This window comes from Cololabis saira, chromosome 10, assembly GCF_033807715.1.
Source record: "Cololabis saira isolate AMF1-May2022 chromosome 10, fColSai1.1, whole genome shotgun sequence".
Lineage (NCBI taxonomy): Eukaryota > Metazoa > Chordata > Actinopteri > Beloniformes > Belonidae > Cololabis > Cololabis saira.
The window spans coordinates 30,610,701-30,681,722 of NC_084596.1; the positions used below are offsets into that span (position 1 = coordinate 30,610,701).

The 71,022-nt window shown below is 39.7% G+C and overlaps 1 protein-coding gene across 1 annotated transcript; it reads right to left on the reverse strand.

Moving 5' to 3' along the window:
• Positions 1-45,566: 45,566 nt before the first annotated feature.
• kiss1ra (KISS1 receptor a) lies at positions 45,567-59,529 on the reverse strand. Its single transcript, XM_061731160.1, has 5 exons — positions 59,277-59,529; positions 54,454-54,578; positions 47,675-47,810; positions 47,330-47,568; positions 45,567-45,947 (listed from the first exon to the last, which is right to left on the reverse strand). The coding sequence occupies exons 1-5, from the start codon at positions 59,527-59,529 to the stop codon at positions 45,567-45,569; spliced, it is 1,134 nt and encodes a 377-aa protein (XP_061587144.1).
• Positions 59,530-71,022: the final 11,493 nt, after the last annotated feature.

The window sequence follows — 71,022 nt, forward strand, 5'->3', positions numbered from 1 at the left end:
ATCTCACTGCAATGCACTACAGCTCACACCTGAGTGGTACACTTCTCTATGTTTTCTTTTAAGCTTAGGTAACAGCCTCCTTGGAAGCTTACTAACCGTACACATACTCTCACGCAATACAATCTCCACCTACACCTATTTTTAACAGCTTGTGCTTTTTATTATTTTACTTCTTTTCTTATCATCTTATTCATAATTTTATTCAATCTTATTTGTTATTTACTGTCTAATTATGTCATGCCGCTTTTAATGTCAATGTAAAGCACTTTGAATTACCTTGTGTTGAATTGTGCTATTTAAATAAACTTGCCTTGCTTTGCCTTACACCGAAACTGTCAGTAACAGAAAAAAACTGTACAGTTTACATGAACAGATTACTGATTATGAACAACCATAAATGTTGCCTCAGACAATACAATCTCCACCTACACTGTAACTGATAGTAACAGAAAAAACAGTGCAGTTTACATGAAAAGATTACAGATTAAGAACAAATATCTTAAAATCTTATCACTACAAACATGAAACAATGACCAATATGCTACTATCTATTTATTTAGTTGTTTACTTATGTTTGTGGAGCTAAAAATAAGATAAGAAAACCTCTGTAAATATATAGTCTGGATTCACGAATGCTGCATAAAACTCAGATTTGAGTGTAAGAACATGCGTATCGTTATGAGCAGCGCCGCCCCCGAGTTCAATCATCACTGTGAATCTCCATTCAGCAACAATCATATAAGGAGGTGTAACGATGCAGCCTCCAGCTGCTTGTGTACCTGTGCACATGGTGCATGAGAGAGCGGAAGAGACTTTTGTGGGATGCAGCGGTAGAAGTAATTTTAACTGAAGTGAAGCCAAGAAAAAAGTAGTTTATTTTGCTCCGTTAGTGAGCTGAGGGACACTTGTCTACACAGGAGTCAACATTGAACTCAAACAGTTTGTACATTTCTGCATATAGGTATCTGCATATTGTGAAAACAAGTGAGCTTGTGGCAAGGATAGATTTTGTTTGTACCAACAAAAATTTCAAAACTACTAATATTTTTGTTGATGCAAAAACACGTACATTTGTAATTAAACCACGCTCCAAGCATCATGGATATGAGTCTGATCTAACAAACTCAACAGTTTTTAAAAATCAGTTTAAAATGTTGAGATTTGTGATTTGATTGATTATCTTGTCTTTTGTTTCCACAGAGGGACACGCAGGTCTGTACGGTTACACAAGATTAAACCACAATTTAATGTAGAGGCTAAAAATGAATATTCATGGTGTAGCTACAACTGTAAACATGTTGGATTATTTTTAAAGTCGCACCAAGGAATCTTTGCAATTTTGTAGTTCAGAGCTCCCACAGCCCTCCAAGATCTCACTGTCACTATCCAAGATTTACTCTTGTTCTGTCTCTTGCTCGATCATCGTCTTGTTTCCTCTTCCAGCATTACTGCCTTGCATCTCTTACTGTTATTAACTATGTGTGACATAATGCAGTAACGCCATATGCCGATTTCACAACAGATGACCAAAGTCAAAGGTTTACGTGTACTTTTGACTGGTTTCTGCCAACAGTGAGGAGAGGAAACTATGAGCCTTACATGACTCCAAAAACTTCCAAACTTCCAAAAAAGAGTAAACTATTCCTTCAAATATAAATGAAAAATGTATTTCAGATTACATGAACAACTCTTTATGTACTCAGTTATGTTTAACACTTATCTGTAAAAAAGCCCCCTTATGATCCGGGTCCTGCTCAAGGTTTCTTTCCTCCTATGGGGGAGTTTTTCTTTGCCACTGTTTGGCTTAAGGTTTTTCTCCCACTAGGGGAGTTTTTACCTTCCACTGTTTATGTAGTAATTGCTCAGGGGTCATGTTCTGGGTCTCTGGAAAGTGCCTAGAGACAACTTCTGTTGTAGTAGATGCTATATAAATAAAACTGAATTGAAAAAAAGCAATGTCAGTATGTGTTTTTACTTGCAAAACGTGCATTTACCATGTTTTTAATGTGTGCATTTTTTTGCCATGTGTTTTCTGGGAAACTCTTATTAAGTTATGAGCAGAAAATAAAGTAAAGGAAACATTTTTGACATATTTTGTTTGAATTTTTTCAAGGTTTCTACCTCCTATTCAGAACAACCGACTCTCAAAGATATATTGGGAGGGACAATCCTCTTGTTTTGGTAGGGGGTGGTGTGGGGCCTGGTTCCCCCTATCCTCCCACCGCTTTCCACATATGTAAACACTACGAGCATATGCTACACATGCATGCCAGAATCCACACAATGAATTTGGGGTTCAATCAAAATAAACTTTGGTAGTAGTCAACAAATCACACAAAAAAGCCAAAACCAACATGGCATTTCGCCTCCCTCCCCTGTCTGTTGCACTTAGCCTCCAGCCACTTTGTTTGAACCAAAGACTGAAATTATAAAGTGAGTCAAAATAGTCTGAGCACAAAAAAGGCTCAACATTTTCTGTTCAAACACGGTCGCTGAAGTTTGCAAGCATTCAGCATGCTTGCTTCAGATTGCCGTTAGTTTGTGAATGAAACATGCAAATGACCAAATTTAGAATAAAAACTGTTATGGATCTTGGGCTGCAGGGGAGACACATTAAAGTTAACAAACTATCCATCTGACAATGTGAACAAAAGTGGTGTTTCATACTCCACAAAAACCAAAACAGCATTGTTTTACTGTTCCCTGTGGATCTGGTCTGGATGACTTCCCGAAACCTTTCCAAAGTTAAGATGAAGTTCTCTTTTTTAACTTTTCTCTAGAGATGGTCCTAATATATAAGGCTTCATGGTAGGGACCACCATCCATGTTTGCCGTCCTGACAGTTACTGTTTGTTATTTCAAGCAACTACAGCGCCTGATGGGCTTCCAGCACCCACAGTCTCATTCAGACTACTCCTCTCTGAATCCCTGCCACCAACCTTCCCTGCGATTTAATCTGCCCCCCACCACCACCATCACCACCACCGCCACCACCTCTTTCAGCTCATTTACCCTTGAGTCACTGCTGTGGTTTGGACTGTGGATCAAGAGACTGCAGATGCATGAATACGTCTCAAAACTGTAATGGAGTTAAACCCCAGCGTTAAGGAAGGTCTGGCTGAAAGCTGCAACAAAATGTCGTCCAGCCATCTTCTTCGATGATGATGAAGTCAAAAACCAGAATGTTCTCATTTTTCAGTGTGGAGTTTTACACTTTGAGGCTGCCGTGTGCACCCGCCCTTAATAAAGAAGTCAGTATACTGTATGATGATCAATGCAGAGACAAATTGAATACTGCCTTTCAATGGAGACTTGAGAAGAAAATCTTTTAAAAGAGTCTGACCAAAGTGGTAGAGTAAAAATCCTCTTCTCATGGGTTGCATTACAGGAAAATTATGGTTTATTCCAACTTGGCAATATTTAACTTCGTAAGACTATCCGGTACTATAGTTATAATGCAATACTTATTCATCTCAGGCTGTCAGTACAGTGAATGCAGCTTGATTTGAAGTTGAAGTTGAGTGGAAATCACACACTTAGTGAAGACAAAGATGAAGAGGCTGGAAAATCCTATTCTGAGATGGTGGTGTTAAAGTATCGTTGAAATCTGAAAGACTCCCTGAGGGGCTTGTTGTCAGACCTAGGTAGACCCAAACAAAGTGACACCGACTATATCCCCTTTAGCACATAAAAAGCGTTTCTTTTAAAATATACTTTTAATGGTTGTGCTTCAGTTACGGGCTAGTGCTAAGTACTCCAAACTTTCTTCATTTTCATTCCTTAGATCTACTGAGTGTAGGAGGGTGTTTACTGGGTTGTAGCTGTTTGGTCTAGAGGAACTCTCCAATGACGATGAGGGACAGAAAAGCAACACTATAATTTAGCATCAGTCATGTCTGTATTTCTAGTTATGAGATACTTGACAGAAATACAATATTTACTTGAGTTATTCTGGAGCCTAAATTTACCTTGACATTTTCAAGCCTGATTATGAGCAATCTAAACCCATCTGTCACCCTGCATTTCCATTATTACATACCGTTAAATCCAGTCACAGGATTATACGGCACTTGCTGTTAGGGTGTAGTTATTACTGCTTATTTCTTTCACTAGTTGGACTCTGTGTTTGGGTATATGTTTTTTTTCTTTTGAGTTATATTATGTATTTCAGTATGCTCCTTGTTCCTCTGTGGTGCTTGTTTGTTGGAATGCCTTGTTCCATGTTGATGTTTTGACTCTTTACTTTGAAATCAGCTTTCTCTGTGCTTCTTACATAGCTTTACATCCAGATTTATTTCAAAGTGATTGTTTCCTTGGACAATCTGTGTAGTTGGGTCTTCTAAACTTTGCCCAATTTGACTTGCCTCACATGTGGAGCCTATTTCAGAAAGTTTCGAAAAACTCAAGGGTTTCTGTTTCAGATAGCAAGGCAACTCATACCTGAGAAACTCAAGCCCCCTTTCAGAAATAGAGGTAACTTATACTCAGAGTCAGTTACCATGGTAACTTTCTGTTCAGCTAACCTAGTTGAGAGCAGGTTATGTTCCACAAACCGGGAGTTCTCTTTGTGTTTCCTGACCTTCATGAAGCCGAAAGAGGTTTCATCACGCAGTTGATATTATAATGAGCATCAGGGGCGATTTTAGCATCAGAGCTTTGGGGGGGCTCAGCCTCCCCAAAGTTCATGGACCACAGAACCCCTAGGGGGGTCCGGGGGCATGCCCCCCCGGAAGAAAAATTTGTAGATTTTAAGTAAAAATTGATCAATCTGGTGCACTTTGAGGTCAAAATGAAGAGACTAGATCTATGAAGACCTATACACATCAATATCTTCTTTACTGTTCTGTGGTTTTACAGCGATGAAAAAATAATTGTTTCCCTATATACATTCTGCATACAGGTTATGGTAGAATTTTGCTTGCATAAATAATACCAAAATCACTTCAGGGGAGACTCAAGTAAAGTAACATTTTGCTTTGTAGGCAAAACAAAAGTAAAATTAAATCAAATCAAATGGAACTTCCTAACTTATTGGCTGGAATAATATTCCGACAAGATAATAATATACTGTAAGCTAAAGCAGGAGTTTGCAGTCAACTAGTTGAAATTAATATGTGGCAGTATTTGTGGGGGTCAAAATCTATTTAGGGTGTACCTACTACCACAAATAGATCAGTGTATTGGAAACACTGACTATTCAATTGTGTGACTAGAAAGACACCAATAAATCTGAGAAAATGTACTTTAAGACTTAATTGTCTTGGAAACGAACATTTGAAAATCACATTGTATTATTAAGTTGGGCTACTTAAGGCCATTTCATCACACATTCATGCAAATTGTCTCTTTTTGGATTCACTCAAACTCTTGTGTGTGAATCAGCTTATATAGCAATCAATCATACACATTTTCTACAAATCTGACTGGTTAGAAGTTGGTAGGCTTCAAAATAGGGAAAGAAAGAAAGAAAGAAAGAAAGAAAGAAAGAAAGAAAGAAAGAAAGAAAGAAAGAAAGAAAGAAAGAAAGAAAGAAAGAAAGAAAGAAAGAAAGAAAGAAAGAAAGAAAGAAAGAAAGAAAGAAAGAAAGAAAGAAAGAAAGAAAGAAAGAAAAGCGTGCCAAGCTATAGCATATCGTCATCATCACATCAGACAGGCTGTGTAAAGCAGCCACTTGCGATTCTGAAGGGCTTAATTTCATTCAGAAAACAAGAGACCCGTTTGAAAATATGTTCTTCACTTATGCCCATATTGTTTCTCAAAAGACATTGCATCCATTTAGACCCGCTTTACTGCGAGCTAGCATGATGGCTGGCTGGCTGGGTGTGTCATGGTAGCCTTGCCTATAGTCACCTGTCTGGCAGGCACACTGACAAGTTATTTTGTTTAGCTACTACAACGGTATGCGCTAATTTGCATATCAATATGCGCTAATTGAGTAACTAACGACTCTGACTGCTCAATGCTCACCTCACAGTTTCATCATGAGTGGGGACTGGGGAGAACGATTGTTGACTGTGAAGGGCTACTTTGTTGCTGCAGTGTGTGTGTGACCTGTGTGAAGTGAAGGGATTAGGCACATAGATAGAGGAGGGAGCGCCTGGCAGTAGCGGTTCTAGAAACTTTTCGGGTGGGCTTGAGTCAGGGCCCCCTTGGTGGGCTGAACCCCCTAAATGTTTGTCAGCACACCCTAAGAACATAGAAGGGGGAACTCACACACAGCGCATTGAGTGTAATCAGAAACTGCTAGTAATGACCACCAGAGGGGGAAAAAAAAAAAAAAAAAAAAATTTTTTTTTTTTTTTTTTGGGGGGGCTGAGACTTCTTTTGGGGGGGCTCAAGCCCCCCCAAAAAGGGCCTAGTGGCGCCCCTGATGAGCATCTGTGCAATCTGCGCTTGTTAACATTTGTTTGTTTTGCATTCCCCAAAGATTTTTTTGCTGGAGTATTATGGTTTTTCTGCACAATTACATACACTTAAGTACAGAAATAGTTTGTCAAAATCTGTAATCAACGGAAGCCTTCATGAATGCAGACAGAGGATTTACAACAAGATGCGAACAACTGGTAGCATTCAAGAACATGAAAGTCAGGTTAGACTGTACTGGGGAAATAAACAAAAATAAGAAGAAATTAAAGCTGCAAGCAGCGATGAACGGGCCCTCGCACCCTTGTGCACGTTCAGGCGTGCTGCAGTGGAAGCGCTTGTATGACTTGCATGTAGATTCTTCATGCCTGGACATTTAGCGGATGACACCAGCCACGACTCTCTATATCAAACCATTCAAAAGTTATGGCAGAAAGTAGGAACTATCAGATATCGACCAATCAGATGAAGAGGCGGGGCTAATTTGCAGCAATTATGTTCAAGGACTCAAAACTGAGTCCGATGACACCACCCACGAGTCTTTATGTCAAACCATTCAAAAGTTATTGCAGAAAATTGGAACTATCACATATCGACCAATCAGAAGAAGCGGCAGGGCTAATTTGCACCAATTATGTTCAAGGACTCAAAACTGAGTCCGATGACACCACCCACGACTCTTTATGTCAAACCATTCAAAAGTTATGGCAGAAAAATAAGAACTATCACATATCGACCAATCACAAGGAGGGGCGGGGCTAATTCATGCCAATGAAGGTCAAGTACTCAATACCGAGTCAGATGACACCACCCATGACTCTTTATATCACACCATTCAAAAGTTATGGCAGAAAGTAGGAACTATCAAATATGGATCAACCAGATGAAGTGGGGGCGCGCTTTTTGGCATCTATCGTCGCCACGGTAACGCTTTTGACTGAGAAAAGTCGCAGAATGGAGACGCACATTTTGATGTATAACATACCTGGGTGCTTGTTACGGTTCGGGCGAAGAAGCGGCTGAAGAAATGGCATAAATTTCGCCAAAATGACACGATTAATTCAAAATGGCCAACTTCCTGTTCGGTTTCGGCCATGGAGCCAAGAGACTTTTCTTTAAGTTGCGACATGATACAGGTGTGTACCGATTTCTGTGCATGTATGTCAAACCGTATTGTGGGGCTTGAGGTACAAAGTTTTCTAGGGGGCGCTGTTGAGCCATTTTGCCACGCCCATTGATGCAAACCATGAAATATCACATTTTTCGCCAGGCCTGGCTTGTATGCAAAATTTGGTGACTTTTGGGGCACGTTTAGGGGGGCAAAAAGGCCCTAATTTCGTCGGAAGAAAAACGAGAAAAATAAAAACATCTCCTACAGATACAATAGGGCCTTCGCACTGTAAGTGCTCGGGCCCTAAATATAATCAAATTCATTGGACAGATGAAACCAAAATATACTTGTATCAAAAAGACGTTAAGAGAAGGAAACACAAAAAAGTATGGCTCATAATACCAAGCTTACCCACATCATTTGTCAAACAAGGTGGAAACAGTGTTATGGTGTGGGCATTTCTAGTTTTGAATGGAACGGGCTCACTGTGTTTATGTTGTTAGGTGTGTTGGGCTATTCTCTCTATTTTCCGAAGGTAAAGAAAAGGAGCAGTCTTCAATGGCCAAGTTAGTCTCCCAATCTCAACCCAACAGAGCATATTTTTTGACAAAACTGCAGGCAGAAAGGCACCCCAACAACCAGCAGCTGGAGGTATCTGTGTTGAGGCATCTCCAGGAATGAAACTCATAATGTGGTGATGTCCAAGGACTCAAGCCTGAAGGCAGTGTCATTCAATTGTCATTCAAATATTATAAATGATGATTGATCATATCTTGATTGCTGGATTTGAAAATCAATTAATGTGGTGTATAAAAATATATGTATGTAGCCCGTTTCTGGTCACAAATGTCTATGATCCATCACAGAGGAATTTTTCGTGGATTTTGGGTACATGATTTAGAAATCAACATCATTACTAATCGTTTACATTAACAGCTACGTTAATAGCTAAGACTTTTCTTTAGAGATATCCGAATGCGTATGGATGACGCCCATATTCGCATCAAAGCTCTATGAATTATTTGTAATTTGCTGGAGCAAAATGTTATTAAAGTTAGCCATGACCCTATTATGTTCAAGTTACCTTTCTGAATGATGTGTTTATACAATTATTCTTCGACTGCTCAGAAAGATTTTGTCAAATTTGCCAGAGTGCAGCTACATTAAAGTGAATTTTGGGTACAATACACTGAGTTACTTTGCACTGCTGTCACTAACATTCAGTATCTCTTCTATTTCTCCCACACTCTCACCACTTCAGCTTCAACAGAAAAATGTGCTCAAATAAAATAGGATGAAGAAAAATTGGATGAATGGTGAATTTTATATGATGCTATCAGATAATTAATATATCCCCATATATATTAATGGTTAATACCAAGTTTGGCATACCCTAAAAGCCACATATTTATGCATTTTACTCTTGCAACAGTGTCCTTCCCCGTCCTTCTTGACACTCTAGTCATATTTTGGCATGGTATCATCTAAAGTATTTTTTATTTTGTTTGCACATGACTCCAATATTTTTTTATCTGGTAACAATGCACATAAACTAATATCTGAAATGAACATGGAATTGATCAAGGTTGACACCTGGTTCAAGGCCAACAAATTATCACTTACCGGTAATATAGAGAAAAGTTCATACATGTTATTTTCCCCTAGAAACCAACAAGCTACTAACACCCTTCCAAATGTTCATATTTCCAATAACATTTTGGAAAGAGTTACGGTAACCAAATTTCTAGGTGTTATGATTGATGAAAATCTCACTTGGAAAAATCATATTGCACTCATCTCGAACAAGATTGCAAAAAATATTGGAGTAATCAGACGTATACGGCATCTATTACCAAGAAAAATCTGTATTAATTTATATTATACTATGATTTATCCTTATATTTCATATTGCAATGTCATTTGGGCAAGTACCTTCAGGAGCAACCTCAACTGTATCTTAATCCTGCAAAAATGTTTTATCAAAATGATTACATTATCCAATAGACTTACTAGATCCACCCCATTGTTCCAATCCCTTAGTATTCTCCCTATTTCTGCGATAAATGTTTTTCAGATTAGTCTTTTTGTCTATCAATCCATCCACAAGCTACTTCCAACCTGTTTTCATTCTTTATTTCAATTCAATTCCCAATTTCATCACTTTAATACTAGGTCTGCAAACAATCTCCATCCCACCTTTTTCAGGAGTACTTTTTCCCAATTTTCAGTTACGTTCAGAGGTCCTCTTTATTGGAACACCTTACCACTCAATATTAGAGAATGCTCGAGCACAAATAATTTCAAAAAACAAATCACAACTTTTTTGCTAACCCAGTTTAGCAAAACTTAACAACTAATTTCCAGAACTTCTCTGCACAACCTGATTAGATTCCTGCTTTTCTATTAATTTAGCGTATTCTCCTTAGTTGTCCTATGTTTTACATATCTTTGTAGATATTGTTTGTTTCATTATAGGAGGACCACTCAACAAGCCCTTATGGGTTTTTTTGGTTCCTCCCGCACATTTTTTTCTGTTACATTGTTTTTTTTTTTTCTCTTTTTGTTGTTTCCTTTTTTTTCTACATACTGTTTGTCTGAATTTTTGGTGGTTGTAGCCTATACTTTTTTATGTGCAAATAAACAAAACTAAACTAAACTAATTTTATTGATCCCTCGGAAAAAAGGTAATAAGAACAAAAATATTCTGCCAAAAATGACTAAGATTACCGACGGTGGGACCTGCAAGACCAAGAAAGAATAGGACATGAAAGAGCAGGAAACAAGACAAGACACTGATGGGTGCAGTTCGGTGTGATGTGCTGTAATCTATGCAAATGAGTGTGCAATATGTTGTATTGGAATAAAAGGGACATTTAAACAGAAGTCAACCAGGTATTTAGAAACAGAAGAGGACGGAGAGAACGGGAGGAGTGTTCCCTTTTTCAGTTGTTTAATTTTAGTGTGTGTGTGCAGTAGCCTATGTACATTGTGTGTGGGATGTGCTTGAGATGTGTGTAGGCCTGTGAGTATATGTAAGTGTCTCTGTCAAAGCTGGGGGTAAGGGGCCACAGTGATATATATCAATTACATAAAAATGTCATATATATATATATATATATATATATATATATATATATATATATATATATATATATATATATATATATATATATATATATATATATATATATGTATGTATATATATATTTATACACACACACGCATATACACAAAAAGGGTCATAAGAATAATAATTTCATTGGAGATTCTTACAATAACAACCCCCAACCGGGGTTAATGGCCCAGGAGGGACCCACGGCCTCTGGCACTCACAACCAGAGGCCCAGCAGGACCCAAGAGACAATGGCCACCATGACGCCACCTCACCCCCAGGTCCCCAAACCTTTTTCAATCTAAAGCAACAGCGCCACCGAAGGCTACCAACCCAGCAGACCCTTGTCCCATGCAGCCGCGGCAGTGTCGCAACCACCGCCGCCGGCACTTGGGTGGAGGGAGGGGAAGACGGTGAAGAAGGAGAGAGAGAGCACCGGAGATACCGGAGAGAGAAACCGGAGTGACTTGACCGACTAGTCAACACACCAATCCCGACAAAAGGCCCCCCATGGAGGCTGGCCCACACACCAGACCCCCCACCTGCGGCATATTACGGACCGGTTGGAGCCCCAGAAGGTCCATGCCGCCAGACAGCCCTGGCACACAGAGGCCCCCCTGGGTCCCGCCCACCAGCTAATGGGCCAAAACTTCCCCTGACACACCCAGCCAACCTCCCTCCATTGCAGCTGACCATACCAGTTTATTTTACTCTCCTCTTTTCTTTCTTTTTCCTATCTTTTTTATGTCCCTTCTTTTTCCTTTTTTTTTACCTAAGTTCATGTGTATCTTGGGTGCATTAAAAACATAAAGTGGGACAGCGTCAATATTCCTTGCATGCCCCAGCCATCCGTATAACTAAAATGTATGTTTTCCTTCTCTCCCCTATGTTAACTTAGATATTAGCTTTTTAATTCATAGTTAAGCAAGCACCATGGATGTTAACATACTCAGGGTTGATTGAACTTGCTCTTGACCCCGAATCTAAAATCAGGTATCTCTGGGTTTCTCATCACAGGGTTTGTTGACTCCGAGTTAGCATTTCAAGACAACTTGTTGAAGCCCATTTTTGGAAATAGGCCCCAGGTTATCCTTTTCCAATCCTGTCATCTGTTAGGGCTTTTTAACCTTTCATGCCATCCCTTGTCTTTGGCTTGTTATTGCGCAGTAGATTTTATATTTCAGGTGAAATATATTCATGTCTGTATATTATTCCTCATTTTTCTGCACTCAGTAGTGTACCCACCATTTTCATTTTATATAACAAATGTAGCCAATAAGTTTTTTCCCTAGTTGTGCTTGGTGGACCACATGTTTGGAAACAAAGGACATGTGAGAGACCAAGATAGAAGGCCGGGGGTTGTAGTTTCTTCTCTTTCAGGAAAGGCCAGTGCTGGATTGGGCCATGGCAATGTGACACAGCGCCACGGGATTGGACGAAGGGACAAACCTCCAGGACCAGCAAACTACGGAGCAGCAAAGTCTAAACCACGCCCTCTCCACCTACTGTATAGTAAATGTTTACATTAGCCATGTAGTCTTGATTGATGAGATGATGATTGATGTAGTCTTTGTAGTCTTTTATTGCATCGGGGGACAGTCAGTGTTTTATCACTTGAGGACTAGTCGGCGCAGGATCCATGAGCTCATGTATTCTGTGCCATAAACGCTGCTGTTGAATTTTGATCAGATCAGTTCCTCTTTCCAAAATCTTAACACGCAGTCAGACTTTCTTTGAAAAAGAATTCTGACACATCCCATTTGTTCCTGTTTTTTTATTTATTTTTTTTATTTTATACATGCTCAGTTTGTTGTGCCATTGGATAATGATTTAAGGTTTACTTTTGTGTGGCCAGTTTAGACATGTTGCCCTGCAGCATATTTGTTTGTCTTTTTTAAACTAAATTAGTTCTTTCTTTTAAACTGTCTTGCATTGTGCACTTGATTTCTCCTCCTAAAATGCACAATAACACTCACTTTTTTTTTTTTTTTTTTTTTTTTTTCAGACACGAGTTTTTAGCCGACATATCCAGTCAATACTACGGTACTTTAAAAAAAAGTAAGAACGGCAACATTTTGAGTTATATATACTTTTCTTTTTCCATTATGTATTTGTAAATCTGGCAAACACACACACATATATTAATTGTTTATCTCCCAAGCTGGTTCAGGTGTACAGCCTGAGTGGCATAAATATTGCCTATTATGTTCTTTACTTGGTTCTTGCTCATTGTAAAATCTGACTCGAGTTTAAACATTACATTCGAAAATTAGCGGTCAAAGATTAGTCTTATTATATGTAGCGTTTACCATCTTGGACTGATTTTTTAAATTTTACACTAATAAGGTTTCCCCTCTGGGTGTGCCCATTCATTTTCCTGTAATTGGGTGTAGTTTTCAGAGTCATCCATTCATTTCTGTCTAATTGGGTTCATTCTCCATCAACAGATTTGACAAACGAAACGAATCGCAAAACCAGCCACCTTACAGCCCCATGCTAAAATATTTAATTTTTATCTGAAGTCAGTGAAGCTGCTGGGGGTTAACAAAAGCCAGATCACAGTTAATCCCTCCTTGAGTCAGGCCTCATTATGAGGCACTAGAGGAGAGATGCAGCAGACCTAAGCCTGAGAGTGCAGTCCTGTCATCCATACGTGCTTGATGTGGGAACATTAGTACTGACGGGGACATAGGCTGTATTTTCAATGCTGAAATAATCATTGTACAGACTACTTGTTTTGCTGTTGTTCTCTCACTTAAAGGCAAAAAAAGAGGAAAACAACAGAGGTTGGCCTGTATACGACATGGATGTTTTTTTTTGTTCTTTTTAAAAAAAAAAACACTGAAAAGCAAAGAAAAGAAATAATCACCAAACAAAAAAAATAATAATGCATCTTTATGATGAGATATCCTTTTATATTCTCAAAGTGACTTTTTTTAGTAGAAGATTTTCAATGTAATGGTCCTCTGTCCAGCCACACATTAATAGCTAAAAGCGGTTAGCGGTGCATCAGAGGAAATGCATCCATTGAGCACTGTTCCTAAGATAACTGGTATAAAGTAAATTCTTCTTTTGTTTGTAGGGTCAGACAAAAGGTTTTTCACGTTGCATTTGAAGCTTTCCCTTTTTCTGATTAGCAAACAGGCTCTGCTAGCATGCAACTAGCCTGTATCACATTATCAGACATTGTCAAACATGGACAAAAAGTCTTGCTGGTTATGTTCTACAGCTCTTTCTAAGGATGATGACTTTTTCCTCAACCTGAGAATGTATTTGTAGTTTATCTACCATTTCCATGATTTAGCCCCTTACAGGTAGCAACTGAGCCAAATTGGTGCTTTAAAAGAAGCATCCTTGTTCAACTGCTGCTGTTTCACCTTTGGAATTTCACACAGGCTGCAGAGCGGCAGCACAGCGCTGCATGAGCGTGTGTACTGAGGGTCGGAGCTGCTCCACCATGCTGGCTCATACTGTATGTGCAGACGGAGCTACTCTCCACTATTCACCTCTGTTACTGTCAAAACGACAGATACTTTTTCAGGTGAAAATGTAACTGTTTTTATGTCAACAAATGAATTTGAACCAACTTTTATCTTTTGTTTTTTTCTTCTATCTATTGGTTCAATGGATTATCCATTAAGGTTTAGAATAACCTGCAAGGCATTGTGATGGTTTGCTCTAGGATTATCAGAACCAGACTAACTTGGGTTCCCTCTTCAAGTACCAGGATGTAAAGAAGCCAATAAACATTTTATTATTGTTTTCATCATTATTTTTATCAATCAGCTTGATCATGTTCCGTATGCTGAGTTTGTGATAAAGACTTCAGGCCACTGTCATCATGAGCAGAACTAATCCATACTCCAAATCTTTTATTCTTCCTGCTACCAGGTTGTTATTTTAAGTAGCCATTTTTAATTAGGGTAGTTTTAAATTATATCTGTTATTTATTTTGTATTGTTTCAGTAACTTCATGTATTGAAGTGGACTTGAGGGTTTGTACATGTGGTAAGACGCTAGTATAGACTCTCATCTCTGCCTCCATGCATATAAGGAAAGACATTTTAAGGTATTATATGAGTAAAATTTGGTAAATATTATTTCTAGCTGATTTTTCACTTTAATTATACTTTTTGTACACATACAAAGTTGAAATTACTTCAACATTTGTATCACACCATGTAAAGATAAACTTAAGGTTGTTTTAAATTCAGAATATTCCTTAAAGGGGACATATTATGGCATTTAATGTATATTTTAAACAGGCCTTGAATGTCTTAAAAACAATCTAAAGCTTGATTTTTCTACATAAATCAGAAATTCAGCCTGTGGGCCATGTCTATAGTTTTACCGCTTCTAACCCCTTTTTCGGTGCTTCATTCTAAGGGGGGCGGGGCTATGATAATGAGGCTCTGCGCTGATTGGCTGACTGAATGACGTGTAGCAGGGGAGGAGAATAAGCCTCGCTCCGGCCAGAGCAGCCGGCTGCGTCGTACACAAAGCGTGTCCCATGCGAGAAGCTTCTGCGACAAAATAAATTCCATTGCTTTATTTTTTAGTATTGGACTGTCCTAACTGGCCGCGAGTTTAACGGTTTCAGTGTGGACAGAGAGCGTCTGATGTCACGGAGCTCACGCAGTTAAATCGACGCGTACCCTACGCCGTAGGCTCTGCGTTGGTGTAACGCGGAACCATAAAGATTTAATTTTTAATTCTAAACAGGTACACCACAGTTACTCAGATTCCTCATCAGTTCATATGTTACAAGAAATCACAACACTGAATTTTCACAAATGGCAACTTTATTGTTAAAAAAATAAAACATAAGTTGTATATAACATTTATGCACTATTGTTTGCTCAAGGAAGGACCGTGCATCTTCTGAACGTGCACCGTTGAACAGCTTCAGGTGCATTGCTTGGAAGATCTGAAATCATAAACAGAAGAAAAATGTATTACGGTACTAATAGAGCCACCGGCGCCCGGAGCTCCGGGCCCGGGGCTCCTCACCGGTCCGGTCCGGTGTGTGGCCTCCGGTGCTCCGGAGCTAAGCTAAATACTTGTAGACAAATATAAATAACATAAAAAAATAACGTCACTTACTGCTGACTCGTGTGCAGTTACCGGGTCCTTACTGTGGGAACTGATCCATTTATGAGGGTAAATGTCGATGCAAAACCTCATTTTAACTGTCCCTCGCTGTGGAAACAGCCACCGCTGCTGAACAATGGCGGACACTCTCTCGGCGGAGCTGGTTGTGGGCGTGGTGTCAGCAGCGGAGGAGACCGAGGGCGTGGTTTGCATTTAGGTGACGTAAAGAAAATGCACAAATCTCAACGGCCCGTAGAAAGTCACATGACACTGGAAGATTCAGCAAGGGGGGGGTACAAACCTTGCAGAAATTCATGGGATTTCATCTTTCCTGTGTTGGCAGGCTGAGGGGAGACCACTTTATATATGTTAAAACAAGAAAAAACGTGTTTTTCATAATAGGTCCCCTTTAAAGCCTTAAGCTACAATAATTCACTCATACATTACTAACATACTTTACCAACAATATTTAACTATATTTTTAAAAATGTGTCATCCCATGTTTCAGCAAAATTGGATCAAATACTTGTACATATTGTCTTTTTCAGTTTCTTCCTGCGGATGAAAACGAGGTAACTGTGCCATCCAGTTACTGGAAGACCCAGGAGGACATGGAAAGTTTATTTTAGAGGAGCAGTCTTTCAACACATGTACATTCGCTCTTTACTATCTGTCTAAATGTGTGTTTGCGTGTTTGTAAATGTTTGCAGGGAAACATTTCCGTGTTGAGTCACTGTTCTGACTCGATACTGGGCCCGCAGTTCTGCCTTGTAGCACGTCTAAAAAACAAAGCAGAAAATCAGTCCAAGACGGATTTTAAACATAACAGGAATTAAAGAATAAATCATGTTGATTATATGGAGAATATAACTATTTTGGAGTAGTGGAGACATGAAGACTGGGTTTTTTTTTCTTCTCTCATTTACAAGTTTGTTTTGATAATAGCCCTTTTTAAGTAATTCAATGTAAGGGCGTGTTTTATATGCCCTTTTGACAAATTGACAAAATGTCCTTAAAGCTAGGATCTTGAGTTTTTTTTTTTTTAAAGACACCTACTCCCCACACAAACTCCCTCCCCCCTGTGCTCTGCCTCACATGAAGCTCCCGCCTCCGACACACCCCCTCTGGTACGGGAGCCAGCAGGAATATGTCCTTCGTGTTGCTGTACTTTGGGAGGCGGGGAGTAGGGTGAGGACTGTCCAATCACTGACATTCAAGCAGATTGACCAATAGGCGCCGTTCTGGCCGAATGGCGCCTATTGGTTGACTTCTTTGCAGGATTACAGCAGATAGAAGAAATATTTTCTTTTGGTTCTTTTTGCTAATCATATTTCATAGGTAACACTATTGGACCATAACAACCTTATAAAGGATTTTGATAAAAATGTACAATATATAAAATCGTAGACCCTAGCTTTAATTTGTAATAACATTTCGGTAATGCTGTTGTCACAAAACAAAAGGAGAGCAGTACCTCAGCTTGCTTCTCTGCTCTGACTTTTATTGATACATCATAGGTCATTTATGCTGTGTCTAACTGACAGCAAAAGCCCTGCTCTGCTGCGACTGCTGTGTCCTCTGCTATGTCATCTCACATACCTCCCAAAAATGGTGCTGTGGCTCAAATCAACCCAGACTACAACAAATGCTGACATTTTCTTCTGAACATGCAGTTCTAGCTACTACTTCTTTGCCATTTTCACACTGGATAGACAACAAAAATTGCTGTCGCTTGATATTTGTCAGCTCCAACTCACATGTTTCATCTGTTTAAGGTACATAAAAGATAAACAACAGGAGGCTCACAAATAAGTCCAAAGCAGAAGCATTTATCACTCTTTATACACAAACAAATTGATCTGTACAACCTCATCTTTCCAAAGAACATTAATTGTTCATTTATTGCTAAAGGTCAGTTTGTGGCTACAGGTTGTTTGTAGCAGGATTACTCTCGGTGGCTGTAAACCGGTGTTCCAGGTTTACCAGCCACCTTGCAGCACACGCTTAGATGCCTTATTGAGTCTCACAATTAAAGTATCATAAACCTGACTGACGGTTTAGCAGTTAGTGTTAAATTAGTCGGATTAATTTGTTTGAAAGCAGCCACGGCGGTTGAACAAGACTGAGTGAGGGAGTGAGTGAGCGAGGGAGTGAGTGAGGGAGTGAGTGAGCAAGCGAGTGAGCGAAGGAGCTAGTGAATGGCCGAGTCACTTACTAATGTAATATTTGCACTAGATTACAATTACTGCTGGGACTGCAGTAAATCTAAAATTACCCCCTGACATCTGTGTGCAGCATAATCGCGCGGGATAAACGAAGTCTGTGTTTCACTAAAATGTACAGACAATGATCCCCAGAAATGAGGTTGAGGCCTCGCGTTTTATTAAACAATTTATTTTTAGACCCCCCCCCTCCCCTAATTTTCTTTTCATCTCCTTAATTTGTTTTTTTTTAATGTTTTATTTATTTCCAGTTTCATTTCTTGCTCATCTGTTTATTTATTTTTTAACGCTACAGAGACTCTGTTCCTTTGTTAGGTTTTGTGTGTTTAAAAAAAAAAAAAAAAAGGAGACAATGTATAATGCGTCTGTTTGACTACACGTTTCCATGTTTTAAGTGTATGTTGTTTCTTATAAAAAGATCAATAAAAAAAAAATAAAAAAAATAAAAAAATTTTATTTTTAACTAACATACACTTTGGATATTGAGTTAAATGCGTCTGATCAGATAATCTACAGTTGTACGTCAACGACGTGTTACATTTGACAAGTGACTGAAAATGTCGTACAGTGTCTGGCTATGTTCTTAGGTTGCCATGGTAACAGCAAACCTCAACTTAACAGTAAATGTAACTGGAGCTTTTGTTTAAGCTTAAAGGTTTTATGCTGTTAGAGAGGCTTTGGACTTGAGAGACAAAACGTTTCCTTCTGCATGATGCTTTAATTTGTGTCATCATCTCAGTGTCACTATTCTGCTGATCTGAACTTCTTGTTTTATACGTTTCTGTGTAAACCTTTATGTTCCTTAAAATTCCTTATATAATATCACATTATGTGCCACAGCTGTCATAATTACGACAGGAAAGAGGCAGAAAAGGACTTTTTTTTTCTGCCTGCATGTGACTGAATTACTATCGCTCATTCATATCATTCACACACAATTAAAATTATCTCATGGCCTTTGTGTTTGCTGAAATAGGGAAGGTAATTTGAGGTAGAATTTTTGCTTTACAAATTACAGACATGGTGCATTCGCACCAAATTAATATCAGAGACATCATCTGTAATTATTACAAATGTCCCCAGCTAATTTTTATTCTGGTGCAAATAAGGCGTTCCTGATTGGAGTTTGCTGTTCCTTGCAAAACAGAGGAAAAAAAAGTTTGTGCCTTCCCAATTTCAGCGTGCAACAAATGTGGCATGAATTGAAGCTGCGGGTGCAGACAAAGATGGAGGTGCTGGATAATACTCCTCAAAACTGGACCTGTGGTGTAACAGATCTCTGCCAGTCTGAACGGGTCATTGGATGACATATTTTCTGAAACAGAGTGACAGAAAATGTTCATATGGAGTTGGACACCCGAATATGTGCTTCAAAGCCCTGAAAAAGTGTCTTTTTCATAACATCTTTCAACAGCTTTAAGCTCATAAAGGCTGTGTGTGATTTGCAAAACCTCAGTTTTCTGCTAATATTATTGTTAATATTGATGATGAATGCGTTGCGAAACATAAAACCCTCCTGGGATCCAGACCTCCATAACTCAAATCACATCATTTTATCATCAAGCCTCCCATGTGTATAAAATGTGCATATGTTATATGATAGCCACTTTCTAAGCCCACTATTCCTGCTACTAGAGTACCGCTGCTGCTGAAACTGAAGAATTTGGTGAAACCGGTAACAATGTAAGCTAAGGATATTAATCTTTTCATATATCATAAACACTGATAAACATTTTAGACATATTAGTAGCACTCTAAATCCATGATTTAATACAATTTGCAACATTAATCAACATGCTGCTACTATGGTGAAGTATGGTGAAAAGGAACTCCCCTCCAGTGAATATATGTGAAACAGAAGCCTTCTATAGTATTTTCACCATCTTGTGTCCTCTTTCTGATCTCATGTTCTTGTTTTTGATTATTCTATTTTATTTAACTTCCGATCTCCTCCACTGTGCTGTCATCCAAAAGTAAACATCAAGCCAAACAGGATTCCAATAATTCTAAGTATCAAGCAATCCATAAAAATCCATAAATCCATATTAATAAAATAGTAGGACATTAGGACGCGCTACATTGACTTCAATTTCTTTCCTGTGATTGTGTGGTCATTTAAATTGAAATAAAAGAAACAAAACCCTTGATGTTTAACCCTGGAAGAAAAGACATTTACTGAATCAAATATTTCAACCGTTTGTCTGTTTTGCAAATCAAATATCCAAAGCTCAACGGTGTCAGACTAAAAGACATAATGGCTACTTTTACTAAAATAATAAATTGCTTGCACATTTGCTGGCAAATGTGCAAGTAGCTCAGCCAGGCAGGCAGGGCTGAGCCAAAGTGTCAGCGTTCACCATCTATCTATCATCTCTGAGCTTAGTGTGGAGCTGAGTATGCGGCTTATTTGAGTTGAGGTGGCTTAATATCATGCGAAGATGTCTCTATCCCATCACAAACTGGATCTGAGCTGTCACTCTGTTACATTCCAGATGTTTGTTTGGAGACGTACGTTATGTGTCAATTCATTTGACTTAGTCGTCCTGCTGTTGTTCAGCAAACACATGCAAACGGCAGTGGAATTTCAAAGGATAGAAAAAGAATAGAAAAGTCATTATCACAGCTATAGTGGAAAGTTAAGCAGCATAACAAGACTAATCTTTTTATTTTTCTTTCAGATTGCGATGAATAAAATTTTTTTTCTCAGATAACTTTTCTGATTTGAAAGTTTTCATGTTTTTGAAAGTTATGGATTATAAATTGACTTGGGATGGTGGGCAAGTTGGACTCCGGGGCCAAGTCAACGTCTCGAAACATCCATACATCTGCAAAGAGACGAACCATTACAGGTGATTGTCATGAAAAATATAATGTGAGAAAATCCTTTAGGAGTCAGTTCTTTTCCACCTCTTAGCTCTTGTAAAACAACTTCTGATATATAGCCATAGGGGGAACATCTTTAGGAGCGGCAGTGTTAACTGTATCTCCCAAAGCTGTAAGTTTGGTATGCTAATTGGTCCAGCCTACTCCAACTTTGCCAGAGGCTTATAATTTGAGGCTTGGTGAGATGGAGTTTCTGTTTATCCCGATCTCATGAATTTCATGAGAATGTTGCTGTTTAACAAGCCAAGCATTGTCTGTACCAGTTCTTTGTCTGATTGCCTATTTTTTTCGTACCAGCACTCTCCTCTGTGCATTCTTATAATGGGTTAATGGTATAACATGGAGCACAGCATGTAGACATTTCTAGCATAAACTCCAAATTGCACTTGGTTTGGAGGAATCAAGTAGTTAAGTTGCCACGAGCAGCTCGTGCTGCAAGGTTGTCCCACATGTCATTGCTAATATTTAATGATTACTATGATTTATTAATTTTTTACCATATCTTGATTTATCAGTCTGAAACATTTGTTGCTTCGCCTGTCTCACATCACATATCTATTTACCATTCTTATATCTATTTCAGAAGTTACTCTATTGACTGCATTTAGCTTTGAATCTTAAAGTTATGTCTGAAAACAACGAAATATTTTTACTCCTCGATGTTTCTGCCGATATACATCAACTTGAGTTCTCAAAGTTGTCATTTTATATTAACTTTTAAAAAGCATATAGATGTCATTCTCAAAGTGTGTCTTTAAATTAAGCAAATACAATACATTTTAGAGGGGTTGAGGATAGTTTAAATTATATCATCAAAAGCCATACAAAAGTGTGGAGTCATAAATGACTAGACGGGCTGTTTCTGAACTTAACTGGCAACATAGATGACACTTGTTTCTCATTAAAACACTATAAAACTATAAAACAAGATGATAACCTGATTAGGTAAAATATTTAAGGTGTGCAATATGACGCCTTGTTCATCTGAAGCTTAATTTAAAGCAAGCATCCAATAATTATCTGCTAATAATACATGTCAGGTTGACATGTTTTACCCAGACCAGATTGTGCTGCCAGATAGTGTAGAGAACCCCTTCATTTGAAAAGATAAATAAATAAGAAAAATCATTTTCAAAAACACCACTAACGTCCTCCAAATTGTACGTTGACATTACGTCAGCCTGTGGAGGCTGTAGATAAACAATTCGGAGGGTTTTTGAAGAGATTTGAACTCCAGCAAATCAAAAGATCAATTTAGAAGTATAAAAAATTACATTTTATCCGACACTATACATCATTTTTATATGTATACTTCCACAAAGAACAAGACATGGCGAAAAACACTGCATGCTTCTTACATGAACTCAAAACCTTCAGGTAAACCTTTCAACTTCACAAATCCAGCTCGCTTTTCCTTTTTTCCACAGAGCGCAACCACAGCAAAAACTGGACCGCTGCATTTCCATTCGCTGTGGGACCGAGGCATTAGAGTATACACATCATTGCACTTTGCAACACAGCTATAAATTATTTAAAAAAAGAAGCAAACAAATTGCAGCAGGAACAGTATAATGCTTTCTAGTTATACAGTGAATTTGATGCTTTACATCTTTTATCTGGCCGGTTAATACCAGTTGGCTTTGGAAAACAATGTATTCTGGGTATTTCTTGCTGATATTCCAAATCAATTTACATAAATAGAGAACCTCTTCTTAAATACTCTTCCCTCTCCCACTAGTGTCGCACAAAACTGCACCAGCTCCAGTAAATTTAAGCACAGAATGTAAAACATGGATGGATGAATGGAACTTTTTGGCGGTAATTAATGGGGCAATCAGGACTGGGTTGTGTGCAGAAGGCTTAGTCAATAAGTCTGCGCTCATTAAAAAACACTCCCTTCCCCAAATTTTTCACCTTCAACGGGCAGTTCCCAGCAATACATTTACAACAGGGATGGGCACGAGGATTACTGCATCCACGCCTTTCGGGGCATTCATTCGCCATAGTGCCACGTCAGTAAAAATCAATAGAAGTTCATTGCATAAAAATGACTCAATGATTAAGGTGCCTAACCGTTGCAAATCGGCACCTAAACGTGTAACTTTATAAGGTTAATTTGCATTCACATCCTCCTGCAGGGCTGAATCTTGAATTGTCGGATCTGTGCGTGTGAGAGACTGATAGTGATAGGGAACCGGTTGAGCAACTGGTGGGTGTATAGGGGTGTGACCCCGGTGACTCACCCATTAGCAATGTTCGTCTTCAAGGTGAATGAGTCATAACCTCCCTCCGTGGGGATTTGTTTCTTTCCAGCGAATATTTGCCTTTCCAGTAAATATGTGCCTTACCTTCATAACAAATACTTACCGTAATCCAGTACATTTAGAAAGACACATGCCAGAGTATGAAATAGCGTCGTTGCATTTTTTTTTTACAGGACAGTGTGATTTATGATTTTTGTCAGTCTATCAGTCTTTCTTTGCTCCTCACTTATGAGAGACAGCTGCAAAATATTTCTGTGCTTGGATTAATTTGCATTCCCGTGCATAACTAAAATGTCCTACCAGTTCACGAAGAACCGGAAGGTTGCTACGGAGAAGCTGCAGTCTTGTTTTCATAAGCGGAAAAGGCACATAGCCATAATTCCAGATAAGCATCATTACTTTTTCATCTTGAATAATCTTTCAAACAAAACTTGCAATGTGAATTTAACTTTTGTTAACTTAAAAAAAAGAAATCTATTTGGTGTCACTTTTTTGCATTTTTTGTGAGAATAATACCGTAACATCATTGTTTTTATTTTTAGGGAAATAACCCCTCTTCCCCAAACACCCTCATACTCAGCGCATCACATACCGATTCCGTGTCATGAGCCCCCCAGACACCTCTGATACTCAGACAAACTACAGAGCAAAAGCTTTCCATTTAACCGTAAACTACATCATTCCATCTTCCTGTTCAACTGATATGCATACCGATTTCATGTACAGAGTGCATACTGAAAACTATTTATATTTGTTTACAACAGGAACATCGATTTAGAGCAGGATGTGCATTTCAACACGTGGGCTTGCTGTTGCTGCGGCGACCAAATGAGCTACTTGTTGAGTGCATCACAATGCTCCACCGAGAAACACAGGAAGAGAGCAAACAAAGAACAGCGTGGAGCAGACTTGGTTTTTCTAGGCACGTCATTTGGCAGGAGGTCTCAAAGGAGGTTAGTGTGATTGATGAGCTGATGGTTTTTTTTGTCTCTAATGGGTTGTAGGAGGGAGGAGACGCAAAGGCAGGATAGATACAGCAGGATTTAATCTTTTACAGCAAAAAAACAAGAGTTTATGTATTTTAGCCTGTTTTGTCAGTTTGGTTAAAATCAAACTAAAATTCTCTTCTAAATAAGCCTAAATGTTGTCTTTTTAAAGGCTTAAGGCTGCAGGTGAGGATTAAATCTCTCTCGCACATTTTTGAAATGAAGCAACTCTAAGAAATCATCATTCTTTCTCATTTAAGAGGTTTCAGCAGTGAAAGTGGTCACAGTATTTTTTTACAACTCAGATAGCTACGACACAGCAATTTTCCCCAGTAAATCAGTGTGTTTACATTGGAAGTATGGAGGTAGATTTGTGTCTTAATTATCCAATTAAAAAAAAAAGATTGCTTCAATAAAAAAACATATTTTCAATTAAAAAAAACTCACTTCAATCAAAGAAAATGATTTCAAAGAAAAAAAGTGTTTGAATGCATTTTTTTGAGTCTCAAATATTTGTTTGCATTCAAACACTTTTCTTTGATTGAAGTGATTTTTTTTTAATTGAAAATATATTTTTTGATTGAAGCAATCTTTTTTTTTGATTGAATAATTAAGACACAAATCTACCTCCATAGGGAAGTTTAATTCCTCTTTAATTCAGAATAAAAATTAGATCAGATTTAAAATGATTAAAAATAACCATGTAAACACCTAATTCCGAATGAAAATGGCCATTCCAAATTAAACTTACACCCCGTCCACACGTAGCCGGGTATTTTTAAAAACGAATATTTCCCCCCTCCGTTTATAAAAAAATTTGCATCCACACATAACCGAAGATCTGCGTTTTCGACCACATTCATAAGCATTCTAACCTGTAGATCATCTGCGGCTCCCGTGGAAGCTGCACCTCTGCGGGCTCCGCGGCGGCTCTGCGGGCCCTACTCCGTACGGTGCGCGTCGCCGCGTACCCTACTACGGTGTAGGCTCTGCGTCAGTGTAACGCAGTAAGCGGTGGTCAAGACCAGAGACCATTTATTTAATAAATAGCTTGGAGAACAGATGCTGGATCATCTGTAGTTCTATAGTAAACAAAAGTCGCACGTCAGAGCAGATTTGTTGTTGTTTTGGCGCATAATGTGACGTTCGAAAACGCAAATCTCCGGTTATGTGTGTCCACACGCATCTACATAAACAGAGTTTTCAAAAATCTTCACTTTGCCCGGAGTTTTTTTAAACCTTCGTTTATTTGCGTTTTCGTGTGGATGACAGGTCAAAACGTAGGAAAATATCTCCGGTTTAGCAGATATCCGCAGATATCCGGCTACGTGTGGACGGGGTCTAAATTTCCAAAGTAAGTGGCTGATTTATTCTGATTTTAAATCTGAATAGAATAATTCCGCGATCATGTATACACTCATTCCGCTTTAAATTAATTCCGGTCTCTCTGCGCTGCTCGTTCCCTTGCCCGTCTGTCGCGATGACGCTTATATTCCGCGCTGGGCTTGTTTTCAAAACAAAGTTTCAAGATGGCAGCAAATAGTAAAGCAGTAAACGGTGGTCAAAAGCAGAGACGATTTATTTAATAAATAGCTTGGACACTATCTCCCTCCTCCTCAGCACACAAAAGAAAATCATGGACATGATGTTGTCGTGCTGCTGCTTCAAAAATAAAATCTAAACAAATCCAAAAAGGATGCTAAAAATATGGTCCTCCATGTTGTTGATAATCGAGTAAGTTTGTTTTCTTCCGGTAGACGTAAATACGTAAAGACGCCCCCCCCCCCATCCAATCAGAACCTTCCCAACCCCCAGATCTTAAGCGGAATTGGATAAAGCCGATCAAACGTGTTTTCCATGTAATCCTCAATTCGGAATTACTATTTCCATGTAAACTCGAAGGAAAATATTTTAATTCTGAATTATTTAATTCTGAATAATTAATTCCGAATTAAAAAAACATAATGTAACCGTGGCCAATGTATTATTTCAATTTCAGCTCATAACACAGGCTGGATTTCATGGGTCTATTTGTGGTGATTGAAAAGGATCACACTGACAAGCTGATAGATGAAAATATGTCGTACATTTTAGACAGCAACATACTTATAACAGTTTTTGATAAATCAGAAGTGATCCAGGATTTTAATCATATCACAACTGGCCAACTAGATAGAGGAGCAGAGTTGAGAGATTGGATGTTTTTCACATACTAAACTAGGTTAGATCTAATCTACTGTCTCCTTAAAAAATGGGGCACAACATCTCATGATTTCTTTAAAAAAAGCGTAACGAAACAATTTGAGCAATGTGAATAATGTGTGAGGAAAATAAAAGAAATGAGAGACAGTAAAAGGCCGAGACAGTCAGAGGGCCAAGAAAATAAGACGAAGGCAGACACACCGTCTGCCCTCCAGCCGTTAAACTTCTGAAACTTCCTCTAACGCTCTTGTCATTTGCACTGCATGTAGCTGCTAGTTGCACAAAGGCTTTCAGCCTCTTCATTTTTCTGCAACTGAGACGGATTACTTATGCTTTCTCGCCTCTTTAAATAATTGCAGCTGCATTAAAATACATATTTAATTATATAATTTGGCGACTTTGTCTGAACAGGCCGGTCTGAGGTCTATGAAAGAGGAATGGATATTTTACGCTGACTGTTTGCATTTTGTCACAACTGTGCTCACGTCATTTTAAGCGTTTTCTTTAGGAATTAGTTAGAATGAAACAGACATCTACAATCAATTTAGTTTATGAGAAAAGGATAATCTCTGCTAATTGCTGATTAGTAAATACTTTGATCAGGTTATGTATAGATTGACATGGATTTAAACAACCATCTATCTATTTTGCAGATTATTTTGGTTTAATTCATTCATCCGTCTTCAGAGTAAATTTGTCACTATTTTCTCATCAAAACACTTCTGGTACATCAATGCCCTTTTCATTATGTTGTGATGATCTTTACAGAACAATAAAGGTCAAGTGTTTATGGGCTGGCTTGATGTTAACAGTGATACACACTGAGCCGTGGTTTGTTGAAGCTGGTTGCATGCAGCGGCTTTACAGTGCGTAAACTTCTTTCGTGTAGCAAACAGAGTGTATTTTCTTCCCTTCTATTCTCTTTGGCCTTTGAAACATCTTTAATCGATTAAAAAAAATAAAAAAATATTTGGTCTTTAAAGTATTTTTATTTGACATTATGTTTTATTGATCTATGCTACAGTAAACCCTCCTATAACAGCAGACAGTCAGGGCTAAAGATGCTGCATTATGTCTTTCATCTCCCTTCCGTGGACAGGTTATATAAGGACACTCGCAATGAAATAATGTCAGCGTGTGTGAATTGTTGAGTGGAAGCAGGATTGCACTTTTACTGAAAACTCTAAACACTCACACTGTAGCACACTTAAGTACCTGTTCGTGCAGATAAATTTGGTTTAATCCTCTGAAAATCTGGTTCGTATGATTGCTGTTCCTCTGAAAGAAACGATTGGATGCAGTAGAAACAACTCTAGACGCCGGTGGATATGCATACAACCAATCAGAGAAACGAACCATGTGGAAAAGTCAGAATGGCAACCAGACTAGTATCAACAACGACATCCAAATTGGCATGCAGTGAAGTAGGAACACTGATAAATGACTGTTGTCGGTTTTACAGTAAAAACGTGTTGATCCAAGTTGTTATGAGTAATCCTGTTGCCATCTTGATTATTTTGAATAGTGGCTCTAGGACAGTTTGGTATGAGTCATTCCTCTCAGCCAGCATGTTCATGTGGGCCCCATCTGGATTAAGAATGAAGCGGCATTGGGTTCGGAAAGGGCAATTGGCATGAGACCCTCATGGTGTATACAAGTGTACTCTCATTCAGAGTATATCTGGGCCAACACAGATAGGGCCATGATGGGATCTGTAGACAAGTCCACGTGGAACCCATATTCTCACCCAGTTTGATCTCACAAGGGGTTCACATAGAGTATAAAAGCTGGCTGGGATGAAGCCCGCCCCTACCCTGTTGTGATTGGTTCAGTGCATTTTGTTCTGGGGGAAACGCCTGTGAATGGGAAAGGGTACTGGAGACTTTTTGCGAAATGAATAGGTGTGGCCTGGCTACATTATTATAAGGAAACAATAAAATAATCTCCTGCATGGTAGACCAAGTGGCTGGCTCGAATAAGTACATACTGTACTAAACGCCTGGCTTCAAATTGGAAACATTTATTTTCACCGTCTCTGTAAAGGCAAAAAAACGCATCTTCGTCAAACATAAAATCAATGCACAATATTGCCTGTCCTTCATTAAGGTGAGCTGTAGAGGAACAGTAGGTCCACACAGTGGAGTTCAAGTGAATGTGATGACGAAAATATAGAAAGGTCTTGCAAGCATCTGGACATAGTTTGTTTTCAGTGCAGAGAGAGAGATTTTATTCTTTTTTTCTTTTCCATTTTGTCAAAATGTCAGTGTTAATTATCTCTCAACATTGCAGAAAAACAACCTTTAGATGGATCAGCTATTCCATCTCAACAAAAGGCCTGTAAATTCTTTCCTTCAAACCCTCACAATTTTACGTGTGGCATGAAAATATTACTTTTCTTTGGATTTCATCATCATATATACGTGTGTGTGTATACATATTTATATACTTCTTTTTTTGCATGTTTTTACAGGCATGTTTTTACAGTTAATGCACAATCATAATCATAATTTATGAGAATTAGCAATAATGCACTCAATCAGTTCGGCACTGCGTCGTTCTTTTGAGAGCTCAGTGACGATACTTGTATCTCTTCTTTAAGGTTTTAACTACTTTAAATAACTAAAAGCATGGTATCACAGCATGTCAGCAGTGTGAAAACTCAACTCCTTTTAATACTTTTTCCATACCGAAAGAATCACCTGTCTGCTCAGTGTCAGCATTTTCTGATACATCATCCTGACCGCACTTAGAATAACATGTTCCATTGGCAAAAACATCAGTGTAATATCCATAATTATCAATGCCACCCTGTTGGATGACACACCTGATGGAAAATTCTTCCTCATGTATTTACATAGTGCTCTGGCATTCCTCCTGTTTTACAAATAAGCAAACACATGCTGACGAGGGGAGGAATCACTAAAGCACATTATTGCTTGAGCATGTGTATCAAAGTGGCAGGAAGCTAAGATGAAGATTATGACACCTGCACTAATAACTGTTTCATTTAATGCTTCAGCACTTGGATTAAAGAGAAGGAGGTGTTGAGGCTGAAAATATGCCCACACAGATGTGCAAGATAAAGCCCGGTGATAAATTCTACCATCTCCAATATACCTGCTTTCATGATGGCTGTTAAATGTAATCTGTGGACTCTGTTGTTGCAGGTGAGTTGACAACACATTCTGTCTGCATGTGTAATAAAGTTTCTGTGCTTAGCCAGACATGTTTGCTCCAGACTGAGAGGCTACATTTTAAGTGTCTTGGCACCTTCACTGATAATTCCTGCTTTGCTCCAGGTGCCTTGGCACACTTTTACACGCACATGCACACACATACACACTATGCCCAAGCAGACAATGAGGGTGCATTCTTAGCGCTGTGTGACAGCTTGATAGCAGGCAAGAGTGCAGGTAAAGGTTACCTGCGGTCCTGAACGCAGCCCTGAAGGGATCCCCTTGTGTGTGAGCCGAGTGTTAATATCTTGTAACTAGGACCACGTAATTTCTGTTACAGGGTTGGATTTATGTCTCAATGTCTCATCTGTGTGTGTGTGAATGTGTATTAGTATACATTCATGAATGAAACAAAGTATATCCTCTTATAATTCTGAGTTTATTTATCAAGTCTTTATGTCTATTTAAAGATTTTACCAGATTTAGAAATAAGATAAATCAAATTCAAATTATTAACATCACAAGATATTGCACTCTTATAATTTATTGACAACAATGAAGCCAAAGTGCAGAAGAACATCCAAGGAAGGGATGTCCCATTAAGGTCACCGCAGAGTCAAACCACAGAATGCTCAGAAAAACAAGAATACAAGAACCTACGTGTGGATGTCAGACTCTACAGTCCTCGGTCAGTATGTTTGAAACCGTTGCCAAAAGAGAGCCTTTTTTTCTCCAAAAGAATGTGACAAAGTGGTTTAATTTTGCAAATCTGCACAAACCACAAAAGTGGAGATGTTCGGCCATAATGCACAAATCAAATGATGATGCAGGCTTGTTTTCAGACCGAGGACTTGGGCGCTTCACAGTCAGTTTTACAGTTTTACATCCACAGTTTCATCAAGCTGCTGCTATAGCTGGACTATGCTGAATCGTGGGACTCTCGTTTGTTCCAATATACACACATGCAGAACGCATCAGTTACTGACCAAAGGAAGTCAGACCGTGCCATAGTATATTGTGATATTGCCCAGTTTCTACTTATAAAATTAGGCCTTTCGAGTTAGTATGCCACACACACAAAAAACAATACATCTTTGGTTTATGTTCTAAAAGATCTTACACCATGCAGCTTCTGCTATACTTTATCAGGTGTCTACAAAAGTGCTTTCGAAAGTTTTTTTCATGTATCTAGTCACACACATACTACAGAGAGGAAGGAGATGGTGGTGGCAGAGGTGACGAGGATGGAGGAAGAGCGCTACAAGATCAAGGCTGTGTCGCAGGGCCGACAAGGGAGCTGGACAACCTGGGAGGGAATGGCCAACCGGAACATCAGCTGGTCAGACTTGTGGAAGATTCCACAGGCAAGGCTCAGCTTCCTGATTCGCTCAACCTACGACACGCTCCCTGTCCCCGTAACCTTCACCAGTGGTTCGGGAATGAAGAACGCTGCTCACTCTGTACTGCTCCCAACGCAAGACTCCAGCATATACTCTCAGGCTGTAAGATCGCGCTCTCTCAGGGGCGCTACAGATGGCGCCACGACCAGGTCCTGAGAAAGCTAGCTGAGGTGCTGGAGGGGCGCTGACTAGGGTTGCCACCCATCCTGTAAAATACGGAATTGTCCTTTATTTGAGAAAAAAATGTTGCGTCCCGTATTGAACTAATACGGGACACGATTTGTACCGTATTTTCATTAACTTTTACACCATATTCTAGTTGAATTATTGAAATAAATGAACCTTTACACCATATTCTAGTTGAATTATTGAAATAAATTAACTTTTACACCATATTCTAGTTGAATTATTGAAATAAATTAACTTTTACACCATATTCTAGTTAAATTATTGAAACAAATTAACTTTTACACCAAATTCTAGTTGAACTATTGAAATAAATTAACTTTTACACCATATTCTTCACCTGTAGGCTATATTATACATCTGGGCTGATGTGGACATACATAGCATAGGAGGATATTTCAGTTGCTAGCATGGTTGGCTGTCTCTACAGTCATGAAAGTTCAATGCTATTAAAGCACTTTAAACTTTAAATCAAAGCATTTAGTTTTTTCATATAAAATAAACACATTTTTTTTCAGTTTAGAAGTTTTGGGGCTTTTTTTCCGGCTCCTGCGCTGCTGAAATCAGGGCGTCCCTTATTTCTATTTCTGAAAGGTGGCAACCCTAGCGCCGACAGGGCAACGAAGAGGCACCACCAGCAGAGAACCATACAAACTTTGTCACGGAAGGTGGGGGACGAAGATACGCCACGCCAAGAGAAACAACAAGACCCTTTTCCCCCGACCAAGAGTGGGACATGAGGGTCGATCTTGACAGGCAGCTTCGGTTCCCCACTGAGATCACCACCACATCTCTCCGTCCTGACATCGTTGTGTGGTCCACCAAGGCAAGATCGGTGCATCTCATCGAGCTGACGGTACCACTGGGGGAGGGGATTGAGGCTGCCTTTGAGCGCAAGAAGGCCAAGTACTCAGAGCTAGCTGCTGAGTGCCGGGATGCAGGCTGGAAGACCACCATCTACCCAGTGGAGATCGGATGCCGAGGCTTTGTGGGGCTGTCAACCACACGCCTCTTGAGGGATGCAGGAGTGACCGAGGGGAAGCTAAAGAAGGCGATGAAAGAGCTGGCGGAGGAGGCTGAAAAAGGAAGCTTTTGGCTCTGGCTGAGAAGGAAGGACAAGAGCTGGGGAAAGATCCACTAACCCCAACAACAGCTGCAGAGGGGAACACCTATCAGCTGCAGGGGTGGCAGGGAGACGTCCCTGTCACTGCCCCGCCACCAGGAGACGTTCCAGGATTAAAGGGGCGAAACGTTGATGAATGGTGGTTCCTGGCTGATGACCCTGCTGACACATGGCCACCGGAGGAGGTGCGACAGGCAGCAATGCCTAGCAGGAAATTCCACCTACCTGTACATATAACTGCTTCTTCTACTACGCACAATAAGCAGTGGGTTCAGTGTCATTCCCAAAGACACTATGACTGCTGACAGGTCTGGGGATCAATCCTCCAACCTTTCAGTTAGAGGACGGCTGAATATAGACGCTGATCCACAGCCACCACAATGCCGGGGTATTTGGCCGTTGGCAGCAGATTGAAACAGTGGTGAACTGGACAGTATTAGAGTTTTGTACATTTTGTTCATTCAATAAACTTTATTTTATTATGGTTTTTTTTCTGACTGACTGCTTTCATTAATTCCAGGCCTTCGTTATTTAGATGGTAATTGTGGAACATGTGAAGAGCTTGTGGGCCAGTTTCAGTCCACTTGAAAGTTTGCATGCAAAGCAAAGATTAATCTGACTTCAACCACATTATCTGGGTGTGTTAGTCTGACTATGAAATGCTTGGTCTTGTTCAAGCTCTGTCAGATAAAAATGTTTGCTGGCATTTTTGAATTATCATTTCAGTCAAACTAACCCAATAAATCTTTTCCAATTGTCATGTAAATTCCCTAATTAAGACCATCTTTAACAGCGCCGCACTCCTAAATATTCTTGATCTTATGAGCCTGAAACACTCCACCAGTAAGTTAAGACTTGTCTCTCAGATGAGACGTGAAGTGTATTCCATGAACCAAGGAAGGAGGTGTCGAGTTGTCTTCTTCTCAGGTTTTAAGGATATTCTGGAGACGGATGTAGAGCCACCTGTCTGACACACAAAGCTTGCTGAAACTGAGTTACAGAATAGGACAATGACCCTAAGCTAATCAGAAAAATCTACAAAAACTTGAAGCGCTGAAATAACCGAGTAAAAAGTCCTGACCCAAATCTGACATTGAGAGAGCTACAGAAGTAACGCTGCAAAGAGGAGCGGGCCCACATTCCTCCACAACTGTGTGAGTGACAGCATTATACAAACCCCTGTGTTTTGTGTCAAGTTATGACACGATATCACAGTTAGTCACGCTCCCCTTTTTTCATTTATTTTTATTTCATTTTAAATGTATTGTAACCGCAACAAAACTGAAACGACTTCTGGAGGAAGTTTAAAGAAAACCACAGGCATTCATCAGTTCATCATTTGACGTGCAATAGTGAAAGTCTCTAACATAGATATATCTCAGTTATAATCCTATTATATATTTATGGGTTCACAATACCAAAAAAAAAAGACTTGTTGGAAAGTTTTTTATACAGAACTGATCCTCTTTAAACCTTTTTCTTTTTAATTTTGTGCCAATCCCACTGGATGGATTTTTTGAATGTTTACAATATAATAAAATACACAGGAGTGTTGTGCACAGTGTTTATGTTCAGGGATCTTCTATCAAGAAAAAAAAACGCATCAGAATCTTTAACATTCTTCACTATATTTTAAGGTATTTGGAATCGATACCGCTGTCAATTTTATTCCAGTACTATGAAAACTTTAATGGAGACTTAGTTTCCATGAGTAATTGGCAATTATCAGATGTCACTGAGTCTTAAAATAATACTGAAGGAAGGTGCATCAATAAAGCTCAGTTCACCGTTTAATTACTTGGACGCAGTGTAACGCCGAATTGCCTATAGAGCAGAGTTTTGTGTAGTTTTGGTAATCAATTGGGCTTTAACCCTTAAAATGCAGTGGCGTATCACTCAGCTTTGCCCCTCCATGTTGGATGTTTGTCTGCGCTCCACAGAGGAGATAGGGTAAAATAATATTTCAAGGTGTGCTCTGCACACTAAATACGTCTCTCTCACACACACACATATGAAAATGTACATGTTTATGTGATCATTGCTCCATTTATTTTTAGACCAGAGGCAGGATATTAGGTTTCAAGAAATGTTTTCGGGCCCTTTTCTTTTACCCTTTTCCCTCCATCTCCTACTTCTTGCTATAATCACACATATAAACTCGGCCCCAGAGGCAAGGTGGTGGTAGTGGTGGTGGTGGTGGTGGTGGTGGTGGCGGTGTTGGTGTGGTTTCCTGCTTATGTTGTGACGTGAGACGTTTCTCCTCACTGGAAAAAAGGCCTCTTTGTATATGACCGTCTCTGCCTTTCCCCTTTTTCCACCTCTGACAATTATTTTCCCCTTCAGGCCTCGGCTGACAGTTCAGTGGGCTGAGTTGTCGTCATTTCAGATCACTCTCCAGTCCTAAGGAATAAAAAAGACAAGAGTAACACACCTCCAGAACACTGGACACTCTTGTTAAAAACAGCCTTAAAGATCTTATCAGACTTTTTTCCAGCAGCCTTTTTTCTTTTTTTTACATTTTTTATTTTTTCCATTCAAGCCCACCCAATGTGACTTTCTTTTTAGTTTTGTGATTTTATATCCTTTGCAAGACCACAAGGCAGTTCCTACTTCCACATGACAAAGAAAACCTCCATGTTACATGCCAGTTTGTACAAAGTGTTATGATCTGCAGTTGACTCAAGTTCCTCCTTCACACGTCGGAGGTTGTTCCTCGAGGTGCCCCGGCTCGTCTGATGAGGTTTAGAGGGCAGGAGCAGTAGCAGAAACCAGTTTAATGTTGTTTCTCACGTGTGAGCCCCCATTGTTTTTCTGTCTTCAGAAACAAATTTGATATTTATAATTTTCTTCCACAGATCATCCATAAAAAATCTAAATCAAACGTTCTATGTTCCTCTCGTTTCCCGTAGTGGTTCTTTGTGATAGAAACATAAATTTCCCTAAGTGACTCTGACTCTCTGTCTCCCTCTTCAGGAGTTCTCATTTCCTCTTAAAAATCATTTTGCTTATTTTACCATCAAGCCTCGTCTTTATCAGTGTCAGGGGAGAAAAAAAGAAGAAAAACTGTAAAACATCACTGTTACTTTGACTAGAAGTCATATCAAGCTTATTTCGATGCAGTTCTTGAATATGAGTTGCTGCTATTGAGTGTGACTTTACACATCAGCAAAATTCAAGCAGTGATCTGACATCCAGCAACCACATTTGGTGCAACAGCAGGCAGAAGTGTCATGATACGCTCTACAGTTTGTTCCATAAATAAGAGAACTATAACTGTTAACTAAATTACCAGATATTGTGCAAATGAAAAATGCACTTAATATCAACAAGAAGCTTGAATTTTAGCTCAAATGAAATAGTCAGGGTTATGTTTCCAGAAAATATTAAACCAAATAAAGAGAATACAACCATAAAATGTTATTTAAATAACTTTATGTGACAAGATTACAGAAATATGGCATTTACCATTGTGACATTTGTTAATTTTTTATCATTGTGCCACATGTGAAGTTTATTATTAGTTTGTACCGCCCTTTGTAAGTCCATAGTTACAATGGATCATGTAATAGAAATATAATAATCATGGGATGTAGATAGTTCCTATTGTTATGTACAATGATTTTACTTTATCCTTATGAAACCGCTTCAGCGAAACTTCCCCAAGCACAAGAAATCACTTCAGAAGCAGTGCTCATCAGGTTGTGGTGAGGGCTGCATGCTATCTGAGATATAATCCAGTGACAGACAAGGTATTGTAAGTGAGGGTTCTCTCTGGACTGATCACCTCTCTATTATGGAGCCACAGAGAGACAGATAAGACAAACAGGTCAACGTGTCCAAACTTCTACCTATGGTCAATTTAGAATGGTAAATGATCTGCATTTTTTTTTATCCATGTTAAGTGCTTTACAGTATGTTTACACTAACTCATTTACACTAGCTAGGTTTCTGTGTTTCTGTTATCATCTATCATCTTTTTCTTGTCCTTTTGGCTTTTCCCACCGGGAGTCGCCACAGCAAATCATGCACCTCCATAACCCAATCCTCTGCATCCTCTTCTCACACACCATTTAACTCCATCTCATCTTTCATTACATACATAAATCTCCTCATCGGTCATCCTCCCTTCTGGCAGTTCCAAATTCATCATCTTTCGAACAATATTTTCACTACCCACCCTCTGTGCATGTCCACACCATCTCAATGTGGCCTCTCTGACTTTCTCTCTAAAACATCTAACATGTGGTGTCCGTCTGATGTACTCATTCCTGATCCCATCCATCCTTGTTACTCCCAAAGAGAACATCAACATTTTAACCTCTGCTACTTCCAACTCTGCCTCCTGCCTCCTCTGTGTCACAGTCTCTACACCATACAGGCCTCACATCTTTTCTTTTCCTGCTGATACTCTGTTCATGCACATAACCCTTCAAACTTTGCTCCACCCGTTCCAACCTACATGCGCACACTTCTTCACCTTTTTTCTATGTCATCTGCTGCTCTGGACTGTTAAGCCCAAGTACTTAAAATCCTCCACCTTGTTGATCTTTTCTCCCTGTGGCCTCACCATGCTATTTGGGTCCCTCTCATTTACACACATGTACTGTCTTGTTGGCGCTAACCTTCATTCCTCTCCTCTCAAGGCCAGACCTCTACTTACGTTCACTACGGATCACAGTATCGTCTGCAAACATCATGGAGATTCCTGTCTTACATCATCTGACAGCCTGCCCATCACCATAAGAAACAAGCAGGGACTAAGAGCTGATCCTTGATGCAGTCCACCTCCACCTTGAACTTCTTTTTCACACCAACTCACCACTGTGTTACAGCTCCCACAGATGTTCTGTAACACTCTAACATACTGTACTTCTCTGCTACTCCAGACTTCCTTATACAATACCATAGCTCCCCTCTTTCATTAGTCATACACAAGTGCTCCTGGTGAGCCACTGCCCCACATGTTTTAGATATGGCTCTGCTCCAACACACCTGATTCAAATGAATGGATCATCATAAGCAAGTCATCAAACGCTGCACAACTCTGTTTGAATCAAGTGTATTGGGGCAGGGAAACATCTAACATTCAGGGCCACGAACAGATTGGGATCAACCACGACCTTCCGGTTTCACCACTACCCACTCTACAAGCTAATCCACAGCTGCCCACAATAATGGACCTCAAATGCATGTTTTGGACCATGAAAGGAAACCAAAGTAGTCCGAGCAGGCCCAAATAGAGGCAAACTCCAGGGAAAAACCCGCTGAAATTCAAGCTAAGAATGTTTGACTGTGTTAGGCACCATACTATTGCAGCCATGAAATTAATATCATCAAATGATTGCATCCAAGAGTCAAAGCCACAGAGAGAAAAGCATTACTAGTCAAACCTTGAGATCAAAGTGGTTTTGTTTTCTACTAAACAAGTAAGGACAGAAAGAAAAAAGATTTGTCACATAGAGGTTTTTTTCTTTAAATTAAGCTTTTATTTCCAATGTTGTCTTCTCAGGATGGTTGAATGTGAAAGTGAGAGTTTGAAATGTGATTGATTGTCCACCTCTGTGACTGATCACTTGTGCTGACAGAAAGAGACATCTCATTCCACTGATACAACCTCAGCACGTCTGGTAGTGAAAAGAAAAAATGACAGTGGCTATGTCAGAGTGGCTTAAATTGTTTAACTTACTAGCAAAGCTTAAAGGAGTATGTTAAACGCTGCAGCCAATGCTTCCCCATCACTGTAACATCTGAAAATTAATTTCCCCTGGGAGCTACATGTCAGCAGGTGAAATGATTAATATACAGTACAACAGGTTGTCGTACCACTAAGCAAGTGGAAATGTCAATGAAATCTTGAAGTCTATTACATAAAACAGAACACCAAGTGCACATTTAGTATTTCAGCATTAATGTTAATATGGAGGCTACTTTAAGTGGGAACTGGTGATAAACTTAATACCTGCATTACATTAACGTTCACATTTGAATACTCAAGAGCATTTTTCAAGCTCGACAGTCACGTTCAACCGAACAGAAAGCTGCACTTATTGAGATGGTAGGTCACTTATTTCCACCTCAAAAATGTGTTCCCATATCACCCACAACCAAGCCTTTTCTCATTTTCCTTATTCAAAAAGATGCTTTTGTGAAAACAGTAAAAAGGGTTCAGCACAGAACTTGTATTGAAGTTACTCTTGTGACAGTTTCATACAGCAAAAAACTGAGACATTTCACAATTAGCAAAAGCATATGTAGACGTCTAACATTTTATATCCTTGAACATACAACAATTTTAAAAATAAAACTCTTGTTTTGTTCTCTGGTCCTGTAAAGATGCAAATTTTGGAGTGGGGATTTTTTTCCACAACAACATGAGCAGACTCTAAAATTAAGATATTTTTCAGTTTAATAAAACCAGTGAGAGAAGTGAATACACACAGGATGTTGTTGATAGAATGTCTTTGGATCCTGTCATCTTATGTGACTCATTGACTAATCCTTATCAAGTTACCAAAAAAAAAACATAATCATGATCTTTTGTTGCAATTATGAAAACCCAGTACACCTCTGTAATCCTAACTAAAAATACACCCACATCAGTCCAATTACGGTCACACAGTTGGTGGCGCATATGTCATAGTCTAGTGAGGCCTCCTCCTCATTTCCTTGGTCCTGTTTCCCCTCCCCTTCTGTGTCTTGTCTGTCTCTCCCTTGGAGTGGCCAATATCCCCGATCACCAGCTACCAACCCGACGCACCTGCAACCAATCCACTCTTCAACTCAAGCAGTATATCTACCCCGGCTCTACATCCAGTCTTTGCCAGATTGTTGTTTTAGCTACGGTGGTAGTTACGTGCAGGCCTCTTTAAAGCGCACTCTTTGACCTGTCATTTTGTGAGTTTGTCTCTCTCCGTCCCTCCCGTTCCTTGTGTTCAGGACCACATCACCACCACGTGCCAGAAACCTGCCTGCTTGCTCAACCAACTACTCTCCAGCCAGCCCACATCGCTCTACCCTCTGCTTCAGCTCTGCCATTCCCTCCTCATCGGCCGTTTCCCAGATCCTTACTACTGTTCAATGAATCCTTCTGTTGGAATATCTTTGCGTCTGCTTTCGGGTCCATTGTGTAGTTCCCTGACAGCATAAAGCGGAAATCATAGTTTTTGTAATGTATCATTTGAAGTGGCTTTTTTTTACGCAAAGGGGACATAGCTACAGTGTATATATATAATATATTATAAAGATAATAAAAAGTACAGATTGAACATGCATCAACAAGGCCAAAAGAGAGTATGTGAAAGTGCTAGTGTTTTGAGAGCATTTCATCCAGGGAAGTGATTAGGAGTGGACAAAAATCTGAAGGTGGGTTAAGAGTTTGCCAATTCTGCCAGCGCTCACTTCACCCAAAGGAAGTCCTGCAGCACTCGCTCCCTCTGCATCAAGGGACCAAGGATACCTCTGTACCTTCATGTATCCTGCAGCTGTCAGACATGCTCCAAGGTTTCTGTTGCATAGCTCCTCAACATGCTGTCAGCATCTGGATTGTGCCACATGAGCCTCAACAATAGCTATTTAATAACATACAGGAGACAGAGGTCAATGACAGGCGATCTGTATGTAAATTAGGGTACATTCACAAGAGCCAACTTGTACCATGTCATGTACCACCACAACTGACCCTCCCGCCGATCCCGCTGCTGGCCTGCTTTCAGATTAGATTTTAAAGTGTGTATACTTTCATTTGGGACCAGAACAATGTTAATCAAAGCAGTTCATGTGGATAGGGTCCCTACAGACAACCAAAGGTCATTTTAACCATGTACATGTACAAGGACTGTTTGTGTCGGTATCCCTGCTCAGACACTGGAATCTTAAGTCCATACAAGCTTTCATCCGATGTCAGACAAACGGCAATCAATAGATTAAAAAACAGCGGAGTTCATGGCTTCTGCTTCCTGATTATTTTGTTGTAAATATCTAATTACTAATCCAGCTGTATGGGAAGAGAAGTTATTAACTCTATTGCCATGAGGAAATGTCACATCTAAATGTTATGTATCCATTGCACACCGCCTCCTCCACACACATGTGCAGCGATACCACATCCATGTAAACCTCTTCCAGAGACCAGGAGCGATTGAACGCACAACAAAGCACTCAGACTAGTCAAATGGGCCACATTTCAGTCGTCAATCATACTTGGGCATTGTATGGATTATCTGATGTGAGTGCATCGTCACATGTTACCGCAATGCTCTAATTTGTCAAAATGATGGACATATTTCAATTATTCATTTGGCGTAACCTCTGGCTATGTGTCACAGTACAAATCCAAGCCATGGGTTCAAGAGGAATTTCTGTAGACCTGGTAGAGAGGATCATGCCGAGCTCCAGATTTGTTTACCCTCGCATGCCAGATGTGAGGCCCTATGTGGAAGTATGTTTTCAAAATTAAACAGATGAACCATCTGTTTATCGCTGTTTATCATCGACTAGCATCAATCAGTCGGATCAACAAAGAGGTACCAGATGGCCCCGGGCTTTGGTTGTGTAGATTTAAATTGACTGGTGGGGAGTTTTGAATATTGACTTCATGTGACCAAAGCTGTGTTAATAAGTAACAGTTGACAAAGGGCTCCTCACAACTCACGGGAGTCTTTTGAGTCTTTTTACTGAACTAAACTAAGCTAAACTTCAACAAAGTGAATTGAACGGAGTACATAAATTAGAGTCGATAAGTTAACGTAGCCTTTGTTAGTGAAGTCATGGCAACCTTTGAGTACTTCTGCTTTCCTTTCAAAACATTTTAAAGCCCCAGAGATAACAGCACCTAAAATATATGAACTGCATGGGCTGATCTTCTATGGGCCATAATTGGAGTTCTTGTTTTGAATGTCACTGTGTGGGATGAAAAGAGAGAGACTCCATCTAGATAGTGCCAGACACAGCCGGCAGAAGTCTAGGTTCATTACAATTGGGGTTTTTTCTATTGCCAGACAGATGGTCCCTGAAAATCTTCTCTTTCAAATTTTGGACTCACAAAGGTACACGGGCCACATGGGCTGTTGGCACTATTTTAGTCTAACAAGAACATACAAAGATGTTTGTCAAAAAAAGATGTTAGAACTTATCCTAATACATGACATCTAGATGGACTGAGAGGGAGTGAATGTCTATGTGCACACAAGCCTGTTTGTACAGTGTTGAGAAAGACATGAATGTGTGTGGTGGGACATAAAAGAGAGGTAAAATGCGTATAAGCATCATCTGATGTAACCTGTGCTTGTGTCAGCTTTTTTTCATGACATTTCACAACAGAGAAACTCCTCCTCAGCTTGATTCTAGGTTAAGATAAGTCACATTGCCTTCAGGCAGCTGGTGAAATCCAGGAAAAACACATTTGTTTATACAGTTTTAGGCAATGATTCTCCATTGTGGATAATTATGAAATATACTCTGGCTTCCACTGAGGTACATTCACTGTTGTGCTGCTGAGTTTTTTTTGCAGGTGGTTATTTCGCAACATGAAAAAAACAAGTTACTTTAGTCTGCAAAGTCACTACTTAAATACTTTCAGTCTATACAGCCTTGATTTAAAATTAAATCATAGTAGGATTATTTTCTAATTGTCGAAAAGAGACTTTAACCTAACAAGAATGCGGCGTACACACAAAGCAGCAGCCGAGAGGGGATCTCTCGAAGCTGTAAAAACAGGATAAGCAAAGTCCGTCAGCACCAGTAAAACAGCAACGCTTTTGACAGGTTTGTTGAACTTAGCTATCCATGTGAACAGCAGTAATAGCGTACTTGAGGTATTCTGTCACACAATAGGATAATGACCCCAAGGGCAGCAATAAATCTACATAACTGGTAAAGAAAATAAGCAAGGTGTTGTAATCGCTCAGCAAAACACTGCGGGTAAACAAACACGCTCAAACCTCAATGATATGGAGCACCATTGTCAAGAAAAGTGGATCAAAATTTCAGTGTGAGACTGATAACATCAATGAGAAAATGAGTACATCCGTTTATTGCTGCTAGACAAGGTTTTAAAGGAAGCTGGATAATCGCATGTGTTGTGTCAGTTTGAACTGATGAGGCCAATATAGCCAACTGCAAGAGGCATTTCTTTTTGTTAAAATGGCATTTCCAGTCAGATGATTAATATTAAAAGAATAGTCTTGTCATTCCTTGAGACTGTTAAGAACATATTTAACTATTTTTTACTAAGGCTGAAGGAAATAATGCCTTGATATTTCTGCCAGTCAGTCATATTTTCTGTTCACTTGCTAGTCGTGTGAATTCATCGCATCGCATGCATATTCTTCTGGAGACATGATTCTGGTGGTGTGGTTTTTGATGGCCTTTGGATGAAGGATCAGCAGTTTGTTGTAGGCCTATGTTTTCAAAATTCATCTGATTCTTGAAAATTTTCCTGGCAAAACCCAATAGGCCTATGACTTATTTTTTTTTAAATAAACTGTTCTTGAATTGCGGCTCGGTTTATGAGGTATTTACAGTGGCTTATTAATGACCAGACTATTTTTTTTATTAAGTTTTGACATATAAAATGCGTAGATTGTGTAAAAAGAACTGGACAAAACCCCTCAGATTTCACTCAAAGGTTTTCTTAGGAATGCTTTTAAAGCTTAGCTACTGTATAACCCCCTCATACTGTGGGGCGCCATGTTACAAATAGGCAGCTAACTCATTGCCCATTTACAAGTTAGCTATTTTAGCTTGGCTAGGTTAGCCTGTGTTCTTTTATGATGCTAATTAATGTTAATTTGTATTCATTCTGTTTAAATATGGCCAAACATCCTCATTTCAAATATGGCTACCGAAATAATATCTGAAATGAGTTCTGCCAAAGCTGAAACGAGGACGAGCAGAGCTCAGCTGGGACCAACCATCGCTCAGCCGGACGTTCACACGTCTAGGTCTCTCGCAGTGCCTACAGCATTAGAAGTCAATGACTACAGACAGTCCAGCAGGTGGCCAGCAGCCTTCAAACGAGGACGAAAATAGCTGCTTTAGGCTGTTTGGCTTCGCCTTGGAACCCCTTCCAGGAAACTGTAAAATTAACAGCAAAACAAGTCATATTAGCTGTCCTGTAAAAAGGACTTTGCTCGGTTAGGCCTTTATTTACAGTTCAGAAGTCAAGTCAAGACAGTACAATGTACATGAAGTGTTGACAGCTAGCCATTTACTATTCAATTTATGGAGCCTATCCCAGCTAACTTCAGGCAAGAGGCAGGGCGACACCCTGGACAGGTCGCCAGTCTATCACAGGACAACATAGACAACCAGGCATACTCACACTCACACCTATTGGCAATTTAGAATCACCAATTAACCTACTATGCATGTTTTTGGACTGTGGGAGGAAGCCGGAGTACCCAGAGTGAACCCACGCAAGTATGGGGAGAACATGCAAACTCCACACAGAAAGACTCCCGCCGGGCCAGGGAGTCGAAACCAGGAACCTTCTTGCTATGAGGCAACAGTGCTAACCACCAAGCCACCGTGCTGCCCCTATTCAATTAGTTTCAATTCAATATACTTTATTGTCCCACTTGGGGAAATTTGTCTTGGACTCCAGTAATTTATACTCTTTTCAACCAGTGTGGAAACTATGCCTGCTGTTAATCAAAAGACCACATCCCTAATTATACATATATACAAAAAAATAAATAAATAAATTGTCATGGATGTGAAGTGTAGCTATGAAGACCAAAACCATTATTTGAACCAGGCTGTAAATTTGTTTATTTCTGCTGCAAAGTTAGGGCTCAGTGGACGGCTGCCATTCATTTTCTATGAAAGCGCGCTGCGAGAGGCGTCGGGAGCAGCGAGTCCAGAGTGTCAATTTGAAGTTGAAAAATCTCAACTTTATGCAAATGAGCAGCGGCGATGCCGAGGCAGTGTCCAATCACATACCGGGATTCCCGAAGCAAGAAGCCTCAATGCAGATTGTACTTTCATGTACACACAAACGTACACTCATTCACATGCGTACATGAGCATAGCTGTGCACTAACAAACTTATTTTATCAGGAATTAATATATTTCATCCAGCAAACTGACATTTTTGCTGATTTGACTGCCTTTTTACCTGAACTCTGCTCATGTGAAACACGTAACTGATGGTTGAGGGGCTGTATGGTCTGAACGATTTTATTTGCTACATCGATCCAACGCAAAATAATTAAAAACCGTGCTTATTAATCACAAAACACAGTTTAAACAATATGACCAAATCCGCTACGACCTGGTGTGTCAGTGTTCACCGCAGACAGACTGCCACATTCATCGGGACCGACGGTTCACCGACGGTTGCTGCTGATCCGCGGACCAACCTTGTTAAAGAGAGCATCAAACTCACTCTTATCTATGGGAAAATAATGCTAAAATATAAAGAAGGCTTCCCAGAGTGTGATCCATGGTGAAATAGGAAACTGAAGATGTGCAGTGAACCTGCTTCCTGGTTGGCATCAAACTATAAAAGGGTGATGTAGCCTGTTGGTAAACCCTTCAAAGAAAGAGGGTCCATTTTGGTTTCCACAATCTTTCTACATTAAGTCTCTGACAACAAATACTCATCAGGTTGTAAGTTTTCTTTTTCAAGGCAACTCTGCCCTAAAGAATATCTTGCTTTATTATCTATTTTAAAAACCATCATGTAATGAAGAAGACTTTAGATTACATATTGAAACCACAAACCCACAAGGGAAATGTTTACTAAGGTCACAGATCAAGAGAGAGTTTCAATACTTGTCTAACAGACATTACAATCAGATGTCGTTTTTACAACCAAAACTGTTGCCCCCTGGTGGACATTTGAGAAAATGCACTTCCACAGTTGCTCTACTTTTCAAGCCAGAGTGTGTCCATTTGTCACATGCAGCTCCTCTATCTCTAGAATACTAAAGAAAATGCATTTGAAAAACCTTTTCTTTTTCTTTTTAAATACTGAGCAATAGTGTCTCCTCAGTAATTTACTCTTTTCAACCAATGGGGAAACAAATATTAAACATATCCAGTATACAAAAAAAAACCCAACAACAAATAAAGAGAGACAGACATCTATTCTAGAGAAATACGTTCAAATGTTAACTCAGAATTTACATTTACTACTCAGTCATTTTCAAAAGTATGTTTCAGTTTTCAATTAAATTGAAATTGTATTGTTTTCTGAATTTTACCGATTCAGGCAAATATATTGAATCAAAACTTATAATACAGACTTGATGTGGCACAATATATTTTCAAAGTGCAGTTTCAGTTTAATATCTGCATTCATTGTCTTCCAGTAACAGTCCATTCTCAAATCAGATTGTTCTTCAACACAAACTTAAACTGCATGAACTCATGGTAAATGTGTATGGTTGTACCCAGAGCTCTTGATCCATAATAAACTCACTTTTAGCACATTTTAAGGTCAGAATTAATTCACATCGTTATTATTGTTGCCTTCTTCTGCAGCAACAAACTTGATCTCTGCATTGGCAGTCCTCGAAGCCATGCTGCTGTCTCTGATCTTGTGGTTGAACAGGAAGGGGAAGGTTTTCCTGAAGGACTTTTGAAAACTGGCTCCCATAAAGCCGTAGACGATGGGGTTGACGGAGGAGTTGGCGTAGGACATGCAGTTGGCCCATGTCTTGATCTTGTATGTCGTGTAGTTTGGTCGATAGTTTGGATGGAAAGACTGGAAAAGGACAAAAATCTGGATGGGACCCCAGCAGATGGCGAAGAGAAGAACTATCACCACGACCATTTTGGAGACTTTGCTCCTGATGCTGATCGTTCTCTCAGACAGGAGGTTGACCTGAGAAGGACGAGACAGCAGATTAACTCATTATTCACACAGATCTAGCCAGTGAGATGTCCTTTCCGGTCTGCCAATACACAGAATTAATAAATTTGAAGACAACATAACAAATTGTGGCACCCTAACGGAAACCAAAAATAAAAATCAGTCGCAAACTCTTGTTTAACGAAAAGTCTGTTGCTGGTGAGTAACATGACTGCTCTGCCTGTGCAAAGTGAAATGAGTGGGGAGCAGGAGAAAAATCCTAAGAGGGAATATACGATGGCAAAAAGACACCAGCGTAGCATGAGCAACAGCAGATCCTCCAATTAAATAGGGGCCATTTCTGTCAGACCAAGAACACTGAAACAGCTGCCTCTAGGTCCTTTGAGTCCAATTTTGGACCCAACTCTGTTCGCATCATTCTCCAAACTTTCTTTACAGAGATCACCGCAGAGGAGGGACGCCTCTGTTCCCGCCCAACTGGCTGCAATGACAGGATGCTGAGAAGGAGTTGTGGCTTTGCTGCAAACCACCTCCTGCCAATGATGTTCTGTGAACCGTGCACCCCAGGCCGGATTTATTTCTCAAAAAACAAAAAGCCTGACTCCTGAGGACGAGAATAATAATGAATAATAATGAGTGTTTGTTTGATGTGAACTCACTTTCGTTCTTTCATTCTGGTGTAAATGACTGATCGCAAACTTGTTCAATCCATGTCATAAACAAAGTTTGTATGCCAGTGTTTTCTAGTATTGTGCAAAATCTAGCTTTAACTCGGCAGCTGTAAGTTGTAAGTAAGACACAAGCTGTGTTCCAGTAGTCTTGGTTTTAAACTAGATAGATTTGCATGATTATTATGACTACTTTACAAATCTAGGTACAAACAAAACAAAGCTTAGAAATATATAAAATCATTTTTAAAAAGTGCAAACCAGCAATGAGAAATCCAAATATAAACCCCATTTAGTGAGGCTGATGCTGTGATTTTGGAGACATATGACATGTCTTTCCATTTCATAATTAAGTTGTAAGCTCTATTAACCGGAGAACATGAGGCATGTGTTTTGAGAGTGATGTAAGTGCATCAGAAAGTAATGTTGGCTTAAAAGAAAATGAATAATAGGAAACAAATTAAAAGGCCTTGTAATAGCAGATCTGGATTATTTCTTCTCCGTGGAACTGTTTTAAAGCTTTTAAGTGACACATTTTGCTTCACTCATCTCAGCCTTTTCAAAGACTGAGGCTGCCGCTACAAAGACTGGCGACTTCTTTCTTGGCTTTTAATCAATGGTTAACTTTTACTTGGCTTTTAATTATGAGCACCGTTAACAGCAGAGGCTTGCCCTTGTGTCTGTCCATGACAGATAAGCACTAAACAAAACAAAGTGTGTCGTTACCTGATAGTTGTTGTCCACGGGCTCCACAGTGGGCTGGCCCACTCTTTTCACCATCAGAGTGTAGCAGAAGGTGATCGTGAAGACAGGCAGCAGGTATGCAGCAATGAACTGGTAGAGGATGAATGCCCTCTCATGCGTCTTTGAGGGAAACCTCTCCATGCAGTATTGTCTCGGGCCGTACCAGTAGCCCTCCTCTATACGCTGGTACATCAAAATTGGGGTGGACAGGATGAAGGAGCCTAGGATAGGACAATAACCGTGTCATTTAGGTTTTTCATTATTCTTCATCTTTGTGGTGGCAATTAAAATAATTATCAAACACAGTTACAAAACGATGCGTCATACCGATCCAAATGCAGATGCTGACAATCATGGCTACTTTTGGGGTGCGGTGGCGGAGAGATTTCAGAGGGTAGACTGTCACATAACAACGGTCCCCGCTCATTGCTGTCAGGGTGATACAGGTGGCTTGAACTGTAACCTAAGGCAGAAAGATGGGAAACATACAGTACACTTTCTATAGTGTGGTGATGCGCACTATTAGTCCTTTATAAAGTACTACTACTTTTGCAAAGAAAAACAAAGGAAGCAAAAGCTCTGGTCTTCATTCTCTCTGTCTGTTCTCTCTTTTCCTTCTCTGCCCAGCTGGCCTCCCCACTAAGGGAGTTTTTACCTGCCATTGTTTATGTAGTAATTGCTAAGGGGTCATGTTCTGGGTCTCTAAAAAGCCCCTAGACACAACTTCTGTTTAAATATTCGCTATATAAATAAAATTGAATTGAATTAAATTGAAGAAACATAATAATGTTTTTTGTTGTATTTAAACCGTTCGGTGTCAAACAAAACAAAATTTGTGATCTCTGGAAGTGGAAAAAAAAACACAATAAATTAAGAGATGGAAAGGGACTGAAAAAAATGAGATGAAACATATTACATTACTGTGTCGATATGTTGTTTTCTTCTTATTATTTCTGTTTACAGTCAGTATTATATTTGTGTTATTTCTGCTGATTTGAGCTGCTAAATAAAGAGATTATAAATATTAAGAATAATTTTCCTGCATAAAGGTTATTATATTCTATCACAATTCATCATAAAAATATTTCATCTTGATGCAAATATGTATCACATAAAACTACTATTTTTTATCCTGGCCAAACATTCTCGTGCACTTTGTGAACCTGGTACCCCACCCATTCACAGCCACTTCCACAGGCCCAAAATGTACCAAACCAAATTAACAGAGATGAATTAAATGCAGGCAGATGAATCACTGCTTTTAGGTTATGGCTCATACAGGATTATCCTGGAGAAAATTTTCAAAACAACTAAGATGATACGGAGCAACTAAACTAGCATGTACTTCAGTTTTGAATAACCAGGACAAGATCAAGTCCAATCAACAATATAAACCCCAACAAGTAACAAGAATTTAAGCTTTCCTCTCTTTTAAAAAAAAATATTTTTATCCCGGTTTTATCACCCAGTGCTCCTACCTAACAGTCCTGGGCATTGCCATCCTCTACCAACCCCGGGAGGGCCCTGCACTGAGCTCAGGTCTCCTCCTTAACCTGAGGAGTGAGCAGGCCGCATCTTTTCACCAGGCAGGGTGGGGCTTCTCCGGCCGGACGTAGCGCGTGGAAGGATCACGTTATTCCGGCCGGATCCTCCCTCACCCCAACTGGCCAGAGGGGACATGTGTAGCCCAGGACTGTGTGCATGTTTTGTGAGGGTAGCTCACATTAGCTACCCAAGGGAACACGGGGAGAACATGCAAACTCCACGCAGAAAGGCCCTTTTTCCAACCCCACCCAGGGTGTGGGTGCTGAAGTCATGGGGGAACTAACACGCACTTCAGCGCCCACAGCGTCCCCGGCGGGAATCGAACCCAGGACCTTCTTGCTGTGAGACGGCTGCACTACCAGCTGCTCCACCGTGCCCAAGCTTTCCTCTCTAATCAAGATGTGTTTGCGTTCATCCAACAGGCTTTCTACCAACCCTGATTACAAAGAAAATCAGCCTGTCCCAAAAATCAGTTGTCATTGTAGTAGGCCCTTTGCTGTGAATGATGGAAAATGGGTGGGGGGAAGCCGGCAAACGTGGATTCAAGGCCATGCAACTGCTACTACTACTACCGGGCGGTAACAGCAGCTGTCGACATCAGCTGTTGTTCGCCAGCCCAGAGTTCAGGCTGCTTTAAGATAAATGGCGATGCTTTTGTTCAGCTTCAAAGGAAACTCATTTCAACAGTTTGTAGTGGTGATCTCATTCCTTCAGTCTCACCTTTTGGCTCAATTCTCACTTAACATCAATTGTAATTTTGTTGCTAATGCATATTCATCTCTCATTCAGTGAGAACGAAGGTCTGCTCTCCTTAACACTTACAGTAATTATCGACCTAGAGCTGTTTTAACTCTGGAATGTTACTTTAAACAAAACTTGTCATCTATTGAACTTGCAGGTAATATTTCAAGGCTGCTGGCGTTTCCAGGATATATCCACTTAATCAGCCAGGTCTTTACTTGCATTGGCTACTGTTTGAATGCAAAGGAATTCAAAGAGCTAATTAAAAGATAAGTTGTGTCTATCTGAGGGCCAATTATGTGTATGCTTTCCACTTCTTTTGCTCTCCTTAAGTCTCCATGTTACCAAATCTGTCCTTGTCAAAAAGAGGAGGGATACAGCTTTGAGGTGGAAGGTGGGGAGCAGGAAGGAAACTATATTAGCAAAGTCTTTAATTAGCATTTGAACAGCCATCCATTTCAATTTTTATTATGGTTCAATGGTGCTTGATTCAATTAAGCTTCATCAGAAAAATGCTAATTACAGTTCTAATGTGGAGTTGTCGTTTTGTGTCCATTTAAAGTGTTTGATACGGCTCTTACTAAAATACTGTTTTGTAGACAGTTTGAGCTTCATTTCAGGCTGTATATAGAAATGTATAAATAATTTAAAAAAGAATACACGTGGATTTTAATGTCACATTCTTAATTCTCTATTATCATTGATTCTGCATTGATATGTTTCTTTCTAACACATTGCACATTTGCTTTCAGTAGAGGAGTAGAGGATGACATGAAACAAGCCAAACATTAATGATACATCACCTCAAATGGTCTTGATGTGCTGGATTAATGCATCAACTCATCCATATTGCTTAAAAGTATTAGCCTCCTGAGGTTCTGAGCACCAGATCAGGGTTTCAAAAGATTCGGATGAGAGAGACTGAAAGGGTTCATGATGAGTTTGCATGATACATTAAGAAGACCCTACTTTAATATCTTCAATTCTTATCATCTATTCAGTTTTTTTTCCCTCCTAAGACCTGGCGTACACAATGTTTCTTAATGGGGGCCCAAAGCAACGAGGAAAAAAATGGTACCAGGAGGTGAAAATGTTAAATTCTGCTTTAGACGAATTTAAGAAAGAAAATATATATATATATATATATATATATATATATATATATATATATATATATATATATATATATATATATATATATATATATATATATATATATATATATATATATATATGTGTGTTTTACAAAGATATAACAGTCTTTAGGGAAAACATTTTGATGAGACAGTTCACATGTAGTTCATTTTACTTGCCTGTGGTTTCTTTTCAGCAAGAAAAATAATGCCCACTTTTATCTTTGATATCTTATCTTTGAATGTGAGCTGTAAACCTGGAGTTCATCAAGGTTTTGTCCTCAGGACCAGGAGTGAACATCAGGTTATAATCAGTGTCTAAGGTCAGGTCCTAGTGACTACCAGTATGCATGGTTGTCATGGTGATTACAATGGATCAGATGCAGAAGAGAGAGCTTGAGAGGAAAAAATAACCAAAATGTTGCCATTTCAATTTAGGTTTACTGTATTTTAATGTATTATGATTAACTGATTAAATGCCTTTGAGTTGAGAGAGTCTGTAGACAATTTGGATGATGTCAAGATGACTAAAACCAACTTGGGCTGTGGAATGTTTAAAATTTTGACCACGTTGACATGTAGCCTACATGACTGAATCGTGGAAAAGCGGGAGAAAATCATATCTGACCAATCATATAAAATTATTCAGAAAAATGGGAATAAAAGAATCCCAAATTTAAGTCAGTTTAAATATAATTAAAATTATGATATGCCTTCTTCCCTATGTAATTTATATGAATACCTGTTACATCAAATTTCATCATTGAGAAGTGCGTCAAAGGACGTGCAAAAAGAAAGAACATGTATATTGAAGGTCTTTTTACAGAATATAAAAGCTTAGGGGTTGCTTAGATGTATCTTCGAAGACAGCAACTGCTTTTATGGATGGATTTTTTTGTTAATGATTGTATGACAGAAATTCCTTTGATATGAAAAAAACCCCAAGATAAAGGATAACAAAGGGATACAGTGATACCAAAGTATTTAAATCCTTCTCTTTCTCTTCATGCATTCATTATTATATTAACCTCTGGGCCTATTTTGTACCTGTGATTAATTAAAAAGTACTTTGAAAAACAAAAACTTTTAATTGAAAATAAAATATCATACCTTGTTTTGTTGCTTAGGGATTTTGCATCTATTATTACTACGAACTACTTGTGATTAAACAGTTTCTATAGAAACCCCTGATCGGTGCTGGGGTCTCATTGACACCGTAGTCTGTTGAGGTCAGGAGTGTTTTTTGCTTTAGAGGAAAGGGTAGTAGAAGAGACATGCTGTCTTCAGAATCTGAATGCATGCCTACTTATTCTCATAAACCTCCTTAATTAATGAGTTGCAGAGGGGTTTCATGCCGTTTGTGATGCACCTTCAGGAAAGAGCAAGTATAGACAAATTGTATGTGTTATTCAATTCTGCTCCACCTCATTTCCCCACAAGCAAATGCCCCATGAATCTCTCTGCTTGAAAAGCATAATTGAAGCACTTGGCATGAATCCCCCCAACAAATCTCAGCTTCCTGAAAACCTCAGTTGTTGCTTTCTCACAAGAAGTAAGACCTCTGTGAGCGCTCCTTCCACAGAAGATGTTGTTTTGTTGCCTCGGAAATATGCAAGGAGCTACAGCAGACCCTTTTGGGAGGGGGATTTCTGTAGGTTCTATTATATGTGTATTTTAAAGCATGTTTTATTCTTTATGAGCCACCAAGGGAATTGCAGTGTTAGAATAGGAGTCTGGAAGGTTTTTGTTATCCTTTTTCATTATAAAATGCCTGTTGATTTTTTTACTTTCCTTTTGTTCCCTCTTCACTGAGGCCGTCTGCTTGCTCAGAAAAATATATCAAAATTCCTTACTCATACTTGCCTAGATAAGTTTTGAATAGCTTCTATGAGAATAAGTTAGATTTACTGTATTCAAATGAGTTAGATTGGATTGGAATATAACTGGACTGAATTGGATTATACTTGATTGGACTGTATTGAAATTGTCTTCTGTGTTACTACATTAATAAAGAGAACTGAAGTGAATTAAGTTCTAATCATTATTCATTAAAAAATAGATCATATGGCAAAACAAGTAGGCATATATGTTTAACAAGTTCTCAGTTTTCAGTGTGGTACCAAAGTCTTCATGCAAGAAGTGTGGGAAGCTTGCTTCTTTTGTTCCCTTTGTTGATTCTAATCACTCGTGACTGTGAGAATAATTAATGCTGCTTCCTAGGCTGAAATATGGTTCTGCGTCAAAACGACGCCGTACCTACGGCGTGTGGTTTCGTCCACGCAGACCACACGCCGTCACCTGCGCCGTCACCTGCGCCGTCACTGACGTGCACCTCCCGAAAATTGTAACTACGCGTCGAGGCGACGCAGACTACACGCAGACAGAGAGGGCTGTGATTGGTTCACTTGGTAGCAACGCATTTCTGGTTTCCGGTTTGAAGCAGTAGTGAACTTTCAGGGCTCTTTTCTTCGTTTATATGTGATTTTTTTTGTTTTGTTTTTTTTGCACAATAGTTGTCCTTATCTCTTTGATTTACTGTGACCGGAAAAAGTCGGATAAACCATTCAGAAAAAGATTGCTAACTAGCGGCCGCGGGGGGGACCGCACCGCGACCAAATGGAGTGACGGAGAAGTCCGAAGGGTTCAGGACGGCTGCGGCGTGTGCTCTGCGTTGGTGTGACGCAGAACCTTAATTCAGCCTTAAGAGCTCATACAACCACTGTGTTGATGATATCCTACCCGTAGATGTAGTTCTAAAGTTGTTAAATACATTCATTACGTATATATACATATATATATACATATATATATATATATATATATATATATGTATATATACATATATATATATATATACATATATACATATATATATATATATATATATATATATATATATATATATATATATATATATATATATATATATATATATATATATATATATATATATATATATATATGTATAAAATTATAGGTTTTAAAAGTGGCTTAAAGGGCCCCAAGTTAGATTTCAGCTATGTTTTAGATTTAGATTTAGGACTTTTGTGGTTCATAAAGAGAAGAATTCAAAGACTACACTGTGTTCATGTTTGGTACTAGTTAATGTCTGATTCACCTGGTGCAATACTGTAAATTGCATCTCTTAAAACCACTCTATGTAGCAGTACCATATCAGACCACATGGGGGTATACAGCTCTGCTTTGTTGACAAAAGAACCCCAATAGGCCAATACGGTGCTAATGAGTGGGGATGGTCCGACATGTCTTGTAATATCACTCTGTTCCACTAGATGTGCACTTTGTTGTGTCTTAGGCCAGGATCTGACACGTAAAGGTGCTTGTGCTGTGCTGCCGCCATGTGGTTAGAAGTTGTACTGCTACATAGCTTTGCTTTATGTATGTAGCTTTTATCGTGCACTTTGTAGGCACATATTTTATTTAATCATCATTAGCTGCTCTTTTACCCTTCTTTGTCTAATTCCAAGGTTGGTTTGACTGTTGTTTGTGTATTCTTATATTTGCGTTATTGACAAATCATCATTACTTACTTACTTACTCTTTAAAAAGGACAACTGGAAACACACTAACTATAAAAATGTTTTATTTTTCCAAAACATTGATTTGAACTAGTTTGTGTGCCTGGGAGCACAAAAAAACTGTGAGAAAACCCACATCATGTATTACCTGCTGCAAGAAGGCAACGAATTTGCACATGAAGGTGCCAAAGATCCATCCAGGGAGGGGGTACAGGGTGGCAGTGAAGGGAACGCAGCATACCAAGAAGATGATGTCAGTTGCAGCCAGGTTTGCTAAAGAGAGAGAGAACACCCAGTAAAAAAATGTCCACAACTTCTTATGAAGGAAAGAATCTGGTTATAGTCTCATTTTCATTACGTATGTCAGTTTTCTGTTCAGTAGTAAACAGCCTCCACATATACGACTAATTTATTTAGTACAATACAGACCATTCATGGCATGATCCCAAGACTCCCGTTGTTGGGAAGATGTTGCATGCAATATCGGACATGAAACACGATACCGTAGGTATCATAGAGGTTTGATAGTCCCGCTAGTGTTTCAGTGCAGTCTCAGAGACTGCGTCACAATCAGAATCGATTAATTTAATGGCAATCAGCTATAGTTTTTTTTTTTTTTTGTTAAGACAAAGAGTGCTGATTAACCGCCAGCAGGCTGAACCATACTCACGACTTTGGGATTCAAATTGATGCTAACAACCCTAAATAAAATCCATATTTGTGTTCACTTAGTGCATTACTCAGAGGTTAAATCAATAACCTTTGCATTCTGGCTCTGGCCCCCCATACTACTCATTTATTCTGCTAAGTAGACCACGCACCATTGCTTGTGCATTTTTAGTAGCTGATCAATTTATTTTGTAGATGCCGGCCCATTACGTTTACAGGAAAGGCAGAAGTTGTAGGTGTTAATCCAATGATGCAGAATAGTAAGCTGTTGTGATCCTGTAGCCTTGGGATACATTATGCAAGATCAAATTCTTATCACATCCACAATTCACAAACACAAACAGTCCCTGCGGTAAATCACAGGGCTGCACACCTCAGTTACAAAACATTTCTGTGGATCTACAGTATCTATCTATCATATATTTGATCAACACTTTCATTGTTTTACTTATCTCAACTAGGTTTTTGTGTGTCTCTGGATTTCACCTGAGTAAATCAATTACCGGTGCAACAACGGTAGCTGACTTCCGATCTCAACAAGACGTCATAAATCAATCACCTGAGTTTCAAATCGGCGTCTGGAATACAAGACGTGCTGCATGACAGGAGGTTGATTGATTCAATCCTTTGATTTCTGTTGTTGTTTTAATAAACTAATCTTGATGTATCAGAAACCAAATGCTGCAGTGCATAATAAAAAACAAAGCTAATTCTGAGGTGGGTGAGACATGAATTAAGGTGCAGCTTGACGGGGGACATGAAACTCTTGAAACCTCCTTAGCGTTATCTGCAAGCTTGTATGAATGTTTGGAAATAAACACAAACCAAGACATCTCATTTGATCAGTTTCTGTGGCACAACTCCAAAACACTGCAAATACTTATTCTACTTTAATTGTGAGAGCTTTTCTGTTTCTGGCATACCATTGCACAAGAAAATTGTAGTAAGTTGTGAGTCAAGACTCATATTAATGATTCTTCTGTTTTATGCACAGATCTGACTAGAAATCCCATAAATTTAATGATATTATGAGGTTTAAATGTCATACACTCTAATATCTCTGCTTCACAAAATTACCTGGTAAGTAAACATACAGTAAGACTGTAACCTTTTTCACTAGATCAATAAAAACAGAAACTGATGAGAAGAATTAATGCTGAATGTACGTGTGCATGTATTGAATTGAGCACTGAGGGGTACTTAAAGAATATTGTGGAATTAAAAACAACCCTGGATCTATGATTAGACAGTGACGAGTATAAACCTTTGCTACAGACCAAAACGGAGTTAATCAATGTAGTTTTGAGTTTGAGAACAGAATATGTGTTTCAAAGATTGCAATTAATGTCAGCACAGGGGTCAAAAGAAATTGCTATTTCAAGCCTGTGACAAGCCTCAAAAATGCCAATCCACTTAAGTTATAGTGTGGATACGGTCCCTTCAGACAAAATGAGGAAATTAGGGCTTTGTATATGTAAAAAAAGTGTATAAAAAGACTGTTTGTACAGTCTCCATCCAGTTGTTGCTATTTTGTCATAGGCACAGACAAGCTGACTAACTGCTGTCCCAAGACAGTAAAGGGAGGAGAGTTCGTGGCCTTTTCTCCCATTAAACTGAATCTGTGCTTAAACATTTATGTCCAAATAGGCAGTGTTAGAAACGAGGCCATGAACTCTTTCAGCATCTAATGACAGCATTCTCTTTGATATCGGGGGTCAGCTTGTACAGACTTGTGACAACACATTACATTACACATTCAAAGTGAAAATGCCATCACTTCGTCTGCAGGGATGAAATACATATGATCTTTTACGTGGAATCACGTTTTTTTTAGTCTTGTCAGAGGCTTAAAATACCAATTTATTTTGATGTAGCTCCATCCCTCCTTGTGCTAACATTAATTGGCATGTGCATGTTTACATGTAAGCTTCATTTGACATAATTTTGGTCCCTTATGAAAGTTTATACTATTTACCTTCTAAAGTACACCAAGGGAATAAAGTAAAGTAAACTTTCCAGTGAGTGTGTCTGCAATATAAGACAATGTACGACTTAACTACTCAGTGAAATTCATTTCTTAAAGCATACCTTTAATATGTTAGATATGAAATTCTTGTAATTAATTGCCAGCACAAGTCTACGGATGCAAATTAGTCTGGAGTTAGAAGAGAGTGCTTGCAGAGCTTAATGGACCTGGCTGATTGACAGGAAACATGGGCCAACACAGCCCTCAGTTGAAAATATGTAAAACACTATATAACTCCCTCAAGAAGGCAATTCACCAAGGTGTGTAGCAGAATATGTCAAAGAAATATGTCTGGGGATCAAGCAACGGGCAATATAAATGGGAATTACAATCAATAAAACCAAACAGGAGTTTTTTTTAAACATGTAAAGAGAAGAAAATTAGGCCACATTGAGGAGAAGCAGGCATAGATCTTGAATGACTGGATCAAAGTGATATTCAGTGATTATTTGCTTGACATGAATAAAATGCTGTAAATTAACTACATGTGTTTGTTTTTATTTATTTTGCCATAATTGTTCTTTGTTTATTTTTATTTACTTTTTTTCCTTAACATAAACCAGCTGAGTGAACGTCCTCCCAGAGTGGTAACTACATATGTTTTTGCTAGAGGTTGCAAATAAAGTCTCATTTATGGGTCGTGCAACGCATCGTTAATCATCATATACCAATAACGGCTCCAGGAGAACCACAATTTATTTATGAGGAAGCTCTGTGCAGTTTCACTGGATCTCAATTTATAAAAATAGTACAATTTCTGGATGAAAACTACTTAGTTTAATATTTTTATTGCTGTTTTCAGTTTCAGTACACGCATTAGTGGTAGACTCAGTTGCTCAGATACAGAGAATAAGACCATCTTATGAGCTCAATCTCGTTAAACAGCAATAATAATTATCTGCTGACAGAGTTGTGTAACGTGTGCTGCACAGAATTTGGAAATATTAATTTCTGCAAGACAGCAGATGATGCCCAAAAGCTCCTGATATTATCGTAATAACATTTAAACCGGGAATAATACTTTTTTGCTTGTTGTAACTATCTCATTCCCCCATAATAAAAGTCTAAATGGTCAAGTGTTACTCGGGTGACTGCTGGTTCTGTCAGTTCCCTGTCCTTGGGTGATTTATAGTGAATCCCACATGTGTCCTTCACTGGCAAGTTGATTCGGATTAATGTTTCTCCTAGAATGTAATGTAATAGGGAGGGGAGAGGATAATTATATTTTTATGCTAATTTGATCCATTGCCCACCATTGACTACAATCACATATAACATAGTTCACCTCTTGCAGCACCTGATCAGGCTGATGTAATGTGCATTTAAAGTATTGCCATCTTTTCAATAAAAGCTGAGGGTATTAGGATATAGGTATCAATTCTCTCCTCTCTTACTTCTACATTTAATATTATATTTTAAATTTTTTTATGATACAAAAACTGCTGATTGAAGCTCCTTCAAGTATGCCGGGTAGGGGTTGTCCCACTCACACACTCCACTCACACACACACACACACACACACACGCACACACACACACACACACACACACACACACACACACATACACACACACACACACACACACACACACACACACACACACACACGCACGCACGCACGCACGCACACACACACACACACACACACGCACACACACAGCTCCAAAGGTATGACATCAATTCAACGCCAAATATATTGGGAATCAAAACCCGAAATCTGAGAATCAAAATCCAAACTCCAAGAACCAAAACCCAGAATCTGCAACCAGGAAATCAACAACAAGTGTAAATCAGCAACACATCAATCGACAGCAGGACAGTGGGACATAACCAAGATCTATAGCTTGTTGGAACGGAATAACTCCCTGTTTTATCATATGTGGTACAATTATTAATGACAGTGATAACTTCCATCATTAAGTCCCAATGAGCTACAACATCTTAGTTATGTCCCTCCTCATTGTAGATTCACATGGTGCTGATTTGACACTCAGAATTAGAACCACAAAAAGAAGAAGTGCAACTCAGAAAGACCGTTCAAAAATGGAGACGGTTTAAGACCAACAAGAAAAGAAAAGTGTATTCGAGAAAGACGATTGCACTCTTGGTTAGGGATTTGGATGTCAAGGTTACAGACTCCGGTTTTGGTTCTCAGATTTAGGATTTTGATTCACAGTACATTTGGCGTTGAATTGACGCCATACATCTCCTTATGAATTTCTGTCACAAACTTCTAAAATTCTGAATCACAAGGTTGCACATAATCTTTGCTTACCTATGTAGAAGTTGGTGGCTGTCCTCATCTGCTTGTGTTTGGAAATGACATAAATAACCAGAGAGTTGCCCACCAGTCCGACCAGCATGATGAGAGAGAAGAACAGAGGGACCAGCCAGGCATCAGTGAGAAAAGGATGCTGCTCTCCATCCTCCCCAACATTGTCCAAATCTTTTCCGTGGGAGAAGTTTGCTTCGGACCCATTGATCCCAACCAGTTCAGTGGCGTTCCACAGCTCTTCGGAGGAGTACATCGTGTCAGGGCAGAGGGGGCTGCAAGCGAGGGAGTTGAGGGACTACAGTACGTGAGGAGAGCAGGTGGTGTGAGAAACAGAGCCAGAGATGACAGGAGAGAGAGTGTTCAGTATGCGTGCACACGGTGCCACCTGTCCTCCGGCAGAGAGGAGAAGAGAGAGCGACTTATAGTGGAGAAAAGGAAAAACAATAAAGCGCAACAGAGAAAATGTGGCAAGAAAGATGCATGAAAATAAAGGAAAGGGCAGCAGTGAGTGGTGCAGACTGCAGAAAGAGTTGAAAATAGGTGAATAGAGGAATGAAAGAAAGCAATGAGAAAGGGAAAAGTTTGCTATGAGTTAAAAGAAAATGAAGAAACAGAGGCAGGAAATTGAGTATCTGATTGAAAGTATTGATTTCACTAGAGCCCACATTAAGAAGATAATGAAGAGATATGTAATGTCTTCGTGTGGATAGGACACAGAAGAGTAGAGCAAGCAGAGTGACAATTGCATCCTGATGCCTCCACATCACCCATGCAAACCTTAAATCATTTTTCCATTTCTGAATTAAGAGACAAGAAAACATCCGGAAGCGAACAGGAAGCGAAGTACACTGAGTAGCAGAAATAAGTTTTCTATGAGCATACAAGGAGGAGTAAATAAATAAATCCACACTTTGATTTGTTTTCACCTCTCTTTGTTCCACTGGGGTTCTTTCCAATAAGATCCAAGCGTTTTTCCATTCAGGGATTTTGCTTTGATCTGAAGACTAACTTGATAATTCAGAAAAGATGAAGGTTCGTGTTGTAAGCAGGCTTCGCTCTGTAGCCTTAAAAAACAAGGCAAAAGAGTTGTTTTATTAAAAAAATAAAACAAGCAAGCAAAAAAACCTCAAGCATCATCTGTTGTTCATCCTTCAAGCAGAGCTGAGTCCATTTTATTTGAGCTTCAATAGAAACGGCAAAGAGAGGAGTGGAGGAGATGCTGGCGGCTTTATAGAGTGCGCAAGAGCAAGGACACACAGGCGCCTTAGCAAGGATACACACACACACACACACACACGCACACAAAAATGCACGGAGATCTGGTGCAAGTGGGATACCACATGACTTTGGGATAAAGACGCTTGCATTTGGGTTTCCTAGCAACATTATCTCTATCTTTTGGGAAAATTTACCTAAGAAAAATTGGGAGAAATAAAATCCTTCAACCTGCACTTGTTATTCTCCTCCACGAGGAATTGTAGAATAATTTGCATGCACACACCGTTGATAGCATTCTTCTACACCAAAAAATAAAATAAATAAATCTGTATGTATTATATACGAGTATATTCTCAAAAATACCAGTATAAATAGCAGAACTCGAACTAAAAATTGGATTTACTTGTATTAAAAAAAATACTGAAGAATCATGTTTTAGCTGTACTATAAGTGATATCTTTATTTGTGTGTTTTGTATAATATAAAAACTTAATAAAGTAAAAATAAAAACAAACATATTTCATTATAGATAATATATTTTATCTCAACCACAGAAAGACATTTCAACCAAGAAAAAGAAAAAGACTGATGTAAACAAATGTTCTGTCAGTCAGCCCAGGATACTGTATGCTGCCAAATGTAGCTATTGTTCCCGGAGGCAAAAAGTATATCTCCACAAAGCTATTGGGACGCTGCATGAAGTTAATTATTATCCAGGATCAGGAAGAAAGTCAAGTCAAAACCCATAATTCATTTCTGTAGCACATTTTAAAAAGCTTCAAACAAACTATAAGAATATAAACTCAGCAATGACTAAAATTAGAAATAAGATATTAGATAAAATAAAAATGTGCAAAAAAGCAATGAAAGACGAAATGTTCTGCTCAAGCAGGAGTGGAAAATTAGAGGTCAAAATGTTAACAATAGTAATAATGAGCAGGCATCTGATCACCACTCTCAGCCAAGCCAGAGTTTCCCTGGATTTGACTATGATTTCCAGGGGACAGTACGGCCGTATGCAGAAGGAACTGCCTCTGGATGGTATAGGATAGGCATAAAACCCATCCATCCATCCATCCATCCATCCATCCATCCATCCATCCATCCATCCATCCATCCATCCATCCATCCATCCATCCATCCATCCATCCATCCATCCATCCATCCATCCATCCATCCATCCATCCATCCATCCATCCATCCATCCATCCATCCATCCATCCATCCATCCATCCATCCATCTTCTATACCCGTTTTGTTGTGTGCAGGGTAATAGTGGGGGCATAAAACAACCAAAGAAAAGACAGATGTGATTTAGGTTTAGCGACAACCAAAATGGCATGCAGCGGAATAAGGACACTGGTGAATGACTGTTGTTGGTTTTGCAGTGAAACCATTTAAATTCAAAGTTATTGTGAGTAATTCTGCAGCCGCCTTGATTATTTTCAATAGTGGCTTTAGTACACAGTTGTATGAGTCATTCATCTCAGCCAGCATGTCCATGTGGGCCCCATCTGGATTAAAAGTGAGTGCAGAGTGAGCTTGAACTTGAAATGGGCAAACGGCATGAGTCCTTTATGGTGTCACTATTATGGGACCCATAGATTTTGAATAGTGAATCTAGGATCTTCCAGAAAGCATCATCTTATAAATCCTGAGCCCCACCTTGTTGCCACTGGTTCTGTACCAGTGGAAATGGTTGTGACTGGATACCAGACGTATTTTTACAAAACAGAATTTTCACTCAGTGAACAGGTATAGCTGGCTAGACAAGCCAGCCTATTACAGTTATTTCTGAATGCTTAGGCGCTAATCATGTTCTTGTAGCACAATTTCTAAAACTATTAATACATATAGCAAAACCACTCACTGAGTTAGCCAAACTAAAAGCACAAATACTGCTTTGCACTCAGTTTGTAATTTTGTAACACACACTTTTCAAAACTGTAGGCACAATTCGCTGCTTACACTCAATTGCCAAATTTCCAAAACACTCCTAGCAAAATTATACACATGTATGGCTATTATTTACACTATTTCGCCAACTGTTTGGCACACTTTCACATGTGAAAACAATTTTAGAGAATTAGTTCACTTTGCAATCAGCCTAAGCACTATAAATAAGCCACAGGTAAGCTGTCTGTGTGGAGTACAATGGAAGGAGCAAGAAGAGTAAGAATCAGAGGAGGCAGAGGAAGAAGACGTGGAGGTGAAGAAGCGAGAGGTTTAGAGGAAGTTAGAGGAAGAGGACAAGGAGGAGAAAGAGGAGGACGAGGAGGGGGAAGAAGATGGGCCAGAGCAGACCCGATATGTCATCATATGGGACAATGTTAGTTTCCATAGGGCGGCTTTGGTCCGCAACTGGTTTACCGATCCCACTCTTCATGGCACTCAACCTCCCCCGATACTCTCCATTCTTACTGTAAATCCGATTGAAGAGTTCTTTTCTGTCTGGCGCTGGAAAGCCCACGACCGCCTTCCCCATCAACACGCAGCCCTTTTACAAGCAATGGAGGAGGCATGTGGAGATATTGAGCAGGCATCATGTCAGGCCTGGATACGGCATGCAAGGAGGTATTTTCCCCAGTGCCTTGGACTGGAGGACATCGCATGTGATGTGGATGAGATTTTGTGGCCGGACCCAGAGAGACGGCATGATGTAGGCTGATTGTCTTTTTTTTGTGAATGTATTATTTTGTGTTCTGTGCTGTCTTTGTTTTGACGAGTGTGAATAAACACCAATACTTGAAGTTTGGATCCCTGTGTGTTTACAGAACTATGACAAAAGTATGACCTCAAACTGACCTAGCCACCTTGTGCACAGAGAAAGAAAAAAGCCAGATGTGTTTTGTATTCATACCATTAGTGTGTAGTTGGCACATTATGTGCTTAGTAAATGATGGCATGTGTTTACTGTCTGATATGAAAACACCATTTTTACCTAGGTGTGAAGAGTTAATCAAGCTGTGTTTGCTTTTGCAAGACAACTATAACGTTTTGATAATTTGGTGAAAGGTTTTCTCATTTGTGTGTAGAGTTTAGCAAAAATAGCCAATGTTGCAAAAAATGTCCTTAAGCATTCAGAAAAAACTGTATTATAACATCCCTCTACCAAAAAGGCTATGTCACTGGTTTTTCTGGGCGTGGATTGAAGTATTCTAAAGAACATTTGCTTTATAGACCTCAGTGTTCTGTGCAGAGTGTTACAACTTAAACAAGAAAGAAGACGACGAACAAGAATAATTCCTCTCTCTCATAGTACTCAGCCACCGAGGTATTGTTTGTTTTTCAATTTTTGCAAAAGCAGTTTTTGTCAATTGTCTTCATTTTGTCTAAGCTAATTATTATCTTGTCTGTGCCTTTATGAATCTGACCAAGCTGGATTCAGTAAATCCATCTCTCAAGTTGTCTCACTCACTTGTGCCTGTCGTACATGGAGGAATTATATTCTTTATGTGATCCAGACAAAATTATCCAGTGTGAAAGCCAAAATAATGCTATTTTCACACATGAACAACCCATATTGTTGTATATCGAGGGATCGGATAAGTTGTTACTACATCCAGCACCCAAAACTGATCCCTGAAAGGAAGGCAGACGGGTTGGTGCATGATGCAAAAATTATGCTGTGGAAAATTCAATACTTTATTAACAGCCGACTAAGAATAGAGAGGAACTCCATCAATTCATTTGTAAAACAAATTTTGTGTCGATATCAGTACTAAAAGTGTTTGGTTGGAAGTGAAATATGATTGAAAGGGGGAAATGAAATATGTACTCAAGAGAAAAAGAATACAAAGCAACAAACAGCATTACTCACAGCTAGAGGTGGGTGCAATTCATCGATGTGTCGATGCATCGCGATGCGTCACGTGACGATTAAGAATCGATTATTATTATTTTTTTTTTTTTTTTTTTTTTTTTTTTTTTTTTTAAGTTATCCTATCCAGATTCCAGACTGAATAAGCTGCTGAATCAATTCATTTTCAAGAATGCACATTTCTTATTGTTCACTTGAAATATGGCAGATATGTTTACACTAAGTTCATATCTGGTTTACTTGAATTAATGAACTCATTAAATCCAGGGCTTGACCGTTTTCAGTGTTTTCCGCCAATAGAGGGCGCTCTCATGCAAGTGCAGCTTTCCCTGGTCAAAGTTAAGTAAGTCAAAGAGCAAATGTTTACATAGTCATAAAATAAATTATTTTGTGTCTTTGAAAAATACATGTCAAATGTTCTGAGTTAATTGATTGGCTATTTATTTACAAATGTAGCCACAGATGAAGACAAAATCAATCTTGTATGGAAAAAAGCATTAAAAATCACAATAATCGAAGAATCGTGGCACCAATAATCGAATCGAATCGACAATCGTTATAATCGAAGAATCGAAGAATCGAAGCTCCAATAATCGGAATCGAATCGTGAGGTACCCTTGTTTGCACACCCCTACTCACAGCACACTAACCAGATCTACTCTGCATACCCAGAATCAGAATCATCTTTATTGGCCAGGTTCGAACATTGTCCAACAAGGAATTTGACTCCGGTAATTTCACATGTACATGTACATGTAGGCCCAATCAGACATTGTTAAGACCTGTTTCTAGGAACTGTGTCTGTATAGACTTTGTAGCAAGCCTGGTCTACCTGATTATCACATTCATGTTTACATATACAGCTCCTGCTGTTATTGTGCTTTGAAATGGTGAAAACAACAGAAACCGCAGCTTCACAGGAGCTGAGGTCTCTCTGAGAGGTGTGTTTCTGCTTGTTCCCTAGGCCGCAAAAATTCTCCACATTTGCCAGCAGATGTGCCTTTTCAAATGGTCTCCAAAAAACATCCACTGTAGCTTCAAAGGCAAAGAAATAAGTGTGGGCGAGAGAAAGTGAAAAGAAAAGGGTAAAAAACAGGAACTGAGTGTTATGGCATCAAATTAGCCTTTAGCATCCAGCTGATTCTGTCATTTCTACTGGAGCTTCTTTAGATCAGGCCACTGTGGTGCAAAACATTTTCTGTTCTCACCTCCAGGATTTTAATATCTTCCACCTCTCACATCTTACGCTTCCAAGTATTTCTTCTTTTAATAAGTATTACAAACTGCCCTGACTGAACTTATAGTTATATTTCTAAGGGTTTGTCATCAAACAGATTAGGTTTTATCTCTTCTCCTTTTGCGCTTGGATGAGCTTTTAAAATTAACCACATCTCTCACCAAGATATCTGCTGGGACAGATGACGGATGGATAATTTGCATGTAGTTATAAATCCTGATTCCTGTTTATTTGTTTATTTGTTTATTTAAAAAGGATCCCAATTAGTCTTCACCATGGGAAGACTATTCTTCCTGGGGTCCATCAGTTGTTATTGTTCAACTGATGGTTTAATAATATGTCTTCCAGAAAATTGCCCCACACCGCTATTATGTTACATTACATTAGATTTAGCAGAAGGCAGAAGAAAAGCAACTCTGGTCGAATATGCCTGGTTTCTCTGCATTTGTCTTTGATTGGCCAAGGGGCAACAGACACAGAAAACTACCTCAGGACTACATGGGAATACAAGCAATTATCAAAATAAAGTACGAACAACGGGGAATTGCTGTTCTGCAGTTATAATTTGCCGTAAAACTTGCTGGCTTAAGGTTCTATTATATATTCTCCAGCCACCTTGGTTGTTTTGAATAGTGGCTCTTGGACGCTGCTGCATGAGTCATTGCATAAAGACACCTCTGCCCTCCACCACCACTGCTTTTGCATAGATGACAGGTCAGATCAGTGAGACCAACACACAGAAAACAAGCACTGACACACCAAGATGGAGCATTTTTCCAAATTTGGTCACACAAGTGAAAAGAGATTAGTCAAGTTCAGCTTTAAATATAAGCATCTATGCAGACTGAACCGAATGTGTATTTTGACCAGACAAAATGTGCATTACCTTGTTCATGCAGCTTTCAAAATGGTTGTTTCAAGCAGATACTGTTCACAGAATAACAAGAGCAGTCGTGCGAGAACAGCTGTCCAGGGCAGTGATAATTAATCCAGGTAATCATGGGTGAAGTGGAGCCTCTTGTTTGAATGGATGGGTGTTTTGTGTAGCGTTTAGCAACTATTTGACCGTTATAGCTTCCACTGCTTGACAAAGGAAAACAAACAATATTTTTGAGCACATTCGTTCTTTCTAAGTGTTATCACATAGCAACAAATCCCAAATACACGAATCACATTCAATGTCCATGACAGTGTATAAGAGCCTCTGAAAGCAATGGAGACACTTCTCTAAATACTTTCACCTTTCTGCAGCCTGGCTGAATCCAGAGGTGATGACAGGAATGCAGATCCATCATTAATGTGAATCTCAGGGCTCAAGCTCTTCACCACAACAGAATGTCTGTTGATCTTTTGCTCCTTAAATGAACGTGAAGAAATCTAAAGAGGCCTAATTACGCTTTTCTGTGTGTTCTGACCTATATTCAATGTTATTATAATGGATTATCATCTTAGACATGGCCCTGCGATGGACTGCTGACCTTTTCCAGGGGGTACCCTTGCCTCTCGTCTGAAATTAGCTGGGATGGGATAAAGCGGGTATGGAAAATGGATGGATGGATGGATGGATGGATCTTAGACATGATCGGATGCTCGAAAAAGAATGTTTTTCATGTTGCTGGGGATATTTCTTCTGAGGAATTCAGTAGGCCGACTGTGAAGTCATAGAGGGTAGAACTTCTGAGTAGGGTCACATTCTTCGGGTAGGGTGTGTCCACAAGAGCTTTGGAGGTTATTTCAAAAGCAGAAGTCTACACCCGCATGGCAAAATCCACTCCATTTATCTGCCAAGTGAATCTACATGTACTGATCACTTTGCTTTTGTTTAAAAGCTGTAGCAAAGCACCAATGCACTTTGTTCTTCTGGGCCAGTAACACACAAAAAAATTCAGTTATTTATTTTTCTACACAAACCAGAAAGACTAAAAGGCTGAAAGTTGATGATGTTCCAACACCAGAATCTGGTGACACTGCACTACAAACAGTTGGTAAACTGTCTGCGTTACGTTGGCAACAGACTTGTGCAAGTGATTTACAGAACATTAGTTGTGTAAAAGTGTTAAAAGTGGCTAACATTTACTGTACTTAAGTATCAAAAGTACTTTTTTTTGTATTAAAAGTGTTGGGAGTAAAAGTTTCAAAAACTGAGCAGCCAGAACACACCAGGCCTGGCTATCAAGCTATGTGAAAGGCTTATGATAACCACCTAATGTTAAAAATATCTGTTAAGTTTTTATAATCTGGCATGCCTCAGTGTCTTTGGGTAGATATAAGAGGGGCTTCAAGTGGTAGGATATGTCTTTCACTTGTGCATACAAAACATTTCTGTGAAATATGGGCCCAGGTGTGCAACACTATCTTCATCACCACAGGTACTGAGTTCACGGCTGTTGTTAGTGCTGCCTTGAGTATTAACAGAGTTATAATGCCGGCCGGGGCTTCCATGGGCGTGATTGAATCAGGCATTGTCAATGCGACACACTAGATATGCAAGACTCCTCTTTACATTAGTTTTGACATGTGGTATTTGAGAGCAAATTGCCATCACCAAGTTGTGTGCGACGTGAATTAACTTTCAACAAATCAAGAAACACTGATTCACATAATCTGCTTTCATGCAGATGAAGAGATTTTTTTTTCTTGGGGAGAATGTATCAGAGTAGATGTATGTATTTTATCTAGAAAATGGATCAGAATAGGGGTAAATTTGCCAGAAATAAAAACTAAGTAAAGTACAGACATATAAAATTGTACTAAAGCACAGTTCTCAAAGTTCTTGCATGTTACACACTGGATACAGTGGACAGAAAAAAGATGTATTTATACCCAGCTAGCTGTCAGGTATACTTGGGTGCATTTGTCAACCATTAGCTCTGCATTTCATCAAGCCTCCGTGAATTCGAAGAAAATACTTGTTCCAAATCTTCTCATTTTCAGGAGGAGCTTCACTCATTGATTCTCTGTCATTGTAAAATAATTATTAGCTTTGATGTTATGCAAGAGCAGAGCTACTCCTGAGACAAATGAGTTTCAAATTAGATCACTGAAAATAAGCATAATATGGGCACTTAAAGGTTCTCTGACTGTACAATCGATAAATAAATGGCAATGAAGCTTCAGTGTTATCAGAAAATTACTGTTTTTTTTTTTTGAAGCCTTGATATTTTACACACTGAATATAAATGAAGTCAAAACATTAAAGGCTAAACATGATATGAAAATAATACATCTATTTGTACCTCCAGCAACGCCATCTAGTGAAGTGTCACGATTTGTTAAACTGGCGGACCCAAAAGCAGAACACAACAAAATCAAAGTCCAAGGGTGTTTATTAAATAATGCGGGAAGAAGCAATCCGGAGGGCAGCAGGATTCTAATGTGCAGGTGAGCAGGCTGAGGCTGAGTGGCAGGTAGGCAGGCAGGCAGGCAAGGCAAACGGCTGGCAGAGATTCTCTGAGGATGAGAAGAGCAGGAATCAAAAATCATGAAGAGCACAAAATCAGCACTCACTAACAAAACTGGGTTTTCCAAAAATACTAAACCAGGAAATAAACTAGGAAAAATACTGGACAGGTTGACTAGAAGCGTTACCAAACACTAGGGTTGTGAAACGATCTGGCATCGGCGCTGCAGGATCTCCAAACATTTAAAGACTGGGGATGATTAGCTGACGCCAGGCAGGTGAGGAGACGAGGGAACTGGAACCAGGTGTGCCAAGCTGAGAGCTGGAGCCAAGCCTATACGCCCACAGTACACGCCCACTCACAACACGCACACACAAACAAATAGACAGAACACAGACACTGACAGACTGTGACAGGGCCCCCCCCTCAAGGGACGCCACCGGGCGGCCCACCAGGCTTGCCCGGGTGACTGCGGTGGAATGCAGAGACGAGGGGAGGGTCCAGGATGAAGCGCCGAGGCACCCAGCACCGCTCTTCAGGGCCGTACCCCTCCCAGTCCACCAAGTACTGCAAGCCCCTCCCACGACGCCGCACATCCAGCAGCCGCCGGACCGTATAGGCAGGGTGGTCATCAATGACGCGGGGGGGCGGGGGGGGGACATCAGGCGGAGCCAGGGGACTGGATGACACAGGCTTCAACTGGGAGACATGGAAGGTGGGATGGACCCTCCAGCGAGGAGGCAACCTCAGCTTGACCACTGAAGGATTGATGATGGAAATGATTTCGTACGGCCCAACATATCGGGGCGAAAGCTTCTTGGAGTCCACCTTCAGGGGGAGGTCTTTGGAGGAAAGCCACACCGGCTGGCCTGGTAGGTACACGGGGGCTCTGGACCGGCGCCGGTCAGCGTATCGCCGATTACGCTCTACAGAGCAGAGGATTGCCGAACGAGCATCCTTCCACACCTTGCGGCAGCGCCGCATATGAGCCTGGACAGAGGGAACGGAGATGTTGTCCTCCTCCGCTGGGAACAAAGGCGGTTGGTAACCCAGGGACCCCTCGAAGGGGGACATTCCCGTGGCCGCACAGGACAGGGAGTTGTGGGCATACTCAACCCAGGCCAAGTGGGTGCTCCAGGAGGAAGGGTTCTTGGAGGCGACACAACGGAGTGCAGCTTCCAGATCCTGGTTGGCTCGTTCCGTCTGTCCATTAGACTGGGGATGATAACCAGATGTTAAGCTGACAGAAGCTCCAAGGGCTTGACAGAAAGCTTTCCAGACCTGTGATACGAACTGCGGTCCTCTGTCTGAAACCAAGTCAGCCGGGATGCCGTGGAGACGGAACACGTGTTGCACCAGGAGGTCAGCTGTTTCCAATGCCGTAGGTAACTTGGGAAGAGCCACGAAATGTGCAGACTTAGAGAACCTGTCCACTATGGTAAGGATAACAGATTTTCCCTGGGAAGGAGGGAGCCCGGTTACAAAGTCCAGAGCAATATGGGACCAAGGTCGACTGGGCACAGGCAGTGGACGAAGTAAGCCAGCAGGAGGTTGGTTGGAGGACTTTCCTCGGGCACACACAGAACAGGCGGACACAAAGGCACGAGTGTCGGCATCCATAGTAGGCCACCAAAAATGGCGCTTTAGTAGGGACAGGGTACGGCCAACCCCTGGGTGGCAAGCAAACCGGGATGTGTGTGCCCAGGACAGGACTTGAGAGCGGACAGGGTCAGGCACAAAAAGGCAATCATCAGGGACATTACCCGGGTCAGGGTGGTCTCGCTGGGCTCCTCGAACCAATGACTCAATGTCCCAAGTCACTGCAGCCACAATACAGGATGGGGGTATAATGGGCTCCGGACTGGGGCGGTCCTCAGAAGTGAATTGACGGGACAAGGCATCTGGTTTGACGTTGCGGGAGCCTGGGCGGTAGGTCAGCGTAAAGCGAAACCGGCCAAAGAACAGAGCCCACCGGGCCTGACGAGAGTTAAGGCGTTTCGCAGACTGGATATATGTCAGGTTCTTATGGTCTGTCCAAATGATGAAAGGGTGTTCAGCTCCCTCAAGCCA

Excerpts from the sequence above, each read along its gene's own strand:
- kiss1ra (XM_061731160.1), bottom strand. The coding sequence starts at position 59,529 with ATGTACTCCTCCGAAGAGCTGTGGAACGCCACTGAACTGGTTGGGATC. Across the intron at positions 47,569-47,674 it reads CAGCATCTGCATTTGGATCG|GCTCCTTCATCCTGTCCACC; the intron begins GTATGACGCATC and ends GTCCTATCCTAG. Across the intron at positions 45,948-47,329 it reads CCGTGGACAACAACTATCAG|GTCAACCTCCTGTCTGAGAG; the intron begins GTAACGACACAC and ends CGTCCTTCTCAG.